The 70,557-nt window shown below is 48.6% G+C and overlaps 2 protein-coding genes and 1 pseudogene across 5 annotated transcripts; 1 reads left to right on the forward strand and 2 right to left on the reverse strand.

The window, feature by feature from the left end:
- Positions 1-13,463: 13,463 nt before the first annotated feature.
- On the reverse strand, positions 13,464-22,578 carry LOC309334730 (H-2 class II histocompatibility antigen, E-S beta chain-like). The gene is given in 7 exon segments (XM_081849344.1): positions 13,464-15,344; positions 15,890-15,913; positions 17,036-17,146; positions 17,287-17,568; positions 19,692-19,961; positions 22,321-22,486; positions 22,489-22,578. Coding segments are annotated over 7 exon segments (942 nt in total). The 5' UTR covers positions 22,564-22,578; the 3' UTR covers positions 13,464-15,330.
- A 922-nt stretch (positions 22,579-23,500) lies between these two features.
- Positions 23,501-59,750, forward strand: LOC309334737 (HLA class II histocompatibility antigen, DR alpha chain-like). 3 transcript variants are annotated; one of them, XR_014153237.1, is made up of 6 exons: positions 23,501-23,717; positions 24,881-25,138; positions 25,467-25,751; positions 26,094-26,235; positions 26,388-27,124; positions 59,514-59,750. XR_014153237.1 is itself a non-coding variant. In XM_081849350.1 (5 exons), exons 1-5 carry the CDS (start codon positions 23,606-23,608, stop codon positions 26,389-26,391), a joined length of 801 nt encoding a protein of 266 aa, XP_081705476.1. In that variant the 5' UTR covers positions 23,501-23,605; the 3' UTR covers positions 26,392-27,352. The 3 variants fall into 3 exon arrangements, 1 of the variants encoding a protein (XP_081705476.1); XR_014153238.1 differs by having other exon boundaries at positions 26,388-26,929; positions 59,335-59,750; XM_081849350.1 differs by lacking the exon at positions 59,514-59,750 and having other exon boundaries at positions 26,388-27,352.
- On the reverse strand, positions 39,990-57,589 carry LOC309334731 (H-2 class II histocompatibility antigen, E-S beta chain-like; annotated as a pseudogene). The gene is made up of 6 exons (XR_014161665.1): positions 57,348-57,589; positions 47,072-47,341; positions 42,399-42,680; positions 42,149-42,259; positions 41,257-41,280; positions 39,990-40,695 (listed from the first exon to the last, which is right to left on the reverse strand). The product of XR_014161665.1 is annotated as an H-2 class II histocompatibility antigen, E-S beta chain-like (transcript).
- Positions 59,751-70,557: the final 10,807 nt, after the last annotated feature.

The following is a 70,557-nucleotide window of genomic DNA, read 5'->3' on the forward strand; positions in this document are numbered from 1 at the left end:
GACGGGGTGAACTCCCATCCTGCCAACCTAGCAGTTCGAAAGCACGTCAAAGTGCAAGTAGATAAATAGGTACCACTCCAGCGGGAAGGTAAACCGCATTTCCATGCGCTGCTCTGGTTCTCCAGAAGTGGCTTAGTCCTGCTGGCCACACGACCCAGAAGCTGTACGCAGGCTCCCTTGGCCAATAAAGCGAGATGAGCGCCGCAACCCCAGAGTCGGCCACGACTGGACCTAACGGTCAGGGGTCCCTTTACCTTTAAGAAACCAGAAGCATTTCTTTTAGGTATTATAGGCCCAGAGATCCCGAAGGACCAGATGAAACTATTCATGGATGCGACCACGGCTGCGCAGATTCTGTTAGCCCAGAAATGGAAAGATGGCACAACTCCAGCCAACGAAGAGCGGCAGATAAAACTGATGGACTATGCCAAAATGGCAAAACTTACAGGAAGAATTAGAAACCAGGAAAAGGCGGTCTGTAATAAAGACTGGGGAAAGTTTATAATCTATTTGGAAGGGGGAAAAACTATTGCAAACAATTACACACATTGGTAGGATTGACAGAAAACTTGTAGCAAAAAAACGAACTATGAAATGAAAAAGGATTTATAAGAATAGAGTTATGAAAGCGCTGCAGAGGGGGAAATCATTATATTAAGATCCACAATGGGGGGGGGGAGTCAAAGGGGATTGTATGCTTATGTTTTTATTTCGCTTGTATATGCAAAACAGAAAATGCAAATAATAAGAATGAGAATAAGAATAAGGAGAACGGCATCATGGCAAATTAATCTGTTCTTTTTAGGATGATCAGTAAATGTGCAGAGGAATCATGGTTCTTGGGCTGGTGGCAAAGCAGGTCTGTTGCTGGTGGCCTGGCCTGGCCTTTCTGCCCTCCCCCTTTCCCCCTCCCCTCCCCTCTCCCCTGCTGTGTCCTCCTCTGAATTGGGTAGCAGCAGGGCTGGGGACTTTCCTGGAGCTGAGCTTTGATCCAAGCCAATGACAGGCTCCGAAGTTGGCTGGTCATCAGTTGCTAGGCAGGGGAGGTCAAGCTTTTGCAAACACCAACACTCTGTTTTCCTCTCTGACCATATCCCAGGCAGCTGAAGGGTAGAAAGAGCCAGTGGGGCAAGAAAAGGCTTCAAGACAGCCTTGCTAGGGCAACCAGGCTAATGGACATCATGTGAATAATAAAAATATTGTTTTAATTATTGATAAGGAAGGGGGGGCATGTCTTCTTCACCTTCTTCTTCGCTACAATATATCAATTTATTTCCAATTGTCAATGTCAAAAGGGACTAAAATCTATAAAATTCATAGAAAATCAACGTGCCAATTTGCTCAATTTCTCTAGGACTCCATCACACCTCCCCTGTCCTCCATAATCCCTCAAGCAAGGTGTCAAGACCCTAATCCTGTCAAATCACTCTGCCAAGCCTTTCCTCCGGGCAATGCCAGGTGGCAGACTATGCGTACATGGACCATTGTCTTCTCATCACCTGTACTCAGGAAGTGCTTATCTGCGCATATCTCCAACTCTGCATATTCCCCCTCCCTCCTCCATATGTTAATCATGTGTAACCCAACCTCTTCTTAATGTATTCATGATGTAATCTGTGTAACCCAACCTCTCTTTAATGTATTCATGATGTAACTGGGATGTATTTTGCATCCCAGTTTCAAAAACTCCCAGTTTCAAAAACTCATGTCACCCCTTTCTCACTGTTCAATCTCGCCTTGAACCTGTTGTGCAATAAACTTGGATCTTCTGCAGCTTGCTCCTGTCTCCGGCTGAGCTCATTTTCCTCCGCAGGGACCCGCGGACTTAGTCCGATGAGCTGGGTGGCAGAGCAGCCTCGCACCCAGATTTTACCGTAACAATTATTATTGCATAGATTGGGCCAACCAGCCGACCGCCCCACTCTTTCTGCTGAGTTGGGACCCTGGCCTTCTGCCCCAAATTATTGCTCTGCTGGCTCCCCTGCCCTGCCCCCATTAACAGGTTCTCCATTGTCTCTCTGCATTCGTTAACTCTCACCAATTTGTTCCCATCCATTTGAAATCTAGAAGAATGTTTGTTCTTTTGGTGAAAGGTAACCTGCAATAAGACGACAATTCCACTGCATTCTGCTAACTTTGCAACTTCGCTGCTTGAATGTTCATGCTCAAGCCTTGGCTCCGGAAAGGACGCCTCTCCCAAACGCCGCTGGGAGCTCTTAACCAAAACCCAAATAATTGACCTTAGGCGAAAGGCCAAGATTTGGCAGGGGGAGGAGGGGTTCTGAATCCTGTAGGAGGACGGGCAACTCTTTCAACTTGCAGTATATTTTTTGAAAATGAAGCATTTCCCGTATTTCATGCCCCACCTCTCAGTCTCTGAGTGATGCAAGATTCCCGGGGTTCCATGCACTTACCCAGAGTTTGTGATTCCTTTTGGGAATGATGCACAGTGGAGACTGTAGCGTCTTTATGATATATGGTTTATTTACACACACACACACATATATACAACCTGAGCCTGCGATGGAGGAGTTAATAACATTAACAAAAAAGGGTTTCGTTTCTTCCGTAGCTGGAGCTTTGGGTTCAAACAGAAATCAAACCTTGATCTTTCTCTCAAGCTCGCTGCTTTCCCCTCTGGCTCACATCACTGCAACTCAACTCTAAACTCTGGCTTTTGTCCTTCTCACTATCTGCAAGTTGAGGGAGTGGGGAGGGTACCATCCACTTGCCATCTCACAGAGAGCCCCTTTCCTTTGTTCGCTCAATGGCCCATCACCCAGGGGATCGTCTCATTCAGAAGCTAGCCTGGCTTACAGTTTAACACTTGCCGGATCCAGCTATTAGAAGGGTCTAACATGCCCAACACATAGCACCCCACAAGGCACACACAAAACATAGTGGCAGAATAGGGAGAGGATGGAGTGCTTGTCAAATCTCGGCAGCTGGAAAGTATAAGATTGCACAGTAGGCTGGGCCTTGTCTGTTGGCCACTGTAATCTCCCTGAACAAGCCTTGGCACCAGAAAGGACGCTTCTCAAAAACTCCACTTTCAGGTATCATTTAACATCTGGAGACTTACAGGTTGGGAGGAAGAGCTGAACAACTTTTTTTCAACTAACATTGATTCTTTTTTTTAACGAGGCGCACAAAAAATAGGGGCAAAGTGGTGAGAAGAGGGAAAACACTAGATGTTGTTGTTGTCTCCCAGATGCGTGGGGTGGGTGTGTCACTTTGAAAAAACCAAGCTAGTCAGGAAGCTATACTGAATCAAAATATTGGTCCAGCCAAGTCAGTGATGTCTGCACTGACTGGCAGTGACTCTCCAGGGTTAATAATAATAATAATAATAATAATAATAATTTATTATTTTTAGCCCGCCCATCTGGCTGGGTTTCCCCAGCCACTCTGGGCAGCTCCCAACATAATATTAAAAACATGATAAAACATCAAACATTAAAAATTTCCCTAAACAGGGCTACATTCAGATGCCTTCTAAATGTCAGATACTTGTTTATTTCCTTGACATCTTCTGGGACAGTGTTCCACAGGGCGGGCGCCACTACCAAGAAGGCCCTCTGCCTGGTTCCCTGTAACTTGGCTTCTCGCAGGGAGGGAATCACTGAGGCATCTAATCATAAGCCTGCATTTTTTATCAAAGCTTCTATATGTTTGATCAAGGCTTGTATTTTAAAATGAGCTTAAAAATTTTCAAATGTTTCATGCCAGGCAGAAGACTAAAAAACCTTGGCAAGATGCTTTTCCTCCTAGACAAGGGGGGCCCCCTGATTTATAGCAGAAAACAATTCTCAAAGTCGTAAAAAAGGAAATTACAGGCTGAGTCCGAGGACACTGACCTTGCATGTTACAGAAGATAAAAAAGGCTGAGAAAACATAATTAAGAATGGGTAAATAGTAAAATAACACCATGTGCCTCACATTAAACTTGAGCCATATTTTCCTAAGGTTGAAAGGTCAAGAGCAGTGAAAGAGCATCTGGCTGGCAGAGGGGGAGAGAGGATTTTTGGAAGTCTTTTTCTAAAGTTGTTTGTTTCTTAAACTGAGATCCTTTTAAGATTTCTTTTCCTTTTAAAAGGCTACCTATGATAATGTATGAAATATATTAGCTTAAATGTAATTATGCAAAGGATTTAAGAAATGCTAGATTCTTATTTTATAGAGTCATATTGCAATAGGAGACCAGAGGGGCAAATGAGCCCAGCCTCCTGCCAGACAGGAGACGCCATCGAGCACTCCTGATATATAGTTGTCAGGCCTTTTTGTTTAGAAACCTTCAAATGAAGGAGATCTTTCAATGTTGATGTGAACTCAAGATCCTTGAAGATAAAAAGTTAAGATTAACCATTTGTTTTGGAAGGCAATAGGGCAAGGAGGGCAAGAGGTGAGCTGGTAATTAAGATTCCTTGTTGAGACACATGTAAGATATATTACTACTTATTTGTCATTTATAGATGGAAGAATATATAGCTCTTTGTGTCCCATAAAAGGACAGAAGGATATGGGTGTATCTTTTGTGATTGGTTCTAGCAAACAGCCAATAGGAATTTCAACCAGGCTGATTGGACAGAGGCAGCCACAGGAGGAGCAAGGGGGCTGGATTAAGGAAATATAAGTGCTGGCCAGAATGGCAGGAGACCAGGCCAGAGCTTGGTAACCATATACCACTGTGCCTCTCATTTATTTGTCTGACAAATAAATTATTATTTTAATTTCTCTATTGCTGCGTTGAATATTTCATTCCAGCTAAGCGTTAACCACAAGCAGGGCGCTACATCACCAGAAGGCCCTCGGAGCTGGACCTCAGTGTCCGTGCTGAACGATGGAGGTGGAGACGCTCCTTCAGGTCTTCAGAGCCAAGGCTGTTTAGGGCTTTTAAGGTCAGCACCAACACTATGAATTGTGCTCTGAAACATACTGGGAGCCAATGCAGATCTCTCAGGACCGGTGTTATATGGTCCTGGCAGCCACTCCCAGTCACCAGTCTAGCTGCCGCATTCTGGATTTGCAGTTTTCGGCTCACCTTCAAAGGTAGCCCCATGTAGAGCGCATTGCAGTAGTCCAAGCGGGAGATAACTAGAGCATGCACCACTCTGGCAATAGCTGCTTATTTCCTTGACATCAGGTGGGAGGGCATTCCACAGGTCGGGCGCCACCACCGAGAAGGCCCTCTGTCTGGTTCCCTGTAACCTCACTTCTCGCAGGGAGGGAACTGCCAGAAGGCCCTCGGTGCTGGACCTTCAGGGGTTCCTCCACCTGGAACTGCCATCCGGGAATGAACCTGGGACCTTCTGAATGCCAAGCAGATGTTCTGCACCTGCAATCCTTTGTGCTAATCCTTTCTGCTTGGGTTGGGGTGGGGTGGGGGCCCTTCCCAGCGGGAAGCAGAAATGGCTCCTCTGTGAGGAGGTTTTGCTGCGCTCAGAGTTGACCTCAGCTTCCTGGATCGTGGCCAGCTTCCCTCTTTCATTTCCCTGAATGCTGAGCTGTGCTTGATGCATGGGGAAGCGTCCCCTCAGCTGCCAGCGGGGGCTGAAGGAAGGAGGGGGTGGGGGGGACACAAACTCTGCGCCTAGAGGTCCTGCTTCTGTTGTCAGGGACTGTGACCAGTGGAGGGGGGAGGGGGGAGGGGAAGGAGGAGAAGTTTCTCCTCTTGCCAAGATAGGAGTTTAAGAGAGTCTCCTGTCCAGAGCCCCCCCCCCTTTGCACCCACACACCCCTCCCTCTGTTTACCCAACAAGAGTCCTCCTTCCCAGCCTCAGGCAGGGTCTGCATTTCCACCAAAATTACATTGGCACTCCCTGCAGTGAGAAATCTTGCACTTCAGGGAGAAATGCATGCCAATCTGTTGCCAGGACACTTTTTTCTTCTCCTTCACATGGGGGGGGCATTAAAAATGTGACGCAGCAGCTGCACTGTTCTCCCATTTCAGGTCTCTGCCTCCTCATCCATCCCTGTGAATGCCAGGGGAGTTGAGTGGGAATTCAGTTTGGAAACTCAAGCAGACTCAGTAGGAAACTGGGGTATGTGACAATTGGCCCAAAGCACAGATTGAGAAGGGTCTCAGCACCCGGGATGTGTGTGAGGAGAGAGGGGGAGTTGACCTCTCCTGCTAAAGAGGAACCATCGCCTCCCTCCCAGTCTCTTCTGGCACCTCAACGAAAACATCGTCCTGCTTTTTATTCTGGCTTGGCATGGCTGAAAAACAAAACTGGTTTTCAGCCCAGGCTGCGGGGACTCCATTGCTCCGAAGTGCAGGAATTTTAGTTCAAGAGGACCCTTTTTAAAAATTTCCCAGACCTGATTTCCAGTTTCTTCCTATTATCAAAACCTTGTGGTTGATGTCTGTCTCGGGAGACAACGGAGGAGGGCACCTTTGCAGGTGAAGTCAAACCCTTGGGGAGTTAATAATAATAATAATAATAATAATAATAATAAATTTTATTTATACTCTGCCCTCCCTGGCCGAAGCCGGGCTCAGGGCAGCTAACACCAATAAAATTTCAGTAAAAACATAATAAGAAAAAAAGAAAAAGAAAAAAAAAACAATTTAAAATAAAGGTTAAAATGCAATTTAAAATGCAGCCTCATTTTCAAAGTCAAAACCATAAGAGGAGGGAAATGTAAGGGTCAGACCAAGTCCAAACCAAAGGCCAGGTGGAACAGCTCTGACTTGCAGGCCCTGTGGAAAGATGTCAAGTCCCACAGGGCTTGTGACAGAGCATTCCACCAAGTCGGGGCCAGTACTGAAAAGGCCCTGGCCCTAGTTGAGACCAACCTAACCACCTTGTGACTTGGACCTCCAAAATGTTGTCATTTGTGGACCTTAAAGTCCTCTGCGGGGCATACCAGGAGAGGCGGTCCTGTAGGTACAGCACCTGCTTTCCCACCTTTGGAATGGCTGGACAGGGCAGTGCCTCTGAGCACATGCAGAGTATGCTTACGCCTTTGGGCTTAAGGACAGAAACCAATATGCAGCCCAGACGTGAGGCTTTCCCTCCCCTTCAGAAACGATGAACAGCCAGCCTTCGCCTGAGTCCTCAGATCTTGCCGTGCTCAGGCAGAGCCCGCTGGTCACCCTGAGAGTGGATTTGGCAATAATGCTTCTGGGAGGCAAGAGGGGGAGCATTACTGACTACAAGCCCCAAAATGTGGGTTTCCCTCCGAACCTGTGCCAAAGTTTTGCCGTTGTTTTGCAGCAAGAGAGAAAAAGCAGGGCTCTTCCTGGAACGGGGTGGTAGGTAGCTGAGAGCGGAAGCAAAAGAAATTCTGCAAAGAGTTAAAATGGAGGTTGTTTGTTTAGAAGAAGAAGAGAAGAGTTTGGATTTGATATCCCGCCTTTCACTCCCTTTAAGGAGTCTCAAAGTGGCTAACATTCTCCTTTCCCTTCCTCCCCCACAACAAACACTCTGTGAGGTGAGTGGGGCTGAGAGACTTCAGAGAAGTGTGACTGGCCCAAGGTCACCCAGCAGCTGCATGTGGAGGAGCGGAGACGCAAACCCGGTTCCCCAGATTACAAGACTGCCGCTCTTAAGCACTACACCACACTGGCTGAGGGAACTTTCACTTCCACCCGAAGGTTCAGAGGGAGTCTGGCCACGGGGATTAAACAAAAAAACAAAAAACTCCCCCGCCTCCCCCTCCCCACACCCATGCTGTGCATTGCCTGATGTAAGGATAGCTATAGCACAGGCTTCCTCCACCTCGGCCCTCCATATGTTTTGAGACTACAATTCCCATCATCCCTGACCACTGGTCCTGCTAGCTAGGGATCATGGGAGTTGTAGTCCCAAAACATCTGGAAGGCCAAGGCTGAGGAAGCCTGCTATAGCACGATCGACATGATCAAAGGTTGAGCAAGATATTGTCATTCTGTGTTTAAGAGATAAACAACTGACATTTAGAAGACATCTGAAGGCAGCCCTGTTCAGGGAAGTTTTTAATGTGTGACATTTTAAATGTATTTTTAATCTTTGTTGGAAGCTGCCCAGAGTGGCTGGGGAGACACACTCAGAATCTCCATTTCCCTCCGAGGTCTCTGGATGTGGTCTGAAGGAGGCACATAAGCACATATATGGAGAGCCCTAAACCTGGATCAGGCCAAAGGGGGACTCCCCACCCCCCTCAAAGTCCAGCATAGTCTATTTTCACAATGGCTGTTCAGGTACCCCAATTTGGAAGACACCTGTTAGCAGGAGGAGCTGAGTGGAACAGCAGCATCAACTCTCCCCACTTGAAACTCCCAGGAAATGGTATTCTTCAGAGGCGTTTATTGTCTCAGACAGCCATGGGGTAAGGAGGGGTAGAAATGTAATATAAATGTGAAAAAGAATAGAAATTTTATTCATTCATTCATTCATCCATTCCATTTATACGTCACCCTTTAAAGATCCTGGGGTGGGAAAATGAGTCATGACACACACTGTGGAATAGGAATGTATGTGGAAAGGAGTAAATACACGAAAATATGTGTCAATAAAGGGTGATCGCCGAAGAATTGATGCTTTTGAATTCTGGTGCTGGAGGAGACTCTTGAGAGTCCCATGGACTGCAAGAAGATCAAACCTCTCCATTCTGAAGGAAATCAGCCCTGAGCAGTGGCGTAGCGTGGGTTGTCAGCACCCGGGGCAAGGCAAGTAATTTGCGCCCCCTAACCCCTGGATTTTAGCACTCGAGTGCGAGCGCGCCCCCCCCAGATGTTGCGGCCGCCCCCCTGCACCCCCACGCTACGCCACTGGGGCTGGGGGCGAGCGAAGGAGCCAAGGACCCCCCCCTTAAGGCTCAGCAGGAATTTATTAAATTTATTATTTGCGGAGCCCCCGCGGGCCGAGGCAGGCGAAGCCCCCTCCCCTTGGGCGCCTCCCCGCCCCCTCCTCTCCTTGGGCTGTAGGTGGAGCCCACGCTCCGAGGCGCTCCAGATCCGGGCTTGGCGAGCGCCTCTCCTCCCCTCGGCCTGGTCCGGGGGCTTCCAGCCGCGCTCCGTCCTCGCCCGACCCCCCCCCCCCGCGGCTGAGGCTTGTGCTGAGAGCCGGAGCCAGTGGCGCCCCCTTCCCCCGGGAGACCCTCGCCCGCCCGCCGGCTTCCTCTCGGAGGGTTTTGGGGAGAGCAGGGCCCCTCGGAGCTCTCCTCCCTCCCAGTCGGCAGAAGCAGCCGCCGCCTGTGGCTGGGCCGAGGGGATGGCGGCGGCGGTGGGGTGCGGAGGCTGCCCGTGCCCGGCCAGGCGTTGGTGGTGGCGTCGGCGCTGCTGCAGTGGCTGCTCCTCCTGCGAGCAGTGAGTGGAGCACAGCCGCAGCGGCGGTGGCGGCGGCGGGGGGGGCGCGCGCCCGCTAGGGCGCAAGGCTGGCGGTGGCGGTGGGGAGCCCGGCGGAGGAAGGAACTTGTCCCTTCCCTCTGGACTCGCGCCCCCCCAAATGTTGCGCCCCGTGCGGCCGGCACCCCTGGCACCCCCCACGCTACGCCACTGGCCCTGAGTGCTCACTGGAAGGACAGATCCTGAAGCTGAGGCTCCAATACAGGAAGCTAAACTGCATATATTTTTTCTTCTTTTTTATATACCACAGAAATAAATAAGGCATCTGACCCAACTGCAAAACTGTGTGAACCTATAATTAATTATATGAAAGCAACAGAAGGCCTAATTTAATTTACGCAGTTGCTGTGGTCTGCTGTGGTTGTTAGAGCTCTCAACCAGCTGCCGTGAGTGTGTGGGCAGCAGGAGTGGGGGGTGGAATTGGACACCCACAGCAAGAATTTTGTGGGACCCCAGGACCCCCTGGAAATGGCGCCAAGGCTTGCTGGACCTGATTCAATTACTGAAATAAGAAGGGAGAATAAGGATAATGGCGTCCTGGTAAATTAATCCGCTCTGGTTATACAGCTCAGCACATTCCAAAATGCGTGTGTGCATGCGAAGTTTGTTTTTTCCTACTGAAGCCAAAACTCTCGGTTGGGCAAGTGGCCAAGGAAGTCTGTTGCTGCTCTTGTTGTTGCTGTTGCTGCTCGCTACGCCTTGCTTGCTTTCTGCCTCCCCTCTCTCTCCCCCCCCCCCCTTGCTCATGCTGAACCCCGTGCTGGGGATTTCCAGACCTGCCCTGGGCGAGCCTTGAGTTGTCTTTCCCTGCAGCTGAGCTTTGATCCCTGCCAATCACAGGCTCCGAGGCTGCCTGGTCATCAGTTGCTAGGTAGGGAAGGTGTCACTTTTGCAAAAACGCAACACTTGTCACCATCCTCGCTGAACAGCCCAGACTGCTGTGAGAGCGGGTGCAAAGAAGGCAGAGAGAGAGAGATTTCCCTCAACTCTGTTTTTCTGGATCAGTCCTTGTCAAACTTCTGACTTTGGGGGATTAACCTTTCTGCTGCTGAGCACCTTCTGTCGAATCTCAGGTGTCCTCCATCCAGCCTTTCCACAGATGGGAACAGGGAGATTTTGCCATGCTCTTCCCAAGGATCACGGCGCAAGGGCCCCTTCTCGCTCACTGGCTTCATGCCCCTATCGGTCTCTGCTCCTTCAAATGGGAATGTGGTGCTATTTCGCTTACTTCCAAATGTGGCAAGCCAGCCCTGCAGTCTTCAGGGGTGCCCCTTGCTCATCCTGCCCCAAGGTAAAGGTACCCCTGACCCTTAGGTCCAGTTGCATATAACTCTGGGGTTGAGCGCTCAGCTCACTCTATAGGCTGAGAGAGGTGGCATTTGTCCACAGACAGCTTCCGGGTCATGTGGCCAGCATGACTAAGCAACGCACGGAAACGCCATTTACCTTCCCGCTGGAGCAGTACCTATTTATCTACTTGCACTTTTTTGGCATGCTTTCGAACTGCTAGGTTGGCAGGAGCTGGCACCGAGCAATGGGAGCTCACCCCGTCGCTGGGATTCGAACCCCCGACCTTCTGATCGGCAAGCCCTAGGCTCAGTGGTTTAGACCACAGCACCACTTGTGTCCCTATCCCGCCCCAAAGCCCTGCCCTAATAACACTCCCTTCCTCATCCCCATTATACGTTGCTGAAAGTTCCCCTTGGTTCTCCTGTCTTGTTGTATTAAGTTACTCCTGCCCATTTAGATCCCACCTGTTTGAGATCCAGAGGGATGCTAGCCCTTTTGGTGCAATAGATTCTGTCTTCTCACCAGAAGCTCCCTGGATTCACCTCCTGACATTTTGCATTTGCTGCTCCCCCACCCCAAACTCAGAGATTTGGGCTGCTTATCTCTCCCCCTTCCTTAATGCCCATTATGGGTCTCACTGTACCACTTTATACCATTATATCATTTTAGCAAGGGACACGGGTGGCACTGTGGTCTAAACCCCTGAGCCTCTAGTCTTGGACTTCCCGATCGGAAGGTCAGCAGTTCGAATCCGTACAATGGAGTGAGCTCCCGTTGCTCTATCCCAGCTCCTGCCAACCTAGCAGTTCGAAAGCACACCAGTGCAAGTAGATATACAGTGGTACCTCGGGTTACAGACGATTCAGGTTACATACGCTTCAGGTTACACACTCCGCAAACCCAGAAATAGTACCTCGGGTTAAGAACTTTGCTTCAGGATGAGATCAGAAATCGTGCTCCGGCAGCACGGCAGCAGCAGGAGGCCCCATTAGCTAAAGTGGTGCTTGAGGTTAAGAACAGTTTCAGGTTAAGAACGGACCTCCGGAACGAATTAAGTACTTAACCCGAGGTAGCACTGTATAGGTACTGCAGTGGCGGGAAGGTAAAAGGCGTTTCTATGCACTCTGGTTTCCATCATGGTGTTCTGTTGCACCAGAAGCGGTTTAGTCCTGCTGGCCACATGACCCTGGAAGCTGTCTGTGGACAAACACTGGCTCCCTCAGCCTGAAAGTGAGATGAGCGCCACAACCCCATAGTCACCTTTGACTGGACTTAACTATCCAGGGGTCCTTTACCTTTTACCACTTTAGCAAAGCCTTTTTGGTTTGGTTGCTGTGCAATCCCTTCCCATTTTAAGTCGCTTGTCTTTCTGAAATATAAAGAAAATGTCGAAGAACAGCAGACCTAGAACCCAACCCCTGTGAAGAATTATCCTCATGATACACAAGTCATTTGATGCCAGGGAAGCCTACTTTGCTTTCTGGCACCTGTTTGAATGGCCCTCCTGCCATTCAAAGTGGCCCCAAACTCACTGCTTTGTTGTGTATTTATATGGGAATGGCCTAGAAACATCTGCTTAGCTCTGAACCTTCCAAGATTGGCAAAGCTGCATTTTCCCTGACCTGTTTGCCTTGATGCTGCGGAATTCTATAACCTATTCAGAGCTGAAAGGGGAATAAAAAGCACAGGAAGCACATATCCAAAATTTGAATTGTATTAATTCTTTTTGGAAACAGGGAAACATGTAAGTAAGAAGCAGAATTTGGATTGTACAGGTGCTCCTTGCAACATTATGCAGGGGGGAAAAGATCTTCCCTTTCAGACAGGAATGGTGGGGTGAGCAGACTATACATGGAATAATATGGTATTGAGAAACATAGACAGTGTAACGATCTCAAGCAGGCAAGCAAGCCCTGATAAGAATTGATGAGTCTCTTGCAGTTTTATGATACGTTTATTTACAATTCACATCCAGAGCGTGCCTTTGACCCCTACCACTCTTGGCTACAAGTTGATCACTCTGAGTCTCTGCCCTGCAGCACGAAGGGTGCCAATGTCCAGTCCTTCCTCTCTTGTACTTCTGTTGCATTTTAACCCTTTTAGCTCTTCTGGTTGGGGGAGAAGGTGGGTGAACTCCCCACTCCCCGTTATGAAACGAAGATCCTTCTAAATGCTGTCTCCCTCCTAGTTGCATAGCAACCCCCTCAATGTCATCTATCTCCTCCCCTCCCTCTGCCTGTGAGCTTTCCAGGTCTGCTGCTCTATCTAACTCTGGGAACTCTTGATGGGGGGGGGGGCGAACTAACCCATTCCTGTTCTGTCTGTGGTTGCATTCCCTTGCCTCCAGACTCTGGCTCCCTCTGTACTGGCATTCCTTCATCTCCAGAGTCAGACTCTTCCCAGGCGTTCAGTTCAGCCACATCTCTGACAGACAGTGATGTGTCGAATACCCGAGAGCTTTATCAGTATGGTGCAATGCGAATAACTGAGCAAAGCACTCTGCAAAAATGGGAGGTAGATTCTTCTTATGGGGCGGGGGATGAACTGTCAGTCTTTGTTGCAACTCTGGCTGTTGGTGGTTTGGTGTGGGTGAGGGCGAGGGCGAGGATGTTCTTCTTGAGCCCTGAAGGCAGGGCAGAAACAGCCTGGAATCTCTGGAATGGAAACAGAGTCCTGTGACTCCAAGAGCACTGCACAGTGGCAACACACAGAAACCAACAAAAACCACCTTTTCACAGGTGAAGTTGTGTGGAAATGGGCAGATTCCCCCCCTCCAGGATGGACAAGTGAAGCACTCTGTGAATATTGACCTTTAATTGAAGGAAACAGTTCAAAGACAACAGAGGGAGGTTGAGGACAATCTTTATTGGTGCAGCTCAGAGCAAATAATCCCAAGGCTTAACATCGTTATCACCACAAAATAGCTGAATCTTTACAGAGCAATTAAGAAATCACCAGCTCAGTGGAGACAAAAGCATCAGGGCAAAAGGAAGAGATGGGCTGTCCCTGGAAATGGACTCATGTTGCGAGGGAGGGGGGGAAAGAGAGATTGAGGAGGAATAATAGGGGTGTGCACATTTAATTTATTGTTATATTGGGGGGGGCGGCACCCCTGAATTCCTGGAACCAGTAATGGGTTGAATCAAGGTCTCTGTATCTCCAGATCTAGCAGGGATTCAAAAGCTGGAATACTGATAATGGCTGCTAAGAATGAGCCATGGAGAAAGTGGGTGGAGCCCCACCCTGGGGTCCAAATTAGTGAGCAGGGACAAGAGTTTTGAGGATTTCAGTTGCTGTGGCCTGATTGGGGGGGGGGGAGGGTTCAATCTGCCAGCAGCCAGCTGGAAGGAGAGTCTCGGAACATGGCTGAGTCCAAAGCTGCTTTGGCCAGGAACCTCTTAGGGTTTTGATGCTGTGAGCCCATCATAGATTCAGGATGTATATATATGTATCAATAAACCATATAACCTAAAGACACCAGAGTTTTCGCTGCACCTCATTTTCTGGACCCCTGGAACTTCACACCACTCAAAGATTGGGGTGGAGTGTATCAATGCCCGCTTTGATCAAGAGGAAGTTGTTGGGACTAATTTGCAACAAGAGGAAACGGGTCTTTGACTCCTATTTTCTCCAGAAGGCGGGTCCTTCCGAGAAGGGGCTTGCTGAAAGTGAGTCAAAGCTTACGAGGAGGAAAACTTATGGGGAAATTCTGTGAGCTCCAGATCCTATCATGTGCCTTTCCAGGAAAGCATGAATTGCTGGTTTGACTGCACTTTAAGTATCGTACACGGAAGGGCAGCTGCTTGGAGTGTAGAAGGTTCAGTCCCCGGAACATTCAAGAAGGGCTAGAAAGACTCGCCCTCTGAAACATCAGTTGAGCCACTGCCAGTCAGTGTGGGCATATGGGACCAGACCTAGTGGACTCGGTCCAAGGCAGTTTCCAATGACCCTGGGTTCCCAGGTCACCCAAGGGGCAGCTGGGAGGAGGAGCCATCTTAGTCCACAGCAAGAAGAGCAACAAAGGAAGTGGGTGTGGGGAACCTTCTCCAGCCCAAGGGCCACATTCTCTTCTGGGGAACCTTCTGGGGGCCACACACCAATGGTGGGCAGGAACAGAGCATCAAAGGCCAGTGTGAAGTTTTCACAGGAGACCAATCTCTGCACAAGCTCACCCTCCCCTCTCCATCCTCCATCAAGGCAAGCAAGAAACATGATCAGAGTAGAAGGACAAATCCCAGCCAGGCAAAGAGTCTGAGGGAAGGGGCAACGCAGGGCTGGGGAGAGTCCCAGGGGCCACATGGAGAGGTGTGGGAGGCCACATGGGAAACCTCCCCAATTCAGTTGTGAGGCTCCCCATCAGGGCTTGAAGGACCAGTCCTGGCAGTCTGACGAGATTCATGGTTGTTTTCAGGGACAGCTCAGGCTCCTCCAGGGAGATTCAAGGCACAAATTCTCTAGCAGAGAGGTGCAAAGAAGGAATCAGGTTGCCATAACTTGCAATCAACAAGCGGAAAGGGAAACACAAAAAGAAGCTTTCCCCAAAGGACAAGCAAGCAACAGAGGTGGGGGAGGGGTGGACACTGTCGTTCTTGATCTGTGACTCCTTCCATCCACCTTCCAAGCAGGTTTCCACCTCTGAGCATGGACAGAGGGCAACTGGCAGGAAGAACAGAGCTTCTCCACATCCCCGGATCCTGATGGAGCAGCGAAGTCTAACTGATGAGTCCTGCAGGCAGAGAAGAGAGAGACAAGCCCATCACTGTGGGGTGAGGAACAGGGAGAAAGGGGCAGAAGAATCCCTGGCAAGATTGGGGGGACACTCCATAGAGCGGCCATCAGAGATTGTGAACTACAATTCCCATCACCACCAGTTATGGGCCTGGCAGGGGAGGGCTCTGAGGAGGGAAGGAGGCAGCGGGAGGGAGACTTGGCTGGCTTCGGCAGTGGAGAAGAGGAGCTTCAGAAGAGACCAAGGAGATCTGTCAAGATCAGAAATGGGGAACCACGGACCCTGGACCAAATGTGGCCAAATGCCAGCCCTGCTTTCTTCATGGTCTCTGCTTGACTGTCTCCCAGGTGGGACATTCCCCTGGAGACCCCCTTCCAGGACCTGATATTGGAGTGTGTACATCAGGGGATGGATTTATCCATAGGAAGCCCCTCCCCTCTGTTCTACAAGGAAGCCATGGGGGGGGGGGCACAGCAAGCAGCCAGGAGAAGGGGGTTGGGGAGGGAGGAGGAGGAAAATGGAAGAGCAGAGAGGAAAGTTACCTGCAGGCTGAGGAACAGCTTGTCCTGGGAGAGAGAAAAAAGAATAGAAAGATTCAGTCAGCACCAGATGTCCCCTGAAATAGCTTCTCTGGGAACATGCCCCCCCCCCAAGATCAAGATGACACACTCCAGGCACAGCTAGGAACTTTCCCCTTCTCATTCTGTCCTAAGGAGTATGAGGGGTGAAAGAAGAGTCTTTGTAGGAAATAAATATTTCCTTCCCAATACAGAAAGGGCCCTGGAGAACATCTTGCCAACTAATCTCTTCCCCATTACCCAATGCCCCCACCCCCCCACCCTCCCATATTCTTTAGGCTGCCTCCTTTGGGGCTCTGAATTGGCCAGTTTTGATTCTGGGATTTATTTCAGAGACACAAACAGCAAAAAGACCCAAGGGAGATCCTGCAGGTAATTCTAGCCCTGGAGCCGTTTATGTGATAAAATGATACTCTATTCATAAAATAAAATTTCCTATTTGCTAGACAAGCAAGGGTTAAGGCACACAGAATCTCCTGTAAAAATCCTAGACAGCATTCTGTCAGGTCATATCCTCTTGTTTGCACAGGGCAGGAAGAGAACAATAGGAACATACTCTTTAATACTTCCTTCCTCTCCAAAGCTCAACTCTCTTTCTACCATCTTAGCTAAGACTACCAATTTTTATTTTAATGCAACTTAGCAGTATTAGTTGGCATACTATTTTATGCTGTGTATGTTGCCTGCAATCAAATGTAAGCAAACATTTCTTTCCATTTATCTGTAGATGTATGGTTCATTCTCTGCAATGTGGGATGAAGAGGAGGAGGTCATTCAATCCCAAATTTAATTCCTAATTACTAGTGCTGGGACCAGGAAGCTGCAAAACATCTGTGTCCTTACTCTGCTAAAAGGCTTCAGAGCCAGAGATGGTTTTGAATTTCTCCCTCATATGTTGAATGGGAGGTTTAGGTCTTAATCTACAGGTTTAAACCTCAGACCATCTCCATAAGAGCTGAGGCTCCATTTGAGACACCAAGAGGGACCTCCTAGGAGTGGAGAAGGAACAGAACCTTCTCCAGACCCGCTGCCTAAGAAGAGGAGGGGAGCTTGGAGCCCAGTCCAGCCCCACACCCAACCCTCCCTCTCCCCCTGGCACCCCACCCTCACCTTTCTTGTTCTTCAGGTAAAGGGCGAGTCCAGTGGCCCCAAAGACCAGCCCCAGCACAATCCCCACAATCCCCGTCCACATCTTGCTCCTGGCAGAGTCCGACTGTGGCTCTGAAGGAAGAAAAAGCCCTGAGTGAGGAAAGGCAGGCCTGGGATCAGCCCCCTGAAGGGGGAGCAACCCATCCAGCCCCCCAGGAATGCCCCCCACTTCCTTGGGCAGGAGATGGGTCAGGGCTGGCAAGGCGTCCTACCCCATTTCACCGTGACGGGGCCTTCAAAGCTGGCGTGCTCCACCTGGCAGGTGTAGACGTCTCCACGTTCTGGCTTTGTCTCCAGCATCACCTCAATATGGAAGGTCCAGTCCCCGTTCCGGATGAGGTCCGTGGTCCACACTTTGGGCTCCTCCTTCCCGTTCCTGAACCACTTGATCTCGATCCCCGCAGGGAAGAAGCGGTTGACGGTGCAAATCAGCAGAGTGTTGTGGGGTGAAGATTCAACGTTGTCTGTGGGGGTGATCTTCACCTTGGGCTGGACTGTGGGAGGGAGGCAAGGGAGATGTGGGAGGAAGGTCAGAGATTTAGGCAGGGAGGGACCTAGAGCAGGAACGTCCAACTTCCTAGAGACTCCGATCTATTCCCACTATAAATAAACTGGCAGTGATCTACCCATTGGATTGGCGAAAGTTGTTGCGCTTTTTTTGGGAAAAGTTCACCAAAGCTTTTGAGGATTCCAGCTTGCGGGGGGGGGGGCTTCCTTTACTCTACTTAAGGGTGAATGAAAGCCAGATACACACACAGACAATTTTACTATTTGGAGAGACACTCTCTTCTCCAGCCCTTTTTGTGTCCTTTATGAACAAATGTATCAAGTTTTGTGCATGTATGCAAATACACATGGTGTTTGTGTGACAAAACTGGGTCTTTGCCCGGGTGACAGAAAGCCTAGTTTGAGCCCCCCCCCCCCCCCCGGGACAGTCAGTCGGTCCTACGCTCTCAGCCCCCAACTTCCCACTCCCACCAGTGAGATCTCTGACCCCCCCCCAATCTACCCAAAGCCAGCCTAGTTTCCCCAGGGGTCAGGCTGGGAATTCCACAAACAGGGAACTGCTCCTCCCTGGGGGTCCTTGGGATGCCCCTCCCCTTCGTAGGACACTTTCCTGGGAATCTCAGGAGTTTGTCCTTCTTTTTTTCCTAGCAAACAGGATGATCTTCAGAATTCACTGCACAGAATCCTTTTGATTTAGGGATGATCCCTGGAGAATGGGGGGGGGGAGCGGAGCTGGAGGGGAGCCTGTTAGCTGAAAATAGTAATGAGTGGGTGGGAGGGAAATGGACCATGTTTATAATAATTATTATTTAATCCTGAATGTATGTAGTTTTGAGATTGTGGGGTCAATTTCTAACCCCCCCCCCAATTTAAACACCCGAATTCCCAGGAAAACCTGGACATATGGCAGCCCTACCTGAATCCGTGTCAGGTGTGCAGGAAACGACGTGCTAATGTGTCACAATTAATAAATGAGTGATGTCCAAACGACATCATTTTGTAATTTAAAAATGTTTGTGCTTTCTGTTTCTTTTAAAAAAAATAAATATTTTTTATTAGATTTTCCATAAAAAAAAAACATTTTTACAAAACTATACATCCATTTTTAACTTAAACCCTTTTTCCAGAACTTCCCTTAGCTTGTCTGATAATTTTCCGTCTATTTTTTATCCTCATCTCACATTTCCCAATATTATATTGCACTCAAATACTCTTAATCACATCATATTTTTTAAACAATATTTCTAACAGTAATTTCACAGAGCTTCTTGAAAGCCAACAAATGTTATTTGCTCTGTGTTTTCTGTTTCAAATGCACTCTCTCTCCTCCCCCTGAAAGGCTGCCTATGCCCCCCTTGCAGCCCCCCACTCTAATGTAGTCCAGTGTTGGACTGTGTCCCGGGTTCAAATCCCCCCTGGGCCTTGAGTCTCCTGGGTGTCCCTGGCCAGCCCCTCCCCTCAGCCTGGCCTCCCTCACAGGGTTGTTGTGGGGGTGGAATGAGAAGAGGGAGGACCATGGACAGCACAGGCAGTAAATAAAGTTTAGGGAAGTTTTTAATGTTTGATGTTCTATTGTGCTTTTAATTCTGTTGGGAGCCGTCCAGAGTTCCTGGGGAAACCCAGCCAGATGGATTGGGTATTAATAATAATAATAATAATAATAATAATAATAATAATAATAAATAATAATAATCATTACTTCTATTATTGTTGTTGTTATTGTTGTTTGTTGTTGTTTTTATTTTTATTATTATTGTTAGTATTAGTATTATTGTAAATACTGCAATTTCGTATTGCAATACCTACAGGTATAGGGCGGGATGCGAATTTAATTAATAATAAATAAATAAATAAATAAATAAATAAAGTAAGGCAGACATCCTCCACATTGAAATGCACGAAATGGGTTATGTTGCTTCCAGGGATACACAGAAACTCTGCCTCTGGAGTGGGGCGTCAGGAGAGGCCCCTTTATCTCTCTGGAAAGCGGGAGGGGAGGGGGCCCGGGGGGGGCAGCAGCGACAGGGGCGTCGAGGGGGGAAAGTCCCGGGTCCACCCCACCCCCACCCCCCGTTTCCCATGACGCCCCCCCCCCCGATTCCGGACTCACCGCGCCGGGACTGGGCGAAGGGATCGAGGACCCCGTAGTTGTGCCGGCAGAAGCGATCCACGGCGGCCATCACACCCCGCAGGAAGTCCTTGTCCTGGTTCCATCTCTTGACTTCGGGCTCCCCCAGTTCAGCCACAGCCACGAACTTCCCTCGGTCGCTGTCGAAGTAGAGGAGCTCCTGCCGGTCGAAGAAGTATCTATCTAGGTAGCGGATCCTCTGCGTCCCGTTGGAGAAGTGGCACTCGCCCTTCGACTGGAACAGGAAATGCTCTGTAGGGGGGGAGGGGGAAGAAAGAAATTGGGGACGGACAGAGACTTCCGGTTCCCGGTTGCCTTAAGGGCGCAGCTCCCACCATAGCCGATAGTTGCCCCTGCCTGGCAGGAGAGGGATGTGTTTTCTTTCTCCCTCTCTCTCTCTCTCTCTCTCTCTCTCTCTCTCTCTCTCGTGTCACGTGATCCCATGGCGGGGAGACCCCGCCCCCTTTCACCCCCTCCCAAAGGAAAGGGAGAGAGCGGCAGCCAAAGGCCGTTGTGGAGGGGGAGCCACAACCTACCAGAGGAAATGTTGGGGGTGGGAGAGAGACCAGGAAAAGGGGGAGACACTGAGGAGGGTGGGAGACGCTTCTCTGCTCTGAAGGGGGCTTCACTGCAACTCCCCCCCCCCACGAGACCCCCCTCCCGCTGCCGGAGACCCGCTTTCACTTTCGCTTTCCCTGCCAGATGGGAGGAAGCGACGCCTCTCTACGCAGGAGCACCCAGAGGACCCCAAGGCAGGGGGGCTGGAGACTGGGAGAGGGAACCTTCCACGAGGGGGGGGGAGCTCAGGGTCCCCTTTGCCCCAGTTTTGCTGCCGGTGTCATGGGCAGGCAGGGAGGAGCAGTCCCCCCCCCCCAAATCAATAAACATCAATAAAAATACATAGCAAATCGAGGTTCCCCCTCCTACCAAAAGTCCTGGCTACGCCCATGCCTGTGTTAGGAGCAGAAGAAAGGGATATTTATGCATTATGTGGAGTCCTTTATAGAGTTAATACAGTGGTACCTCAGCTTAAGTACTTAATTCCTTCTGGAGGTCCGTACTTAACCTGAAACTGTTCTTAACCTGAAGCACCACTTTAGCTAATGCGGCCTCCTGCTGCCACTACGCCACCAGAGCACGATTTCTGTTCTCATCCTGAAGCAAAGTTCTTAACCCGAGGTACTAGGAAATGATGGGAGATAAGTGCACTAAGAATGGTGAGGATGATTTTGAGAGACAGGTGAAGAAGCGCTCAGGGCCAGATTGAGCTGCGCTCCCTGCCCCACCCTGTAAAAAAAGTCCCCTAGGGCTGCCTGCCATCAGTTGTCCTGCAGGAAGACTATTTAATATGTTAATATTGTGGTTTTATTAAAATTCAGTTGAATGCTATTTGTAAGTTGCTGGGGTAGGATTTTAATCCTGAAAGGAGGGAGATAATTAATTTCAATAAATAAATGCTCTCTCCTTCCCGGTCCAAGAAGCCTGAGCTGCTCTTTTTCAGTGGGGGGAGTGTTTCCCCTTCCCTCCTGCCCCTTTGCCCCCCCCCCCCCGTGTCCTGGAAGAAGCAAAGATCCCCCGTGGGGAAGCAAGGATTCTTCAACATCTACTTTGCTGTTGTTCCGATGCCTGATTAACTACTCTAGTCCTAACTTAAAAGCGGAAAGCTTAATGCTGGTGGTCAGCAAAAGAGGTTTAAAGACTCTCTCTCAAGGCAAATCTAACAAAATGTACCAGTTACAGATAGGTAGCCGTGTTGGTCTGCCATAGTCAAAACAAAACAAATTCCTTCCAGTAGCACCTTAAAGACCAACTAAGTCAGTTCTTGGTATGAGCTTTCGTGTGCATGCACACTTCTTGGTATCTGAAGAAGTGTGCATGCACACGAAAGCTCATACCAAGAACTGACTTAGTTGGTCTTTAAGGTGCTACTGGAAGGAATTTGTTTTGTTTTGACTAACAAAATGTAGTGTAAACACTGACAACTGCGAAAAAACTGGCCTGCGAGCGCTCCAATTGGAGAACAGCCTTTACCAAAGGCGTCATGGGCTTTGAAGACACTCGAACTCAGGACGCAAGGGATCAACTCCCACCAGGAAACCAATGTCCCCACCGAGGAAGGACATGGGGATCCAGAATTGGCCTCCACAGTCACTTACGGACTCCCTGCTAAGATCATAGAATCATAGAGTTGGAAGAGACCACAAGGGCCATCGAGTCCAACCCCCTGCCAAGCAGGAAACACCATCAGAGCACTCCTGACATATGGTTGTCAAGCCTCTGCTTAAAGACCTCCCAAGAAGGAGACTCCACCACACTCCTTGGCAGCAAATTCCACTGTCAAACAGCTCTTACTGTCAGGAAGTTCTTTAGGTGGAATCTTCTTTCTTGTAGTTTGGATCCATTGCTCCGTGTCCACTTCTCTGGAGCAGCAGAAAACAACCTTTCTCCCTCCTCTATGTGACATCCTTTTATATATTTGAACATGGCTATCATATCACCCCTTAACGTGGAAGACCATCCAGGAGGGATCTTCAAAGGAGCCCCACCGATGGGGGTCCCGCTAAGCGGAGTTTCCTCTTCCTTCTCCCCCCATTGCAGACTCTTTGCTCACCTGGAGGCGCCTCCACGCCCAGCCCCTCCGAAGCGGAGACCACCAGCATCCCCAGCAGGAGCCCCCCCAAGGCCAAAGGCGCAGCGCCGGAGCCCCCCATGCTTCTCTCTTCTTCGCCCCCCGAAGACTCCCAAATGGGACTTTCTCCGCTCAGCCCCGGGGGAAACTAGTGCCCAAGCCCCGCCCACTCCACATCTCCGCCCCGCGAGCGTCCAATCCGCCTCCGAGCCGAGGCAGCGTCATCGGTCGCCAGGCAGGGAACTCCTGGAAAGAGCATTATCAGGGCTCTCTCGGCTCTCGCTCGATCTGCAAGTTCCTCTTCGCCTTCTCAGCTGCTTCTGATGTCTCCATTGTTGTTGCGTCGCGTGTGAATCAAGATCTTCCCCAGAAAAACTTTGGGGGGGTTATAAAGCTTAACAAGAATCTGTCAGTTCCATCCAAAACTTTCCTCTGGCAGCAAAAAGGGAAATTTCAGCCTCAGGCTGCAAAACAGAGAGATGCGCTTTTCTTCTGCTGCGTTTAAGCCGCTAAACCTTCCTTCCTTCTTGCATCCGGAAAGAGGAAGGAAGTTTCAAGGGGGGAAGAACTCTCTGCTGAGGGAGGGGGCTCCCCCTCTTGGCCCCCCAGCCTGCATCCCTGGCAGCCCCCCAGTAAGGAGACCCCTCCCCCCAATAAAAGCCCCCCAGCTCCCCTTTGCAAGAAACATCCCTGGTGTCTGAGGATCCCCATTAAGAAACACCCAGGGGGGAGGCAGAGAGGAGCCCCCGCAGCCCCTTCCCTGGTGGAGACCCCTCCCCTCTTGGGGAGATCCAGCCCCCCACCCCAGTGGCGTAGCGTGGGTTGTCAGCACCAGGGGCAAGGCAAGTAATTTGCGCCCCCTAACCCGTGGATTTGCGTCCCCTAACCCGTGGATTTGCGTCCCCTAACCCGTGGATTTGCGCCCCCTAACCCTAACCCCCAGATGTTGCGCCCGGCCCCCCCTGCACCCCCCACGCTACGCCACTGCCCCCCCCCCCATATTCGCTGCCCTTTTCCTGCTGCCCTTTTCGCTCCGTCTCCGGCTGAGGCTCCTGCCTGGGGATGGTTTACCTGGAGACAGGCTGGTCATCGCCAGGGCGCTTTTTCATTGGCCGAGCTGGCAGGGACTTTTCTGCTCCGCCAAAGCCGCCCCCTGGCCGCCTCCGCCCCACATTCACTTGGAGGACGAGCATCCCGGAGGAAGGGGCAAGGGACACTTGGGCTTGAGTCGCCCCTCGCCCGCCTCGGCCCAGGAAGAGCTGCAGAGATGGAGCCCAGAGGAGGAAGAAGAGGAGGAAGAGGAGGAGGAGGAAGAGCTCTTTGCTGCCTCTGGGCGATCCTCCTCCTAGCCCCGCCAAGGGGGGCCGGAGCCCTGAAAGGTCAGGGGGGCGCAGAGGGAGGGGCAGATGCCTGGGGAAGGGGGCTAGGGGGAATTGGGGAGAAAGATTGCGCCCCTGGGCGTTGCTTGTGGGTCTCTTGGGCTACAGGGAGGAGAAGCCCCCTCCCCCGACAGGTGCAGAAGCTGCACCCGGGAACACGGAGGGATTGGGGGGAGGGAGGAAATTGGACGCCCCCCCCCCCACGAAAGAGTGCTGGGAGGTGAGTGGAATGGGGGGATCACGGACTAGGAGGATTTGGTCCCTCAAATAAGGTGGTCTAGGTTTTGTTTTTAAAAAAGGAAGGGGAAAACGGGGCGAAAACAGCATCCCCCCCACCTACCTTAAAAGATCGGAATCTGTGCCTTTCCTGTTACAAGGAGGAAAAGGGAAATAAAACAAGAATTATTATTCCTCTCTGTGGGCTCGGCTGCCACAGAGACCTGCCTGGTCCGGAAGCCCCCAGTGATCGCCCCCAAAAGAATTCAGCCCCCCACCCCACCCCATAGCCCCCGAAGACAGAGTGGTCTCTCTTCTGGCACAAAAGGGGCCAGAAACTCTGGCGGACTCTAAAAAAACTCGGAGCAAAACCTTCTCTCTTCGGCTGCCCCTTCAAAACAAGGAAAACAAGCGGAAGCAAAGGGACTTCACTCCCGAGAAGACGCGATTTAGTCTGAGTGAGTGAGTGAACTCCAGAAGGAAGTCGCTTTAGGAAAGGAAAGAGGCGCGTGGCCAATGGCTCCGTCTGTGTGTCCAACAGATATATCTCTTTTAAAAGCATGCCCAAATTTTAATTCGTGGCATGAGGCAACTCAAGAGGTTACTGTGGATGATCCACGGTTGAGGGAGGAAATGCATTTATTACTGGTTTCACTTTGGGAACAAAGTGGAGATCTAGGCACATGGAGACATGGATTATTCTCTTAAATGGTTATTCCAACTCCAGTCACCCACATTCAAGTGCACCCAGGACAACCCTTTGGGGCTTGGAAATGAGGGGATTTTAAACTGACATATTTCTGTGTTTGGGAGCAGATGTAGGCCCCCCCCCCCGGTCTTCTTAGAGAGCCTTCCTGGTGGTGGCCCCATTCCTAGCAATGGGGCATGTTCTCCCTCATCCTGCTGCGGGGTCCTAAAGCCTCCTCCTCTCCATCCCACCCCTGCAGTGGAGGACACCCTGGTGGAGCTGGACTTCTTCCAGGAGAGCTTCCCTTCGGAGAAGAAGTCCGGGGAGTTCCTGCTGGAGTTTGACAACGAGGAGATCCTGCACGTGGACTGGGAGAAGAAGCAGAACGTCTGGAGGCTGCCAGACTTCCAGCGCTTCACCAGCTTCGAGGTGCAGGGTGCCCTGGCCAACATCGCCGTCATGAAGAACAACATGGAGGTGCTCATGAAGCGAAGCAACCGCACACGTGCCCTGAACGGTAGGACACGCGAGGGGGACAGGGGAGAGAGCTGGGGGGCAGGCAGGGGGTGGTCTCTTGGCTTCTGACCCGGAAGACCCTTCAGGACCCCTTTCTGCCTCCCCAGAGGGAACTCTGCTCCAGGGAGCCAGTCCTTGGCTGACTGAGACAGGTTAAAAGGGAAGGGAAGCCTGATGGGAGGGGCACCACTGCACTCTGTACTCAGAGGCATTCCCAAACCTGAACACCAAGTGCAAAAATACCCACAGCAGCTAATTGCTATGCTTTCCTTTTATAGATTGCTTAAAATGGATTTTAATCCCCTTTCTTCCTCCATCTCCTTCCTCAGTTGCTCCTTCGGCCACTGTGTACCCGGAAAATGCCGTGGAACTGGGGGACCCCAACATCCTCATCTGCTTTGTGGACAGGTTCTCCCCCCCAGTGCTGAACGTCACCTGGCTGAAGAACAACGAGGTGGTCTCCGAGGGCGTGGAGGAGACAGACTTCTACCCCAGCGTGGACAACACTTTCCGCAAGTTCTCCTACCTTCCCTTCGTCCCTCAGCAGGGAGACATCTACGTCTGCCAGGTGGAGCACTGGGGCCTCCCAGAGGGAAAGATGGAGAAGATCTGGGGTAAGCACCGGGCAGGATTGGGCCTTTTCTCTGGGACATGAACTCAGAAACCCAGATTCATGGCTTATAAGAAACAAGTTCCGGAGATCAGAGTAATTTATGCAAGTGAAGGACACTTGCAGTTTTGCATAATTTATCCTGCTCCTTCTAGCCATAGGAGACAATAAGTTGCTCAGCTGCCTTTGGGGGGGTTCCTTGAGGTAGTTTCTCTCAGTTTAACTTTAAAATGTATATTAAGGGGTGGGGGGTGGCGTCAGGATTTCTGGGTTCTTTCTTCCGCTGAACACACTCAGAGAAACAGAGTCCCCCCCTTAGCCTGTCCTCTCTCTCTTTCCATCCCAGTTTCCAAGGCGCCCTCTCCCATCCCGGAGACGATGGAGAACGTGCTGTGTGCCCTGGGCTTGGCCTTTGGCATCCTGGGCATCATCACTGGCACCATCCTTTTCTTCAAGGCCATGAGGATGAACGATCGCAGGGGCTTCATGTGAGTCAAACCCGTTTCCCTTCATGGGCTGAGAGACAAATGCAAGGGAACCCAAAATACACAGCAAAGGGGTGGGGTGGGCCTCATCCTGCCCAGAAGGTGCTCAGCCTCCATACTCCCAGCTCACCATCTCCCTTCTCCTTCCTTTTCAGATAATGGGGGATTCCTTTCCTGACAGCCTCTTCCTTAAACCCTCTCAGCTCAGCTCCTTTGCCAAGAGTCTCTTCTGCTACAAATCAGCTGGAAGGAGTTGCTTCCTCCGTGTGCAGCTTATCCTTAGAAGCTTTTTGGATAATATGTTTAACTTTTAAGAACAATTCTGATAGCCAAAGATGCTTAGGCAGACTTACATTACTTTTCTCCCTTTTATGTTTCCCTCTTAGCAAAGAAATTGCTCTAGGAGTGTTTAATTAAATTGGTAAAGTACATGTTTTACTCACATTTAATGTCTTGCCATGGTGCAACATTTACAGCTCCCTCTATGCAGGTTCTGAAACTCCCTGGTGCCTTTGCTTCTGGCTGTCCAGTAATTGTGCGTTTTCTAGAATCACAGAATTGTAGAGTTGGAAGGGACCCTAAGGGCCATCTAGTCCAGCCCCCTGCAGTGCAGGAATCTCACCTAAATCATCTCTGACAGAGGGGCTTGTGGTTTGGCTGCAGATCCTCCCCCAAACTCCATGGTTGAGTCAGGATAGTTTTCTGTGGGGTTTTCCTCCTTTGCCCCCCCCTTGCATCTGCATGGCTCAAGGAGACCCCCTGCCAAGAGAGTGTCAGGCATACTAATTCCTATCTCCACCCCACTTACCCAAAACCATTCCCCTCCCTCTCCAGTTTTTGGAGAGAGCCTTACTCAGTTCCGTGCATTGCACTGCAGGAATACAACCCTCAGGTGTTTCGTTAATCCCAAAGATCCATCTTGTTGGGGAAGTTTAGCTGCTAAGAGACCCCAAACACCTTTCTCGTCCACATAAAGCAGGGTTGTATCTGTCTGTGTAGAGGAAAATATCTCTTCTTCTTCTGCAAAACTTTCCCAATGGCTTCTGTGCAGCCCTGTTGCTGTTTTTCATACATGCTCCCATATTTCCAAAAGCAATGAATAAATCTTACAGTCTGTTGATTTGTTTCTAGTGCTATTTTCTCTGCCTATAAGTTCTGGATATATTTATTGTTTCAAAATGAAAAGGTGAACCATTGAGGAAATGGGTAGCACTGCAACCAGAGTGGCTACACTGACTCCTCGTGTCTCTAGGCCCAGATTCTGAGAGATGATAAGAGATCAGGAGACCCAGCGCTGGCGCCTCCCTGCCTTTGCCCTGGTCTGCCTGTCTGTCCCCTGCTGGGAACAGGATGCTGGGGCAGGGGGACCCTAATCAGCCTGATGATGCAGCAGGACTTCTGATCTTCTTCAAGGCCTGCTGTGGGTTGTGTGATGCCCCAAACCATTATCCCACAGGACCCGTGGATTCCCACTCTGGGGGAACAGATGACAGAAACAGAACAGCCCATCCCCCTGTCCTAAAATGCCTCACCAGATCCAAGCACCTGCTCTTCTTGAGACTGGAGTGAGTGATCGGGGGAGGGGTAGAAAATGTGCAGAGCCCCCCCCCCCAAATTCAGGGTGGATGAATGAAGGTCTTCTTCCAGGGGCAACAACACATTAGAAAGGTGTGTGTTTCAGGACATACAAGGTCAGGATGTGACCCAGTCAGCCTGGCCAGACCATCATGAATTGACTGTGTTGCCTGGAACATGCCTTAAAACCCTCAGAGAAGGATTCACTCTTTGCTGGTTTATCTGGTGTTTTCCTTCCTCTCCGTATCTTGCTGCTATTTTTGCTGCCTTATAAAAATAAATTAATGCAAGGAGTTGTTGAGCTCCTCCTCTCCCCCCCCACCTTGCAAGAGTCTCCAGAAGGTAAATGACACCACCGAGTGGGGTTTGGGAGAGGCGTCCTTCCTGGCGCCAAGCCTGGAGCAGGAACATCTCAAAGGCCAACAGACAAGGCCCAGCTTGCTGTGCAATCTCATACCTTCTTCTGGATCTCAGGGGGTGGGATCCAAAATGGGGGGGAGTCAATTAATGCAGAGAGACAGAAGGCGGAGTTTGGCAGAGGGGCAGGGCAGGAGTGCCGTCAGGGCAAGACCTGGGGGCACAAGGCCAGGGCCCCAGTCGGCAGAAGGAGCAGGACTCTCCACATCTGGAAGCAGCTGAAGGAACACATGGTACCAGTAAGGTGGGTAAGAGTCAGAGTCTAGCATTGCCAAGAGACCCCAAGTGGGCAAGAAGGGGCCCCTGAGCAGTGATCCTTCCCTATGGCAACATTTCTCAAATCTGGGATAAGTCTGGTCAGGTGCAAGTGAACAGGGGCCTCCACAGCAGGAGGGCTGATCCCCAAAAGGCAGAAGTTGGAGAAGGGCTGATGCAGACGGAAAGAGTTAGGGAGAAAGGGGGGGGGCGGGTGGCCTGATCTTTGCAGGCTGTCTTCCTCCTCCGTTCTCCCTCTTGCCTTTCAAAGGCTCCTTCTCCCCTTCAGCAGCCCAGAACACAGTCAGAGACCAGCAAGTGCTGCACTCGAAGGGGTTTGGCAAGAGCCACGCGTTTCCTGCCCAGCAACCGATGACCAGGCAGGGTCGGGACCTGTGATTGGCTCCGATCAAGCTTCCCCTCCAGGAAAGTCCCCAGAAGGACAACGCCAAAGCCGTCCCCCCCCCCAGCAGCAGCAATAGCAACTCTGCTTTACCCCTCCCCCAACCCTCTGTTTTTTTGCTTCGAGGCAGAAGTGGAGATTGTGACATTCGGGTTCCCTCAAAACAGGAACTTTTTAAACAAGTCATCGGTTGGAGCATCTCTGGCTTTAAGATCCGCTTCAAAGAATTACGGGGGGGGGGGGAGTTAAGATGCTATATTCTCCCCACTGTCAATAATCATCCATGTAAAATGTGAAATCCAATACTCTGATTTCTATTTTTGGGCTTAAAGGCAAAACTGCAAATGGTAGCCTCTTTATGTTCCAACAACAACACCAATGTTTGCAAGCTGTGAGCTTGTGACAGCCTCTGCATTTTGCATTCTGCTTCAAAGAGGGAGGAGGCAATTTTATCCCAGCACTCAGCCCCCCCCCCCATAGTGGGAATTCTCTGCATCTCGTTGTTACTGAAGGAAAAAATGCTTCAAAAAAGGACCAATCAAATAGGGTGTAAGAATGGGCACGGGTGGGGGGTGGACTGCTGCCCCCAATCAATAAAAATCAATTAAAATACAAAGCAAACTGAGGTTCTGACCCCAAACAAAAGGCCTCCCCCCCAAAAAATAATCATGGCTACGCCCACAGTTGCAGGTTATCTGTACATGAGCTTCCAATCCCATAACTGGATTTGCACATTGGACCAGTTCCTGGTGGGGGCACAAAAGAGCAGCAACACCTGAGGGCAAAGGCTCAGTTCAAGAGTGGAGGAGTCACTTCCACAGAGAGGGGCCTTGGCTGGAGAGAGAGAGAGAGAGAGAGAGAGAGAGAGAGAGAGAGAGAGAGAGAGAGAGGAGGAAACTCTGGGTCAAAATCTCTTTGGAATACAAGATGTTCAGGGATGGGCTGTGTTGTAACGTGGGGTTTGTGATTTCAGCTCTCTTGACGTAATATGCTGGAGACAGTTCTCTAGTAACACTTCTTTATTACAGCAACAAGACTAAAACCTGAGGAGGGGAGAGCTACATTTATAGGGACAGAGAACTAGCTAGAAGGGATACATTTTGGAGGGAACAAAATCAGGCAATCACAGTCCTGCCTTTTGGAGGCAACCAATAAGACAGAGGATCCAAATACAGCAGCTTAAATGAACCAATAGTAGCTGTACCCTCTGGAACCAAAAGGCAGTTACTTTACCCTGATGCAAATACAGACAATAATAATACAGATATAAAATCCTTTGACTCAATGCACAACACCCCTTCCCTCCTAGTGAGCACAGCAGACGTAATCTCTCAGGTACTGTGGGGTCCTACAACTTCTACTTGATCTCCTGACAACAGGTGTTGCCGGTTCTGGATTGAGTGTCACCTGTGGTAGGGGGGCTGCTATAGGGGTTTCGTCAGGAACAGATGGAGTCCCAGACATCTCAGGGTCCCCTACCTGTACCTCGTCATCCTGAGGACTAGCAGACCCTGGTTCATTTGCTGAAGCCCCTGGTGATTGCACCTCTGGGCCATTTTCACTCTGGTCTTGCAGCTCTGCGTCGTTATCAGACTCCTCCCTGCTGAGCGCCCGGCGCCTCAGCTGATCTATATGTCTCTTCCAAACTTGCCCATTTTCCAAGGTCACATAATAGGACACAGGTCCACTAGTCCGGATGACCACACCAGCCACCCACCGCGAACCTCGTGAATAGTTCCTCACCCAGACCAGATATTCAGGGGCGAAATACCTTGTTGTGTCAGTCTCAGCCTGGGGGATTGCTCTTGAATTACGGTTTGGCATTTTATCCGGGTGGACATAATCCAGCACTGTTACCAATCTTCTACCCAAGAACAGCTCAGCTGGCGACTTGCCCGTCGCAGTACACGGCGTCGCATGCTGCAAAAATAACATTCACGCGATGCGAGCTGACCAGTTACCCTCCATTAAGCGCGCAATGGATTCTTTGGCTGTTCTTACCATGCGCTCCGCCTGCCCATTGGAGGATGGGTGAAAGGGCGCGGATGTGACCCCTCTTATGAAGTTATCAGCCAAGAATGCCCTGAATTCTTGGGATACAAAAGCTGCCCCATTATCTGATACAATGGTTTCAGGTAACCCATGGGTTGCAAACAGCTGCCTCAACACCTTGATTACGGCAGCTGATGCCATGCTAGGGACCATCGCCACTTCTAACCATTTGGAATATGCATCGACGATAACCAAAAAGACCTTCCCCTGGAATGGCCCAGCAAAATCTAAGTGCAGCCGGCTCCAGGGAGATCTGGACTGCTCCCACCAGTGAACTGGTGCTCTGGCCACTTCTGGCCGCACCTCTTGGCATGCCTTGCATGTTCGTACCCATTGTTCTATGTTCTGGTCCATTCCAGGCCACCACATATAACATCGGGCTAGCGACTTCATCCTGACCATTCCCGGGTGTCCCATGTGAAGCGTCTCAAGAACCCTGTTTCTCAGTGGTGCTGGGATGATCACCCTATCTCCCCACAGGAGACAACCCTTATGCATGGATAACTCGTGCTGCCTTGTCGCATAAGGCCTGAATTTGTCTTCATGCGGACCACCTGGCCACCCCCTCCCCACCCAAGTGAGCACACGGGAGAGAACAGCATCTTTCGTCGTTTTCTCAGCAATATCAGTAGCCGTTACAGGAGCCCCCGGAAGTGTTTCCAGCATCATTATGTGCTCCGCTGGAGCAGGATTCTCATTGCTCCCGCCAGGAAGGGGCAATCGACTCAGCGCATCAGCGTGGCACAACCGTTTTCCCGGCACATGGGTCAAGGTGTACTGGAACCCGTTCAGGAATATAGACCAACGCAACATTCAGGGGGAGAGAATTTGTGGCGTTTGTTTGTTCAGGTTGAACAACCCCAACAGTGGTTTGTGGTCCGTTTCAATGGAGAAATGACGACCCTACACATAATCATGGAACTTTTTGATTCCTGCCACAATTGCAAGTGCCTCTTTGTCAATTTGAGCATAGTTGTGCTCCGTGGGCGACAACGTATGGGAATAGAAAGAGATGGGCTTTTCCGACCCATCCGGTTCCCTATGACTCAGCACCGCCCCCAGGCTGTATTGAGAGGCATCACATGCCAGGACCAACGGCTTCGATTCATCATAATGAGCAAGGACGCTCTTGCTACTCAGCATTCCTCGCAAGGAGTCAAAAGCCTTCTGCTGCTCCTGCCCCCATCGCCACACATTCTTTTTCTGCAACAGTCTATGTAATGGTTCAGCTACCAAAGCTTTCTGGGGTAAGAACGAATGATAAAAGTTAATAAGTCCCAGGAATGACTGCAACTTCGTCTTGTTCTGTGGTCGTGGTGCCTCGATGATGGCCTTAACCTTAGCATCTGTGGGGTGGATGCCTGATGCATCAATTTTAAACCCCAAGAATTTCACAGTTGGCACCCCAAAACTGCATTTTTCTTTTTTTAGTTGCAACCCCACCTCCTTGAACTTGAGCAACATTGCACGGACACGCGCAATCAGTTCCTGTGGGTCTTTTCCAGCAATCAAAACGTCATCAAAAAATGGCAAGACCCCCGGCAGACCTCTTAACAGGCGTTCCATGAGCCCTTGAAAAATCCCTGGGGCCACACAAACTCCAAATTGTAATCTGTTAATTCTGAACGCCCCTTTATGTGTGACAATAGTCTGTGCTTCCGCTGATTGTGGGGTTACTGGCAGCTGTTGGTAAGCTTGCGCCAGGTCAGTTTTGGCAAACACCTTGCCCCCAGCCAGTTTAGCCAACAGATGTGATACGACTGGAATGGGGTATGAGTTTCCCCTAAGTGCCTTATTGATAGTACATTTGTAATCAGCACAGATCCTAACTTCCCCATTTGCTTTAAGGGGCGTGACGATTGGAGTCTCCCACTTAGCGGAGTCCACGGGTGAGAGAACTCCCTGCTTGACCAATTTATCCAGCTCTGCTTCGATCTTGGGTTGCAGTGCAAATGGCACTCGCCTTGGTTTGAGTCGGATTGGGGCCACCTCAGGGTCCAATTCGAAGTCAACTGGGGGCCCTTTATAACAACCCAGTTTTCCATTAAAGAGACCAGCAAATTCTTTGCATAATGCCTCGCTCATCTCAGGGCAGGTTTGGATTGAATTAAGCCCTGATATACTCAGTCCCAGGGCGGGGAACCACTCAGTGCCCAGGAGACTGGGGTGACTGCCCTTCGCAATCACCAGTTTGAGTACCACCTGTTTGTCCTGGAACTGTACTCACGGCACACATTCCCATGACATGGATGCGGCCCGCTGAGTATGACTGCAAAGTTGCCGGGAAGGGCTCCAGAGGGGACAACTTACCCCTGGGGAAGAATGTCCTCGCGGTCTGGTCCGACACGATAGTGAATCCAGATCCGGAGTCCACCTCCATGTCGCACAGCTGACCCTCAATCTTCACCTTGACGTGTGCCTTGCCTTGCGCTGGAAACTGCACAACCCTCCCGTTGATCTCCGTTACGTAGTGGCAGTCCTTTAGAACATGGTTTGCTGTGGCCGATCTGCGATGCTCCAGTCTAGGTGCTCCTGTCGCTTCCAACGCCGCCAATCTACAGACCCTGGCGATGTGACCTGTCTTTCCGCACGTCCGGCACATAGCATCCCGGAAACGACAACTCTTCCGCTCATGGTTTCCGCCACAACCAGGGCACCTGCCTCGGTGATCTTTGTGCACTGTGCAGGCCTGACGCACTGACTCGACCCCACGGACTGGGCTCTGGCTCGGAGTAGCCTCTAGCTCGTCCATGGCATGCGCAACTTCTATCTGTGGCTTAGGGACCCTGCGACTGGCATCAAGTTCCTCTCTTTCATAATTCTCCGTGGCGGTGGCCTCCTTCAAGGCTGAAGCAAGGGTAACCTCTTCTTTAGCCACGATGCGTCTTCTGGCTTTCTTGCTGCTCAGACCACCGACAAACCGATCCAGGAGAGTCTCTTCCAGATCTTGGAAGTCGCAGTGCTGAGCGAGCTTCCGCAGTTCAGCTAGAAATGCAGATACAGACTCCCCAGCACGCTGCTGCCTCTTATGAAACTCCATCCGCCGGGCCATCTTGGTCTCAGTAGGCGCTAAATGGCTTGTTAGGCAGGCAAGAATATCTTTGAGAGATGTCTCACTTAGCTTCGCTGGGGCAAGCAATGCCTTGGCCAGCTTGAAGGTCTCAGGCCCACAGTAGCTCAGGAATGTGGCCCTTCTTTTGCTGGCATCGGTGATCCCTTGAGCCACTGCGAAGAACTCGAAGCGTTCGACGTAGTCTTCCCACGTGTGGGGCTCTGATGGCTGGAAGGGCTCCAATACCCTTGGACTCTCCATTGTCCTGTGGGCAGGGTCGTCTTCTCAGCTGGCCAGTGAGTCTTGTTCTTAGCTACAATCCGGACTCTGAGGCAGGGCTGCGTTTAACCGCTCCTCAGCATTCTGGATCCCATCCTCGTCGCCAGTTGTTGTGAGGTGGGGTTTGTGATTTCAGCTCTCTTGACATAATATGCTGGAGACAGTTCTCTAGTAACACTTCTTTATTACAGCAACAAGACTAAAACCTGAGGAGGGGAGAGCTACATTTATAGGGACAGGGAACTAGCTAGAAAGGATACATTTTGGAGGGAACAATATCAGGCAATCACAGTCCTGCCTTTTGGAGGCAACCAATAAGACAGAGGATCCAAATACAGCAGCTTAAATGAACCAATAGTAGCTGTACCCTCTGGAACCAAAAGGCAGTTACTTTACCCTAATGCAAATACAGACAATAATAATACAGATATAAAGTCCTTTGACTCAATACACAACAGGCTGCTAGGAGACAAACTGGGTGTGAGAAATGAGGGTTTTGTGGACCCCCAGAGGCACTGAGGTTGTAAACTTCAGATCTATATTCCACAACGGCTCCCATGGGAGAAAGGGAGAAAGGAGTGCTCCACTGTAGCTGCAGCGTCATGTTTTTGCTGCCCTCTCCCCAATGTGAAGGAGAAGCAGAATAACCTCCCTGCAAGCAGGAAACTGGGGCAACGGCTTGGCCTGCAGCCTTCCTCCCTGCTGTGCTAGATTTCTCCTTGCAGGCAGTGCCAGTATAATTTGGGTGTCCATGCAGCTCCTGCCTGAGGCTGGGAAGGAGGCCTCTTGGTGGAAGAAACAGACCAAGAGGAGGGGGACAAGGTGGTCCCTGGACAGGAGGGGCAGGATCCAGGCAGCCTGCTCCCTGGTGACAGAAGCAGGACTTCTGGGCCCATAGCACATGTCTCCCTCCCCCACCTCTCCCTCCTTCTGCCCCCTTGTTTCTGGCAGCAGAGGAGACGCTGCAGAAAGGCGCTGGGGGGAGTTTTGCTTCCCCCCACATGGAGGCCTGGAGCACAGCTCAGCATTCAGGGAAATGAAAGAGGGAAGCTGGCCACGATCCAGGAGACGGAGGTCAACCGGGAGCGCAGCAAAACCTCTTCACAGAGAAGTAGCTTCCAGCCCCCCCCAGCACAGCCCCCCCCCTTCAGCCCAGCAGCAGTGGCTTAAGAGGAATTGCCGTTTTAGGGAAGGACCCCCTTGGGAATGGCTGAGCTGAACGGAGTGGGGCTGGGCAAGCCCCAGAGCATCCTCTGCTAGAGTAATCGGGGCTCCTTGGCTCAAGGTGGGGGGAGATTTCCTTGGAGAGCAGCCCCCTCCCTCTTGAGTCAGGAGAGCAAAGTGGGTCATCTCTTCCTAAGGCAGGAGGGAGGAGGAAGAGGGGAGAAGGGGCAGAGACCCCTCCAAGTCCTCAAGGCTATGGGGCACAACCCACAGGAGAGGGTGGGGGGTGTTTCAGGTCAGCCAAGGCCAGGATGTGGCCCAGTCAGGCTGGCCAGACCTCCTTCATGAGTTGGCTGTGGGGCAGAGACAGGTTCAACCTTTCCAGACCCCAGACCCCATTTCAACCCAAACATGCATTTCTCCATTTTTATATCTGCAAGGTTCCAGGGCTCCTGTTTCAGCCCCCATGGGATCAGGCTGCGACCCACCAGTGGAAGACAAGGGGCACAGAACATGTCCTAACACCCCCAGGGAAGGATGCACTGCTTTCGGGGGTCTTGATCTGGTGTTTCCCCTCCCCTCCCCATTCCGCCCCTATTCTGTGTGCGCCTTGTAGAAATGCCTCCTTCCGAAAATGAATGCAAGTTGAAAGAGTCGTCCAGCTCTTCCTCCCCCTGGCAAGAGGCTCCAGGAGGGACATGACCCCCCAGAGAGGGGTTTGGGAGAGGCATCCCATCTGGGGCCAAGGCTTGTGCAGGGACATCGCAGGGACTGGCAGACAAGGCCCAGCCTGCTCTGCAATATTATACCTTGCAGTTGTCACGGTTTCTTTAGAAGGGAAATGGGATCCTTTTTGCAGATCCTCTTTCAGCAAAAGAGCAAACATTCTCCTGGATCTCAAGGCAGAAGCAAAGGAGAACCTTCAGCCAAGTATCGTGTGGGGAGGGGGGCCAGGGGAGCTGCCAGGGCAAGGCTGTGGGGCTGAGGCATCTAATCATAAGCCTGCATTTTTATCAAAGCTTCTATATGTTTAATCAGGGCTTGCATTTTAAAATAAGCTTAAAGATTTTCAAATGTTTCATGCCAGGCAGAAGACCAGCTGCTTAGAAAGAACCTTGGCAATGTTTTCCTCCTGAACAAGGGGCCCCCTGATTTATAGCAGAAAACAATTCTCAAAGTCGTAAAAAAAGGGAGTTACAGACACTGACCTTGCATATTGCAAAGTACTAAATTAAGGGTGGATAAATAGTAAAATAATACCATTTGCCTCCCAGTAAAATGAGCCATATCTTCTTCCTAAGGTTGAAAGGCCAAGAGCAATGGAGAAGCATCTAGCTGGCTGTGAAAGGAGGGGTGTAAACTGAAGAGGCTTCTTTTAAAGCTGTTTCTTTCTTAAACTGAGATCCTTTTAAGATTTCTTTTCCTTTTAAAAGGCTACCTATGATAATGTATGAAATATATTAGCTTAAATATATTGGCTTAAATGTAATTATGCAAAGGATTTAAGAAATGCTAGATTCTTATTTCATAGAGTCATATTGCAATAGGAGACCAGAGGGGCAAATGAGCCCAGCCTCCTGCCAGACAGGAGACGCCATCGAGCACTCCTGATATATAGTTGTCAGGCCTTTTTGTTTAGAAACCATCAAATGAAGGAGATCTTTCAATGTTGATGTGAACTCAAGATCCTTGACATCTGTTGAAGATAAAAATTTAAGATTAACCATCTGTTTTAGAAGGCAATAGGGCAAGGAGGGCAAGAGGTGAGCTGGTAATTAAGATTCCTTGTTGAGACATATGTAAGATATATTACTACTTATTTGTCATTTATAGATAAGAATATATAGCTCTTTGTGTTCCATAAAAGGACAGAAGGAAGTGGGTGTATCTCTTGTGATTGGTTCTAGCAAACAGCCAATAGGAATTTCAACCAGGCTGATTGGACAGAGGCAGCCACAGGAGGAGCAAGGGGGCTGGATTAAGGAAATATAAGTGCTGGCCAGAATGGCAGGAGGCCAGGCCAGAGCTTGGTAACCATGTACCACTGAGCCTCTCATTTATTTGTCTGACAAATAAATTACTATTTTAATTTCTCTATTGCTGCGTTGAATATTTCATTCCAGCTAAGCGTTAACCACAAGCAGGGCGCTACAGGGCAGGAGACCAGGGCCCCCCTCAGCAGACAGAGCCGCAGGTCCTGTGAATGTGAAAGGGCCCATTTGCCTTGAAATGGGAAATGGGACCGTTTGAAGATGGGGAGTCTGCCAAATTTCATCCCAAATTTCATCCCTGGTCAAAACAAAACAAATTCCTTCCAGTAGCACCTTAAAGACCAACTAAGTCAGTTCTTGGTATGAGCTTTCGTGTGCATGCACACTTCTTCAGATACCTATCTGAAGAAGTGTGCATGCACACGAAAGCTCATATCAAGAACTGACTTAGTTGGTCTTTAAGGTGCTACTGGAAGGAATTTGTTTTGTTTTGACTATGGCAGACCAACACGGCTACCTATCTGTAACTTCATCCCTGGTATCTGGGATGAGGCCTGCTCCTGGAAGGATCAAGCAGGGGGCTCTGAAGCCTTTTTCCTCCTCAAAGACTCATGGAGTTGTAGTGTTGGAGGGACCTCAGGGGTCATCTAGTCCAACCCCCTACATTCCCTGCCTGCTGTTGGTGATGCTTGGGTCTTTTTCCCTCTGAGGAAATCCCTTCTCGTCTGCAGATTTTGTAGCGTTTGCTCCCTGTCTTAGTGTGAGCTTGATGGTCCTGGTTCCTCCTCTGCCATCTTGGCCTCCGCCATTACATTGTGAAGCGCCCTGAGATCTACAGTTGAAGTATAGAAATAGAAATTAAAAATAAATGAATACATGTAAATATGGGCCCCTGGGAGTGTTTTCCTCTCCTTTCTCTCCTTTAGCACACTTTGGAACTCCCTGCCTAAGGAAACCAAGAGGCGCCTTCTTCATTCTTCTTTTTGGCACCTGATGAAAACATTCTTGCTCAGACAAGCCGACCCAGATGTCAAGAAAGATGAGGTGATTTTAATGTTTTTCGTATGTGTGTTTGTGCTTTAAAGCATGGTTGCGACTTTTCTCTTGGTTTATCTTTTTGTAAATAACAACAACAACAACAACAACAACAACAACAACAACAACAACAACAACATTTTTTTATTTATACCATGCCCTTCCCGGTTCAAAAACCGGGCAGCTAACAACAAATTTAAAAGCAGCATAAAATACAGTATAAAAACATGAATAACAATAAAATTCCAAAATCAAAATAGGGGAAATGAACATTAGAGAATCCCCAGGGCTAGCTGGCTGAGTTGGTCCTACTTGGGCCAGCAAGGAGGCCAGGGGAGAATTAGCTGTGGGGTCTCAGAGCTGGGGAGGGAAGGGAAATAAAAGATCAGGCTGAATTCATGTAAAGCACTTTGAGGTGCTGCTTTTTTTCAAAATGAACTGATGTATACATTTTATGAAGTGAAATAAATAAACTGCTGACGCTGCCCCCCAGTCTGATCAAGGGGTGCAAAGGGGGCTAATGGAGATTTGGGGAGGTTGTGTCAATCCCTCAGGAGGACTGTGGTGGATAAAGCCAGGACCCACCATGGGGTGCACAGGGTCTCCTTCCTCCTTGCTTCCCAGCCCCCAAATGCCAGGGTTTGGGGCCAAGGAGTGGGGCTGGGGGGTTTGTGGAGGTGCCATCACTTCAGGGGGGTCGTGAGGTGTGGCAGGTGGGGGTTTCATCTGGACATCCATTGTGTTTCCCTCTGAGTCCTGAGGGGATACTAGAAATTCCCTCAGACCTTGGTCAACCTTGAGATTTCCTGTCAGTTTTCCCCAGAAACAACAAAGGGGGCAGAGGAGTCTCTTAGGGAATCCTGAAGAGTTTCTGTGGAGAAAAGGGAGGACATTTCCCCCCTCAGAACAGACAGGGACATTTGTGAGGAACCTGGTAAGAAACAAGGGAGTCTCCCTCCGCCTGAGGTGTTTCCCGCTCTTTTCTCCTGAGGGAGCCCAAACATGAGGAGAAAATGGCTTCCCTCCTCAGGGCCTGAAGGGTCAAGGAAGGGATACCAAGGGGGGTAACGGACTCCATGTTTCCTCCTCCAAGGGGCCCACAGTCAGATAAACGGAGGAACAGAAAATTCCCTCAGGAGTTTTAGTCACGGGAGGAATCAAATGATGTTGTTTCTTCCCCCTGAAAAGTTCACATTTGTGGAAACACTGGAGAAGGCATTTGGCTCTCCTGAATAGCTAGTTTGAAATCAAATTCATAATAGAATCACCTCAGGAGACCATGCGCTGTGTGGAGGGTTTTCCCAGGGAAAAATGGCTCCCAAATCAGTTCCCCTTGATGGTTTCCACATAGACTGGATTGAAACAGACTTTTCTTGCTTTTATTGGGATGTTTGTGTGGTAAACCACCTTGGGGTGTTGAATGGTTACATTAAAAGGCCTTAAAGAAGTCAATAACCCAAAGGTCGGGAATGTTGGAGGTATGACTGAAGGTGCCTTATTTCAGGTGAAGTTGTGTGGAAATGGGCAGATCTTCACTGGTGTGACTCAGAGGAAATACTCTCAAGACTGTGAAATCTGCTTCTGCCTTGAAGTGGGTCAGGTGGGGATCCCAGTCAGAGGGCTGATCCTTAAGATCACAAAAGAGCAGGATATTTAGAGAGAAATTAACAAACTACTCTCCCAGAGGAGATTAAGTCAGCAGGGTGAGGGTGGGGAGCAGGGACTCTCTCCGAAAACGGGACTCATCCTCCATGTCACAGGGCTGTGGGAAGAAGCTTTCCATAAATATATTTGGCCATTCACCATTTAACAGAATTGTAGAGAAGGGACCCCAAGGTCATCTAGCCCAACCTCCTGCAATGAGGAATCTCAAGGATCAGGCTCCCAATCACGGCTTGAAGGACCAGTCCTGGCAGTCTGACCAGATTCATGGCTGTTTTCAGGGACAGCTCAGGCTCCTCCAGGGAGATTCAAGGCACAAATTCTCTAGCAGAGAGGTGCATAGAAGGAATCAGGTTGCCATAACTTGCCATCAACAAGCGGAAAGGGAAACACAAAAAGAAACTTTCCCCAAAGGACAAGCAAGCAACAGAGGTGGGGGAGGGGTGGACACTGTCGTTCTTGATCTGTGACTCCTTCCATCTACCTTCCAAGGAGGTTTCCACCCTCTGAGCATGGACAGAGGGCAACTGGTAGGAAGAACAGAGCTTCTCCACATCCCAGGATCTAACTGATGAGTCCTGCAGGCAGAGGAGAGAGAGACAAGCCCATCACTGTGGGGTGAGGAACGGGGAGAAAGGGGTAGAATAATCCTTGGGAAGATTTGTGGGACACTCCATAGAGCGGCCATCAGATATTGTGAACTACAATTCCCATCGCCACCAGTTATGGGCCTTGCAGGGGGGGCTCTGAGGAGGGAAGGAGGCAGAGGGAGGGAGACTTGGCCGGCTTTGGCAGTGGAGAAGAGGAGCTTCAGAAGAGACCAAGGAGATCTGTCTAGCTCAGAAATGGGGAACCACGGACCCTGGACCAAATGTGGCCCCAGGCCAAACACCAGCCCTGGTCTCTTCCCTTTGTCTCTGCTAAGGAACTCTGCTTGACTGTCTCCCAGGTGGGACATTCCCCTGGAGACCCACTTCCAGGACCTGATATTGGAGTGTGTGCCTCAGGAGATGGATTTATCCATAGGAAGCCCCTCCCCTCTGTTCTAAAAGGAAGCCATGGCGGGGGCACACCAAGCAGCCAGGAGGAGGGGGTTGGGGGGGGGAGGAGGAAGATGGAAGAGCAGAGAGGAAAGTTACCTGGAGGCTGAGGAACAGCTTGCCCTGGGAGAGAGAGAAAAGATTCAGTCAGCACCAGATATCCCCTGAAATAGCTTCTCTGGGAACATGCCACCCTCCCCCCCAAATCAAGATGACACCCTCCAGGCACAGCTAGGAACTTTCCCCTTCTCACTCTGTCCTAAGGAGTATGGGGGGGGGGTGAAAGAAGAGTCTTTGTAGGAAATAAATATTTCCTTCCCAACACAGTTGTTGATTTATTTCAGACACACAAACAGTGAAAATTGGGAGATGAATTCCGCCTCCTGACTGCAAGTGTCTCAAAGGCCCTTCACTCAGCAGGGAGAGAGAGCCTTTGACTTGCTGCTGGGACCAGGAAGCTGCAAAACATCTGTGTCCTTACTCTGCCCAAAGGCTTCAGAGCCAGAGATGCTTTTGAATTTCACACTCATATGTTGGATAGGAGGTTTGGTTCTTAATCTACAGATTTAAACCTCAGACCATCTCCAGAAGTTCGAAAGCACCCCTGGGTGCAAGTAGATAAATAGGGACCGCTTACTAGCGTGAAGGTAAACGGCATTCCGTGTGCTGCGCTGGCTTGCCAGATGCAGCTTGTGACACTGGCCACGTGACTCGGAAGTGTCTGCGGACAGCGCTGGCTCCCGGCCTCTAGAGTGAGATGAGCACACAACCCTAGAGTCTGGCAAGACTGGCCCGTACAGGCAGGGGTACCTTTACCTTTACCATCTCCAGAATAGCTGAGGCTCCATTTGAGACACTAAGAGGGACCTCCTAGGAGGGGAGAAGGAACAGAACCTTCTCCAGACCCTCTGCGTAAAAACAGGAGGGGAGCCCGGAGCCCAATCCAGCCCCACACCCAACCCTCCCTCTCCCCCTGGCACCCCACCCTCACCTTTCTTGTTCTTCAGGTAAAGGGCGAGTCCAGTGGCCCCAAAGACCAGCCCCAGCACAATCCCCACAATCCCCGTCCACATCTTGCTCCTGGCAGAGTCCGACTGTGGCTCTGAAGAAAGAAAAAGCCGTGAGTGAGGAAAGGCAGGCCTGGGATCAGCCCCCTGAGGGGGGAGCAACCCATCCAGCCCCCCAGGAATGCCCCCACTTCCTTGGGCAGGAGATGGGTCAGGGCTGGCAAGGCGTCCTACCCCATTTCACCGTGATGGGGCCTTCGAAGCTGGCGTGCTCCACCTGGCAGGTGTAGACGTCTCCACGTTCTGGCTTTGTCTCCAGCATCACCTCAATCTGGAAGGTCCAGTCCCCGTTCCGGATGAGGTCCGTGGTCCACACTTTGGGCTCCTCCTTCCCATTCCTGAACCACTTGATCTCGATCCCCGCAGGGAAGAAGCGATTCACTGTGCAAATCAGCAGAGTGTTGTGTGGTGAAGATTCAACGTTGTCTGTGGGGGTGATCTTCACCTTGGGCTGGACTGTGGGGGGAGGCAAGGGAGATGTGGGAGGAAGGTCAGAGATTTAGGCAGGGAGGGACCTGGAGGCGTCAAGGGAGGGAGGAGAGGCCACAGTTAACAGGGGAGGGGAGCTAGTCAGGGTGAAGCCTCTAGAGGGGCGCAACTGAGGCTCCCAGCTTGCAGGCGGGGCCTTTCTCTGTCCGCAGCCTCCCCTGGTGGCTCCAGAGTCTAAAAGCATCTGCTGAGCTCCAGAGTGATACTAATCTGCAAGGGGAAGCAGGAAAACGTGGAAAACGACCCTCCTTCCCCTTTCCCCCTCTCTGTTTTTGGAACTATGTGCAAAAGAGAAATCCTGGAGAAGGTTTCTCTGCACGCAGAGTTGAAATGGGAAAGTTTTCTTTTTCTTTCTTTCTTCTTTTGCTTCCTTTAAAGTCTCAGAGATGAATTAGAAGTGGTGAAGAGATCAGAACATCTCCTCCTGCCCTTTTGGGAACAGAAGCCCTTTGGAGTATGGCTTGCTTGTGTGTTCATTGTGTGGGTGTGTGGGTGTGTTTGGATCTCTAGAAGACTACATACATGTTTACACCATGTGAACACATAGAGAGGGCACTGCTGCCTACAATCAGCTACAAAAACGGAGTCCTCTTTATACTGAAAATAAAATACCTGCAATGAATGAAATGTGATGCTGACATAAGAAGTGCTTTGTATTTATCCCTTCCTGTAATTTGGGAGGAAAACGTTGCCAATCCACTTTAAATTTTTTTATTGCAATGGTTCAGCAGCCAGCAATTTTTGGAGGAATCTTGTGGAGTATTTATTATTTTATTTTATTCTTTAGAGCCTTAAACTGCCTTTACTACTCAGAAGTCCCGCTGAATTCAATGGAGCTTACTCCCAGGTAACTGTGTAAAGATTCTGCAGTCTTATACTACAGTCTTAAGCATCTTTACTCAGAAGTAAGCCCCACTGAGTTCAATAGGACTTACTCTCTGGTATGTTTAATAACAGGGGGAATCAGCGTATAGAGGGGAGGTCTAAAAAATATCTACATGGTGCCTAGGGAGCAATTTGCACCTTAATATCAGCAAGACAAAGGAGATGGTGTTGGACTTTCAGAGGAAGAGAGGAGAACTAGCCCCGCTGTGTGGAGAGAGTCTCTTCCTTTTAATTCCTAGGAGTTTATCTCAGTGAAGACCTTACTTAGAAAATAAATACAACCCAGGTGGTTAAGAAAGCCCAACAGAGACTCCATCTCCTCAGAATATTGCGGAAGAAGGATGTCAATCAACATCTGATGATCTCCTTCTACAGGTCAACAATAGAAAGTGTCCGTTCATACTGCATCACGGTGTGGTACGCTGGTTTGACATCAACTGATAAGAAGTGCCTACAGAGGGTGGCGAACACAGCACAAGATATTATGGGCTGTCCCATGAATCCACTGGATGACATTGAGGAAGAACGTTGCCTCAGGAGAGCGAGGAAAATTCTCAGGGATGATTCACACCCTGGCTGGCACTTTCTTGATCTCCTGCCCTCGGGCAGAAGATATAGAAGCATGACTAGTCACACCAACAGGGTAAAGAACAGCTTCTATCCGTGGGCTGTTAGGCTGCTGAATGAAAAGAGAACAACAGGACAACTGACTTTTGGGTTTGGTAGGTGTGCGTCACTGATACGGAAAGGGGGTGTGTGCCTTGTGTTCTTACCCTCCCGTCAGTCACCAGGGGTCCGAGGCCATGACCTCAAGGGCACCCACCCCTACCTAGACCCCTCAGCCCCCACACCGTTGCATAAGCACCACACTATACCCCTGGCCCCATAAACAAAGTGCCTTTCCTTCTTCATACGGGCGAAATAAGCCCCTCTTTTCCTTAAGCCTCCCTCTCGCTCCATCTTTACTGTGGGTTGACCCTATCAAGTTGTAACCTCCATTCGCTACAATGGCTGCGTTCTACCCAATCAGAACCATGCATTCGCTTTGCAGAGTTAGCTCCCCTCTGGGAGAACAATGGAACCGAAACTCGTGAACTCATAAAAGTGTCAAATCCCGCTACAATGTATCCATTTTATTTCCGATCTCAATTATCAATATAAGAATGGACTGAAACGGACTAAAACCTTCTAAAATTCGTATAAAATCAACCGCAGCCCCGATTTCCGTGATTCTGTTGTCAATCGACTCAGTTTCTTCGGGACTCCATGACACCTCCTCTGTCTCCATAATCCCTCAAGCGAGGAGTCACGTACTCAGGAAGACCCTAATCTGGTCAAATCACCCTGCCCAACCTTTCCTCCGGGCAATACAAGGTGCCAGACTTTACATATTCGGACTATTGTCCTCTCATCACCGATACTCAGGAAGCGCTTATCCGCGCATATCTCCAGCTCTGCATATTCCCCCTCCCTCCTCGGTATGTTAATCTGTGTAACCCAACCTCTCTTTAATATATTCATGATGCGACCATGACGTATTTTGATGTATTTTGGACTGTATTCTGGGACACAGAGGGAAGTTTCAAAAACCCATGTCACCCCTTTCTCGGGGTTCAATCTCACCTTGAACCTGTTGCGCAATAAACTTGGATCTTCTGCAACTTGCTCCTGTCTCCGGCTGAGCTCATTTTCCTCCGCAGGGACCCGCGGACTTATAGTCCGACGAGCTGGGTGGCAGAGCAGCCTCGCACCCAGATTTTACCATAACAGTCAGTAAACGAGGGGAATTAAGACTAAGAGAGCTGAGTGGGGAGTGCTCGTGTAATCTCACTGTATACAAGTGTACAAGTGACAATAAAGTATTTCATCATTTTCACCATCATCATCATGTGCCTGATCATTATCAGAGTTTCCATTGTTGTGTTGTTCCATACACAAATGCATGTGGGGCGTGTGTGACTAAACTGGGTATTTGCCACAGATGACAAAAAGCCTAGATTTGGCCCTGGGATAGTCAGTCGATCCTACGCTTGCAGCCCCCAACTTCCCACTCCCACCAGTGGGATCTCTGACCCCCCCCCCATCTACCCAAAGTCGTTCCAGTTTCCCCAGGGGTCAGGCTGGGCATTCCTCGCATAGGGAACTGCTCCTCCCTGGGGGTCCTGGGATGCCCCTCCCCTTCCTAGGACACTTTCCATCCTTCTGTCTCATTTCCCAGTCCTGGGAATCTCAGGAGTTTGCCCTTCCTTTTTAGGGAAGCTTTTAATGTTTAATAGGTCATTGTATTTTAGTGTTTTGTTGGAAGCCGCCCAGAGTGGCTGGGGAAACCCAGCCAGATGGGCGGGGTATAAATAATAAATTATTGTATTATTATTCCTAGCAAACAGGATGCTATTCATAAATCACTGCACAGTATCCTTTTGATTTAGGGATGATTCCTGGAGAACGGGGGAGGGGGGAGCTGGAGGGGAGCCTGGTGGCTGAAAATAGTAATGAGTGGGTGGGAAGGATATGGAATATGCTTATAATAAGAATTATTTAATCCTTAATGTATGTGATTCTGAGATTGTGGGGTTAATTTCTAACCCCCTCCCCCAATTTAAACATCCCTGGAAAACCTGGGCATATGGCAGCCCTACATGAATCCACGTCAGGTGTGCATGAAACAACACGTAAAGGTGTCACAATTAATAATTAATTGATGTCCATTAATAAGGTTTCTGCTTGAAATGTGCTCTCTCTGCTCCCCCTGAAAGGCTGCATTTGTCCCCCTTACAGCCCCCCACTCTAATGTAGTCCAGCGTTGGACTGTGTCCCGGGTTCAAATCCTCCCTGGGCCTTGAGGCTCACTAGGTGTCCCTGATCAGCCCCCCCCCCTCAGCCTGGCCTCCCTCACAGGGTCGTTGTGGGGGTGGAATGAGGAGAGGGGGAACCATAGACAGAACACCATCTCAAGCTCCTCTGGGGAAACTGGGAAGCCACAGGCAGTACATGAAGTTTAGGGAAGTTTTTAATGTTTGATATTCTATTGTGCTTTTAATTCTGGTGGGAGCAGCCCAGAGTGACTGGGGTATAAATAATACATTGTTTATTGTTGTTGTTGTTGTAGCAAATACTGCAATTTTGTGTTGTAAGACACTCAGAGACCTACGGGTATAGGGCGGGATGCACATTTAATTAATATTAAACAAATAAACAAACTAAGAGAGACACCCTCCACATTGCAATACACGAAACGGTTTATGATGCTTCCAGGGACACAGAAACTCCTCCTGCATCTGCTTCTGGAGTGGGGCGTCAGGAAAGGCCCCTTTATCTCTCTGAAAAGCGGGAGGGGAGGGGGCCAAGGAGGGGTAGCAGTGACAGGGGCTTCGAGGGGAGAAAGTCCTGGGTCCACCTCATGCCCCCCCCCCATTTTGGGCTCTTCCGGGGGACCATTTCCCATGACGCCCCCCCCCCGATTCTGGACTCACCGCGCCGGGCCTGGGAGAAGGGATCGACGATCTCATAGGCGCGCCGGCAGAAGAGATCCACGTTGGCCATCTGGCGCCGCAGCTCTCCCTTGTCCTGGTTCCATGCCTTGACTATGGGCTCCCCCAGTTCAGCCACAGCCACGAACTTCCCTCGGTCGCTGTCGAAGTAGAGGAGCTCCTGCCGGCCGAAGAAGTACCTTTGTAGGTAGTGGACACGCTGCGTCCCGTTGGAGAAGTGGCACTCGGCCCTCCCCTGGTACAGGAAATGCTCTGCGGGGGGGGGGGAGGGGGGAGAAAGAAATTGGGGACGGACAGAGACTTCCGGTTGCCTTAAGGGCGCAGCTCCCACCATAGCGGAGAGTTGTCCCCGCCAGGCAGGAGAGAGATGGTCTCTCTCTCTCTCTCTCTCTCACATGATCCCATGGCGGGGGCGGGGCGGAGCCTGAGCAGGGAGACCCCCCCTTCACCTCCTCCCAAAGGAAAGGGAGTGAGTGATAGCGAAAGGCTGTCCGAGACCAGGGAAGAGAAACGGCGGAAGAGGATTGGAAAAAATTCAAGGACTATCTAAAGAAATATGCAAAAATTAGTGAATGTTAGGTTGATGCTGGATGAGAAAATAGGGGTTAATAGCGGTAATGGATAAGTTAAAAGAAAATGAGTGTTATTAAAATTAAATTGAAATAAAGGGAGGATTTGCTAAATAATTACTGACATGAGAATGCAGGAAGGGGAGGTATGAGGAAGTCGGGAAAGGCACAATTTCCAAGCCCCTGGACCCCATGGGCGTAGCCAGGATTAAGGGGGAGGGTCGGGGAGAGAACTGAGCTATCTGCTATTTGTTTGTTTGTTTGTTTATGGGGGGGTCAGCTGCTCCCTGCCCCTGAAGGCTCCGCCCTGGCTTATCTCCAGTTTTTAAAAAACATAAACCTCCCTCCCCCTTGTATTGCCCTCCGGCTGGAAGAGGAAATGTTGGGGGTGAAAGAGAGACCAGGAAAAGGGCGAGGTGTCGAGGAGGGTGGGAGACGCTTCTCTGCTCTGAAGGGGGCTTCACTGCAAACCTCCCCCCCCACGAGAACCGCCCCCCCGCGGGAGACCCAGTTTCACTTTCTCTTTCCCTGCAATAATGCATGAAGTGAAGCCTGTCTACACAGGAGCTCATTTCAGCACCCAGAAGACCCCAGGGCGGGGGGGGGGGTGACAGGTAGAGGGGACTTGCTGCGAGGGGGGAGTTCAGGTTTCCCTTTTCCACAGTTTTGCTGCCGGCGTCATGGGCTTAGGCAGGGAGGGGCAGTTGCTCCCCCCCAACGAAATCAATAAACATCAATAAAAATACATAGCAAACTGAGGTTCCCCCTCCTAACAAAAGTCCTGCCCCCCCCAACAAAAATCCTGGCTACACCCATAACTGTGTTAGGAGCAGAAGAAAGGTTCATTTATGCATTATGTGGAGTCATTTATAGAGTTAAGAATTGGTTATGAATGAGAGAGACAATAGACATTCAAGCTCCGATATTTGTGTAGTATGGAGGCCTGACTTCCTTGTGTTAAAATTTGCAGAAGTCGCACCAGTTTTGCTGATTTACTTTACACTATTCTTGACTGTTGAAGGGGGTGCGGGGGGGGGGAGTTTTTGTGGTGAGAAGAGCCTGGGGAAGCCAAGAGTAGATTTTAAAGAACTGTTAAGTAAAAAAGGCCCTCCCGACAGGGCGGGGGGTTTACTGGGCTCCCTTCTATTGGTGGCAAGAAGAAATTACTCTGCAAGTAACAGAAGAGTTACGTATATAAAGGCTGGTTACATGTGTAGGGAAATGGACAAGGGGATTTCTGACAACTAGTGGACAAAACTGGTAACTGAGTAAAAATGTATTTTTATTTTTCTCTTTCTCCTTTTCCCTGTTAAATGTTATTATTATTATGTTATTATTATCATCAACGAGACAGTGTGCATTAGAGGTGAAATATAGAAGTATTTCTGGAGGAAATTTCTATATATATATATATATATATATATATATATGGTGTTATATTGCTGGAGGAGACTCTTGAGAGTCCCATGGACTGCAAGAAGATCAAATGTATCCATTCTTAAGGAAATCAGCCCTGAGTGCTCACTGGAAGGACAGATCGTGAAGCTGAGGCTCCAATATTTTGGCCACCTCATGAGAAGAGAAGACTCCCTGGAAAAGACCCTGATGCTGGGAAAGATGGAGGGCACAAGGAGAAGGGGAGGACAGAGGACCAGATGGTTGGACCGTGTTCTCGAAGCTACAAACATGAGTCTGACCAAACTGCGGGAGGCAGTGGAAGACAGGAGTGCCTGGCGTGCTCTGGTCCATGGGGTCACAAAGAGTCGGACACGACTAAACGACTAAACAACAATAGAAGTAATATAAAACACAATCTGTCAGGAAAAGAAGTAGCTACGGGTACTAACGGACTATAAAACAATTGGTTATGTCAAATGAGAATAAGAAATTTATGAATCCAGCGGCAGCGGTGTAATCTGCAAATCCTAACAGGAGAAACTGAAATCAAGACACGGAAATGAATTCGGAAATGAGAGGTCTTCTCCTGGGACTGAGAAAAGACATTTCAGAGATGAAGAAAGAGATGAACGACAGTCTAAGATCAACAGATGAAAAGTTGGATAAGATGGGGCAAAAAATAGAGGAAAATGCAAAAATGGTGTTAGAAATGATGGTTAAAATCAATGATGGGTGGTTAAAAATTTGGAAATAACAAAGACTGTTCAAGAATTAAAATGGAAAATGATAAGGGCTAAGAAAAGTACAGAAGGAGAACAGAGAGAAAAAAGGGGAAACAGAAAAAAATAAGAAAGAGCTGGCAGATATGAAAGAAACCCATGAGGCAGTCCTAGATGCAATCTCTATGATTGAAATGCACAGAAGAGAAAAAACATTGAGATTTAGATCTATTCCAGAAGAACCAGATAAAGTGATAGAGCAAAAAATATTATCAGAATTAGCCAGATGGATTGGAATAGAAGAGCAGGAAAGGAGAAATAAAATTGAGTGATCCTTTAGAATCAGATCAATAATTGCAAGAGCTAATAATTGGCCAGGGGACTGTCTGGTAACTTTTGTGAATATGGATATTAGAGATAAAATACTACAAATTAGCAGTAAGACAAAACTTAAAATTCAGGAAACAGACATAATCATTCATAAAATTGTTCCATTAAGGCTTTTAAGAAAAAGGGAAAAATATAAACTGTTGGTGGAAGCACTAAATAAAAAAATCATTTGTGCACAGATGGGAATTCCCTTTTTTTACAAAGGGAAAAGGAGAAGATTTGTTACTTGGGAGAGCCAGTGTGGTGTAGTGGTTAAGAGCGGTAGTCTCATAATCTGGGGAACCGGGTTCGCGTCTCCACTCCTCCACCTGCAGCTGCTGGGTGACCTTGGGCTAGTCACGCTTTTCTGAAGTCTCTCAGCCCCACTCACCTCACAGAGTGTTTGTTGTGGGAGAGGAAGGGAAAGGAGAATGTTAGCCGCTTTGAGACTCCTTAAAGGGAGTGAAAGGCGGGATATCAAATCCAAACTCCTCTTCTTCTTCTTCAGGACACTGACAAATTTTGGAGAACATATAGAGAGGAGTTAGGAGGTAAAAGACAGCTGGGAGGAGGGGCGGACGATCTTAAAAAACAATCAGAGGAGGAAGAATCTTAAGCATTAAGGACAAGTGACTTTTCTGAATCACATTCCTGCTGAGTCACTCTGACCCAGCACTTCACAGAGTATTGCATCAGCCTGTTGAAGCCTGCAGACCTACTCAGTATCCTGCGAATCCCAACACGCACTCCTAAATAGCGATTATAAATTATATGCAAACAATTTAGCCGAAAGATCAAAAAAAGTCTTCCAGATGATTATACACAATGATCAAGCTGGCTTTTTGCCCGGGAGGCACATTTATAGCAACACTAGAAACATTATAAACTTATTAGAGTATTTAGACTTAAGAATAGAAAAGAAGGCAGTCTTAATGGCCATAGATGCTGAAAAGGCTTTCGATAGGGTCTCCTGGAAATTTATGAAAGGTCTATTACACCATATGGATTTTGGTATACAGTATATAAGAGGGATTGATGCAATATATTCAAAACCAAAAGCTAAAATCATAATAAATGGAAATTTATCACAGGAGTGTGAAATCAGTAAAGGGGTCAGACAAGGTTGCCCACTATCCCCCTTAATTTTCATACTAACATTGGAAGTTTTATGTAAACGAACTAGGGGGGAAAAAGAAATTAAAGGGATTATGCTGGGAAATAGAAGTTACAAAATGAGGGCATTTGCTGATGATCTAATTATAACTATGGAGCAACCAAAACAGAGTTTAGCAAAGGCATTGGAAATAATATATGCCTACGGTAAAGTTGCGGGGTTTAAACTGAATTTAAACAAGACAAAACTATTAGTTAAAAATTTGTCGCCAAATGAAAAAGCAGAATTAGAAAAAATAATACAAATTAAAATCTACCCCAAAATCAAGTATTTAGGATTGTGGATAACACCAAAGAATATTAACTTGTATGAAGATAATTATATTAATTGTTGGAAAGACAGTTGGAGACATGGGCAAGCCTAAACTTATCATTCCTGGGCTGCATTTCGGTAATTAAAATGATAGTCTTACCGAAGCTACTCTTTTTATTCCAAATGATTCCAATTATAGGAAAGACCAGCAGAATTGACAAGTGGCAAAAAGAAATTTCCAAATTTTTGTGGAAGGGTAAAGATCAAGAATAAAGCATAAGATATTAATAGATAATGTAGAAAGAGGTGCCTTCGGGTTACCGGATTTGAAGCTATATTACGAAGCCTCATGTCTTCTCTGGTTGAAAGATTGGTGTTTATTAAAAAATTGGGATGCTTTAGATTTAGAAGGTCATGACACACGTTTTGGATGGCATGGCTATTTATTTATTTTTTTAATTTCTTTTTATTAAGCTCTTTTTCAAAACAAAGCCAAACTAAAACATACAAACGAAAAAAAAGGCATACAGTAACAAAAAAGCAAAGCAAACAAAACAAAACACACAAAAAAGAAAACACATAAACATTATCAACATACAACATGACATTGATTGACTTCCCTCCATCACGGTTTGAGCTCTATTCCTACATTATCTTCCTGCGGTGTCTTTTTACCATCTTTATCAAAACCTCTCAGGCTTTATGTTATACCTGCTGTAATTTTAATGTTTCCTAGATTTGTTTCTATGTATGTAATGAATTTACTCCAGTCATTAATAAATTTTACGTTTTTCTGATGCCTGATCTTCTGTGTCATCCTTGCTAGCTCTATATACTCAAATAACTTGGATTGCCACTCTCTGATAGTTGGGATATTGGAGGTTTCCCAGTTTTGCACTAGTAATAGCCTGGCCGCTGCTGTTGCGTATTGGAACATAGTTTGATCTTCTCGTCTAATCTCCTCCCCGACCATTCCTAAAAGAAATGCCTCCGGTTTTTTGGGGAAGGTATATTTCAGTATTTTTTTTAGTTCATCATAAATAAGTCCCCAAAACCTTTTCACTTCTCCTCAAGCCCACCACATATGGAAGAAGTCGCCCTCTTTTGATTTACTTTTCCAGCAGGTTTTTCCCCCGGTCTTATACATTTTATCCAGTTTCACAGGGGTTATATACCACCTGTACATCATTTTTTGTAAATTTTCTCGGAGTCCAACACATGCTGTAAATTTCATGTCCTTATTCCACAATTTAACCCACTTGTCGTACTCTAAATTATACCCCAGGTCCATGGCCCATTTGATCATGACTTCCTTTACCTCTTCATCCTTGGTATCCCAATCTAATAGTTGGTTATACATTTTAGATAGCAGTTTTGAATTTCCTTCTATTATTTCCACCTGGTATCTGGACTTTTTCTCACTCATCCCTGTTTTTTTTATGTTCATTCCATAAAGCGTTAATTTGGTAGAATTGTAGTGAAGTTGTTAGTTTATCTTTTATGTCTTCATAGGGTCTGAGTCTCCACCCTTTATCCGATCTTACTAATAGTTCTTAATAAGTCCATCTCCGTCCTTCCATATTAGCTTTTTTAATCGTTAGAATATCGATTGGTGATAGCCACCATGGGGTGTCTTTTTCTATAAATCTCTTATTTCTATTCCATACCTCGAGTAGCGCACCTCTAATAACATGGTTAGAAAATCCTTTATGGGCTCTCTCCTTGTCATGCCATAGATACGCATGCCAGCCGAATCTAGCATCGAATCCCTCCAAATCCAACAAATCTATATTCTTCAACGCAATCCAGTCCTTGATCCAACACAAACATGAAGCCTCATAGTATAGTATATCTTTGCGGTCTGTGAGTAATTTGAATTTAATTCTTGCTCTTTTACCCTGCCAGATAAATCTGGACAGGGTTTTCTGCCAATCTTTAAATAACGTTGTGCCCCTGATCACCGGGATGTTCTGAAATAAGAACAGCAGCCTTGGAAGAATGCTCATCTTGATTACTGCCATCCTACCCGACCAGGAAAGTTTTAGCCTACTCCAGGTATCCAGATCTTTTTTGATCTCTTTCCAGGTCCTTATGTAGTTGTCTTCTACTAGGTTTATATTTTTCGTAGTAATCCAAATACCCAGGTATTTCACCTTTTTTACCACCTTAATTCCTGTTTTCAGCTCTAACTGGTTTCTTAAGTCTTCGGATAAGTTCTTTGTCAGCATCTTGGTTTTAACTTTATTTAATTTAAAGCCGGATAATTTCCCAAATTCTTCCAACAACTCAATAACTTTACCGATACCCTCAACTGGGTCTCTTAGCGATATTACCAGGTCGTCTGCGTAAGCTTTTAATTTGTATTCCTTGGCCCCTATTCTGATTCCTCTTATTTCCGGGGTTTCCCTTATTTTATTTGTAATTACTTCCAACACCATAATGAATAGGAGTGGGGATAGAGGGCATCCCTGTCTTGTACCCTTCGAGATCTCAAGCGAATCAGTTAAATTATTATTAATAATCAGTTTGGCCCTCTGATCTGAGTAAATTGCTCTTATACCTTCCATGAATGGCCCCTCTATCCCGACCCCCTCCATACATTTTAGTAGAAACCACCAGGATACGTTATCGAATGCCTTTTCAGCATCAATAAAGATTAAGGCTGCGGGTATATCGATCTTAAGGTCCAGGTATTCGATAACATTTATTATATGCCTTACGTTATCTTTTAAATATCTATTAGGTAAGAATCCAACTTGATCTTTGTGAATAGATTTTGATAGGTATTTTTTAAGCCTGTTAGCCATTATTTCTGCAAAGATTTTATAGTCGTTATTGAGTAATGATATCGGTCTATAATTTCTAATGTCCAGCTTGTCCGATTCTGATTTAGGAATTAACGTAATATGTGCCTCTTTCCAGGAATCAGGTGGCCTTCCTCCTTGTAAAATACTATTCATTACGTCACGCAGGACCGGGACCAGATATTCTTCTAAAACTTTATAATATTTTTGTGACAGGCCGTCTGGTCCTGGTGCCTTCCCTGGCTTCATCTTTTTAATTGCTTCCTTAACCTCGTCTGTTGTTATTAATTTATTTAGATGTGTTTTTTCTTCATCCGTCAGCTGTTCTCCTTTATTCTTCTCCAAGTAGTTTTCTATTTCTGCTAGATCCTCATCCTCCTTTTTATAGAGATTTTCATAAAATTGAAGGAACTTTTCCTCTATTTTACCGGGTTCTTCTAGTATTTGCTCTTCTGTTTTAATTTTGTTGATCACATTTTGTTTTTTCCTTTTTCTTAGTTGCCATGCCAATAAACGTCCCGTTTTGTTTGCAGATTCAAAATATTTTTGTTTCATTGATTTAATTCTCCATTCTACTTCTTGGCTTGGCATGGCTATTTTAATTATGGGAAAATAAAGGCGCACCGGAGTTTTTCAAATCATATAATAAGAAATGCTATATATAAGGTGTGGGGAAAATACAAAAGATACTTGGAACAGAAAACCCCAAGATGGAACTCTCCATTATAAGCAATCACTGTTAAAAAAAACCAACAACATCAAAGAGAACTGGATAACGTATAACACATTATTAAGGGAGGAGGAGGGTCAACTAATATTGATAAGTTATGAGAAAATAAAAGATCACTTTTCGAGTTGGCTAGATTACTTCCAGGTGAATGAAATGTTCAGACAGGATAAGCAGATATGTTTTGAAAAGGAGCCTTCAAGATTTGAAAGAGAATTACTGAATAGTAAAACTAAAATAATCGCAAAAATGTATAGTCTTCTTTTAGATTATGAAGTAATGGATGAGGAGGTTAAGGCTTCAATGATAAAGTGGGCCCAAGAAGTGGGCCGTCCAATTATGCTAAAAGACTGGGAAAACTTATGGAAGGTAAATTTGAAATTTACAGCCAGCTATAATAGAGAACATGATGAAAATGGCTCATAGGTGGTACCTCACTCCTTCCAGATTATCAAGAATGTATAAAAATTTGGTGAATGCTTGTTGGAGATGTGGAGGGAATAACGGTGACATGATCCACATGTGGCGGATGTGTGGAAAGATTAAGATTTGGGGGGGGGGGGAATATACGATGAATTAAAAAAGATGATGGGGATAATTTTAACAAAAAACCGGAGGCATTTCTATTAAGTATTTTAGATAAAGAGATCCCAAAAAATCTAAGAGAGGTATTCTTGTATGCAACAGCAGCGGCTTGGATACTTGTGGCCAAGGGATGGAAAGATCACGAGGCTCCAAAAATAACAGATTGGCAAATCAAATTACAGGAATTGGTGGAGACGGTTCAACTGACTAGTAAACTCAGAGGAAACTCAAAGCAAAAATTAGTGGAAAAACGGGATGTTTATAAAAAATATGTTCAAAAATACAATAATAGTTTTGACTCCGTGCTAGCATTCGAGTGATAAAGGAACTAAAAGGAGGTGGACAACAATTAAGAATTTTTTATGTTTTCAGAATGTATTAGAAAAATTATATAGAAAGGTTTATTGTTTTGTGTACATTCAAATGTAAGATAAAACATATGCAAAGGGACTTGACAGGAAGTCAAAGTTGAAGAAAAGATTTTGGAAGATAAAAGGGGGAAAATATTTACTTTCTTTATTATCATTTTCTGTGCGGGTGTGGGTGTGTGGGTGTCTGCACATATGTGTGATGTATGCAATGTTTGGGAGGAAATAAGACGGTAAATAACAAATAACAAACTAAATATCGATGTATGTAATTTTTATTTCTTAATTATATCTTGTGGTAGTATGGCTGTATTGTTTTTTGTAACATAAAACCATTCAATAAAAATTATTTTTTTAAAAAAGAATTGGTTATGAGATCTCTTGGAAATGATGGGAGATAACCGGGCTAATAATGATGAGGATGATTTTGAGAAGCAGGTGAAGAAGTGCTCAGGGCCAGATTCAGCTCCCCCCCCCCCGCAAAAAAGTCCCCCAGGACTGCCTGCCACCAGCTGTCCTGCAGGAAAACTATTTAATGTGTGAATATTGTGCTTTTATTAAAATTCAGTTGAATGCTATTTGTAAGTTGCTGGGGTAGGATTTTAATCCTGAAAGGAGGGAGATAATTAATTTCAATAAATAAATGCTCTCTCCTTCCCAGTCCAAGAAGCCTGAGCTGCTCTTTTTCGGTGGGGGGAGTGTTTCCCCTTCCCTCCTGCCCCTTTGCCCCCCGTGTCCTGGAAGAAGCAAAGATCCCCATGGGGAAGCAAGGATTCTTCAACATCAACTTTGCTGAACTGAACCATGGTCTTCGGATGCCTCATTATCTTCTTCCAAAGCAACTAATCTAGTCGTAACTTTAAAAAGGAAAGCGTAATGCTGGTGGTCAACAAAAGAGATTTAAAGACTCTTCCAAGAAAAATCTTTTAAAATGTAGTATAAACACCAGCAACTGGGAAACACTGGTCTGCAAGCGCTCCAATTGGAGAGCAGGCTTGACCAAAGGTGTCATGGGCTTTGAAGACACTCGAACTCAGGACACAAGGCAGAAACGTGCTAAGAGGAAGGCACGCCTGGCAAACCCTCACCTTGATCAACTTCCGCCCAGAAACCAATGTCCCCCCTGTGGAAGGACGTGGGGATCCAGAACTGGCCTCCACAGTCACCTACGGATTCCCTGATAAGATCCTGGAAGACCATCCAGGAGGGTTCGCCAAAGGAGCCCCACCGATGGGGGTCCCGCTAAGCGGAGTTTCCTCTTCCTTCTCCCCCCATGGCAGAATCTTGGCTCACCTGGAGGCGCCTCCACGCCCAGCCCCTCCGAAGCGGAGACCACCAGCATCCCCAGCAGGAGCCCCCCCAAGGCCAAAGGCGCAGCGCCGGAGCCCCCCATCCTTCTCTCTCCTTCGCCCCCCAAGACTCCCCAATGGGACTTTCTCCGCTCAGCTCCGGGGGAAACTCCTGCCCAAGCCCCGCCCACTCCACCTCCCCGCCCGGCGAGCGTCCAATCCCCCTCCTAGTCCAGACAGCGTCATCAGTTGCCAGGCAGGGAACTCCTGGAAAGGGGCTCTCTCTGCTCTCGCTCGACCTGCAAGTTCCTCTTCGCCTTCTCAGCTGCTTCAGATCTCTCCATTGCTGTTGCGTCGCGTGTGAATCAAGATCTTCCTGGAAGCCGCCCGGAAAACCTGAGGGGAGGGATATAAAGCTTAACAAGAATCTGTCAGTTCCACCCAAAATTTTACTCTGGCAGCAAAAAGGGAAATTTCAGATTCAGGCTTCGAAACAGCGAGATGCGCTTTTCTTCTGCTGCGTTTAAGCCGCTAAACCTTCGTTCCTTCATGTATCCGGAAAGAGGAAGGAAGTTTCAAGGGGGGGAGAACTGTCTCCTGAGGGAGGGGGCTCCCCCTCTTCGCCCCCCAGCCTGCATCCCGGGGAGACATGGCAGCCGCCCAGTAAGGAGACCCCTCCCCCAAATGAAAGCCCCCTCCAGCCCCCAGCTCCCCTTTGCAAGAAACATCCCTGATTCTAGTATCTTCGTCCCTCAGCAGGGAGACATCTACGTCTGCCAGGTGGAGCACTGGGGCATCCGAGAGAGGGAAAGATGGAGAAGATCTGGGGTAAGCACCGGGCAGGATTGGAGCTTTTCTCTGGGTCTTGAACTCAGAAACCGAGATTCATGGCTTATAAGAAACACGTTCTGATGATCAGAGTAATTTATGCAAGTGAAGTACACTTGCAGTTTTGAATTATTTATTCCAATCTTGCTAGCTGCCTTTTGGAGTTTCCTTGAGTTAGTTTCTCTCAGTTTAACTTAAAAGTGTGCATTAAGGGCTGTGGGGCGGGTGTGTCAGGACTCCTGGGTTCTTTCTTCAGCTGAACACACACAGAGAAATGGAGTCCCCCCCTTAGCCCTGTCCTCTCTCTCTCCATCCCAGTTTCAAAGGCACCCTCTCCCATCCCGGAGAGGATGCAGAACGTGCTGTGTGCCCTGGGCTTGGCCTTTGGCATCCTGGGCATCATCGCTGGCACCATCCTTTTCTTCAAGGCCATGAGGATGAACGATCGCAGGGGCTTCATGTGAGTCGAACCCGTTTCCCTTCATGGGCTCAGAGACAAATGCAAGGGAACCCAAAATACACAGCAAAGGGGTGGGGTGGGCCTCATCCTGCCCAGAAGGTGCTCAGCCTCAATACTCCCAGCTCACCAGCTCCCTTCTCCTTCCTTTTCAGATAATGGGGGATTCCTTTCCTGACAGCCTCTTCCTTAAACCCTCTCAGCTCAGCTCCTTTGCCAAGAGTCTCTTCTGCTACAAATCAGCTGGAAGGAGTTGCTTCCTCCGTGTGCAGCTTATCCTTAGAAGCTTTTTGGAAAATATGTTTAGCTTTCAAGAATTATGATAGCCTAAGATGCTTAGGCAGACTTACATTACTTTTCTCCCTTTTATGTTTCCCTCTTAGCAAAGAAATTACTCAGACTATTTAAGTAAATAAGAAAAGTATACATTTTAATCACATTAAATGTCTTGCCATGGTGCAACATTTACAGCTCCCTCTATGCAGGTTCTGAAACTCCCTGGTGCCTTTGCTTCTGGCTGTCCAGTAATTGTGCATTTTATAGAATCATAGAATTGTAGAGTTGGAAGGGACCCCAAGGGTCATCTAGTCCAGCCCCCTGCATTGCAGGAATCTCACCTAAATCATCTCTGACAGAGGGGCATCCAGCCTCTGCTTGTGGTTTGGCTGCAGATCCTCCCCCAAACTCCATGGTTGAGTCAGAATAGGTTTTTGTGGGGGCTTCCTGCTTTGCCTCATTTTGTATCTGCATGGCTCAAGGAGACCCCCTGCCAACAGAGTGTCAGGCATACTAATTCCTGTCTCCACCCCACTTACCCAAAACCATTCACCTCCCTCTCCAGTTTTTGGAGAGAGCCTTACTCAGTTCCGTGCATACACCCCTCAGGTGTTAAGTTAATCACAAAGAGGATTCATCCATCTTGTTGAGGAAGTTTAGTTGCAAAGAGACCCCAAACACCTTTCTTGTCCACATAGACAAGACATGTATCTGTCTATGTGGAGGAAAAGATCCCTTCTTCATCCGCAAAACTTCTGTGCAATGGCTTCTGTGCAGCCCAATTGCTGTTTTTCATACATGTGCCCATATTTCCAAAAGCAATGGATAAATCTTACAGTTTGTTGATTTGTTTCTAGTGCTGTTTTCTTTGCCTATAAGCTCTGGATATATTTATTTTTTAAAAACAAAAAGGTGAACCGTTGAGGAAATGGGGAGCACTGCAACCAGAGTGGCTACACTGACTCCTTGTGTCTCTAGGCCCAGATTCTGGGAGATGAGAAGAGATCAGGAGACCCAGCGCTGGCGCCTCCCTGCCTTTGCCCTGGTCTGCCTGTCTGTCCCCTGCTGGGAACAGGATGCTGGGGCAGGACTCTTCTGGTCTTCAAGGCCTGCTGTGGGTTGGTGATGCCCCAAACCATTATCCCACAGGACCCATGGATTCCTACTCTGGGGGAAAAGATGAACAGAACAGCCCATCCCCCTGTCCTAAAATGCCTCACCAGATCCAAGCACCTGCTCTACCTGAGACTGGAGAGATTGATCGGGGGGGGGGGGACAGGGAGAAAATGTGCAGAGACCCCCTCCAAATTCAGGGTGGATGAATGAAGGTCTTCTTCCAGGGGCAACAGCACACTAGAGAGGTGTGTGTTTCAGGACATGCAAGGTCAGGATGTGACCCAGTCAGCCTGGAAAGACCATCATGAGTTGACTGTGTTGCCTGGAACATGCCTTAAAACCCTCAGAGAAGGATTCACTCTTTGCTGGTAGCTCCCTGTCTTTTTGTGTGTGTGTGTGTGTGTGTGTGTGTGCCTCATTAAGATAAATTAATGCAAGGAGTTGTTGAGCTCTTTCTCCCCCCCCCCTTGCAAGAGTCTCCAGAAGGTAAATGACACCACCGAGTGGGGTTTGGGAGAGGCATCCTTCCTGGTGCCAAGCCTTGAGCAGGAACATCTCAGAGGCCAACAGACAAGGCCCAGCTTGCTCTGCAATCTCATACCTTCTTCTGGATCTCAAATGAGGGAGATCCAAATTAGGGGGGGGGAGTCAATTAATGCAGAGAGACAGAAGGCAGAGTTTGGCAGAGGGGCAGGGCAGGAGTGCCGCCAGGGCAAGACTTGGGGGCAGAAGGCCAGGGCCCCAGTCGGCAGAAGGAGCAGGAGGCCCCTCAAGGCTGCAGGGCTGACTCTCCACATCTGGAAGCAGCTGAAGGAACACATGCTACCAGTAAGGGGGGTAAGAGTCGGAGTCTAGTATGGCCAAGAGACCCCAAGTGGGCAAGAAGGGGCCCCTGAGCAGTGATCCTTCCCTATGGCGACATTTCTCAAATCTGGGATAAGTCTGGTCTGGTGCAAGTGAACAGGGGCCTCCACAGCAGGAGGGCTGATCCCCAAAAGTCAGAAGTTGGAGAAGGGCTGATCCAGAGGGAAAGAGTTAGGGAGAAAGTGGGGGGCGGGTGGCCTGATCTTTGCAGGCTGTCTTCCTCCTCCGTCCTCCCTCTTGCCTATCAAAGGCTCCTTCTCCCCTTCAGCAGCCCAGGACACAGTCAGAGACCAGCAAGTGCTGCACTCGAAGGGGTTTGGCAAGAGCAACACGTTTCCTGCCCAGCAACCGATGACCAGGCAGCGTCGGGACCTGTGATTGGCTCCCATCAAGCCTCCCCTCCAGGAAAGTCCCCAGAAGGACAACACTATAGACCCCACCCCCACCCCAAACAGCAGCAGCAATAGCAACTCTGCTTTACCCCTCCCCCAACACTGTTTTGTGCTTCAAGGCAGAAGTGGAGATTGTGACAATCGGGTTCCCTCAAAACAGGAACTTTTTAAACAAGTAATTAGTTCGTTGGAGCAGCTCTGGCTTTAAGACCCGCTTCAAAGAATTAGGGGGGGGGAGTTAAGAGGCTGTCTTCTCCCCACTGTCAATAATCATCCCACGTAAAATGTGAAATCCAATACTCTGATTTCTATTTTTGCGTTTAAATGCAAAACTGCAAATGGCAGACTCTTCATGTTAATCACCGTATTTTTCGCTCCATAAGACACACTTTTTCCCTCCTAAAAAGTAAGGGGAAATGTGTGTGCAGCTTATGGAGCGAATGCAGGGGGGAGGCAGGCAGGAAAAGCCTCTTGCGGGCTTTTCCCCAGGAGGGAGAAGGGACTGACATGGCCAGTCAGTCCCTTCTACCTCCTCGTAGAAAAGCCCGCAGGAGCTGTGCGCTCCTTAAAGGGTGCACGGCTCCTGTGGGCTTTTGCGGGAGGTGGGGGTATTGCCATAGCCGCATGCAGCCTCTCCCAGCCGGGTTAGGATGTCCACGGCTATGGCAGAAGCCAAGACAGCGAGCGCATGGATCCCGCTCGCTGTCTTGGCTTCTTTGCTCTTTGGGGCTTGGGGGGGGGGTTTCTTTCTTGATTTCCCCCTCTAAAAACTAGGTGCGTCTTATGGTCCGGTGCGTCTTATGGAGCGAAAAATACGGTACCAACAATGTTTGCAAGCTGTGAGATTGTGACAGCCTCTGCATTTTGCATTTTGCTTCAAAGAGGAAGGAGGGATTTTTTTTCCAGCACTCTGCGCCCCCCCCCCCCGCAGTGGGAATTCTCTGCATCTTGTTTTTCTGAAGGAAAAAAATTCTTCAAAAAAGGACCAATCAAATAGGTTGTAAGAATGGGCACAGCCGTGGGGGGAGGGTTGGACAGCTGCCCCCAATCAATAAAGATTAAATAAAATACAAAGCAAACTGAGGTTCTGACCCCTAACAAAATACCTGCCCCCCAGAAAAATAATCATGGCTACGCCAACTGTTGCAGGTTATCTGTACATGAGCTTCCAGTCCCATAACTGGATTTGCACATTGGCCCAGTTCCTGGTGGGGGCACAAAAGAGCAGCAACACCTGAGGGCAAAGGCTCAGTTTAAGAGTGGAGGAGTCACTTCCACAGAGAAGGACCTTGGCTGGAGAGAGAGAGAGAGAGAGAGAGAGAGAGAGAGAGAGAGAGAGAGGAGGCTGAGGCTGTAAACTTCAGATCTATATTCCACAACTGCTCCCATGGGAGAAAGGACTGCTCCATTGTAGCTGCAGCTTCATGTTTTTACTGTACTCTCACCAATGTGAAGGAGAAGCAGGAAAATGGGGGCAACGGCTTGGCCTGCACACTTTCTCCCTGATGTGCTAGATTTCTCCTTGCAGGCAGTGCCAGTATAATTTGGGTGTCCATGCAGCTCCTGCCTGAGGCTGGGAAGGACGCCTCTTGGAGGAAGAAACAGACCAAGAGGAGGGGGGCAAAGGGGGTCCCAGGACAGGAGGGGCAGGATCCTGGCAGTCTGCTCCCTGGTGACAGAAGCAGGACTTCTGGGTCCATAGCACGTGTCTCCCTCCCCCACCTCTCCCTCCTTCTGCCCCCTTGTTTCTGGCAGCAGAGGAGACGCTGCAGAAAGGCGCTGGGGGGAGTTTCGCTTCCCCCCACATGGAGGCCTGGAGCACAGCTTAGCATTCAGGGAAATGAAAGAGGGAAGCTGGCCACGATCCAGGAGACGGAGGTCAACAGGGAGCGCAGCAAAACCTCCTCACAGAGAAGTAGCTTCCAGCCCCCCCCAGAACAGCCCCCCCTTCAGTCCAGCAGCAATGGCTTAAGAGGAATTGCCATTTTAGGAAATGACCCCCTTGGGAATGGCTGAGCTGAATGGAATGGGGCTGGGCAAGCCCCATAGCATCCTCTGCTGGAGGAATAGGGGCTCCTTGGCTCAAGGTGGGGGGAGATTTCCTTGGAGAGCAGCCCCTCCCTCTTGCGTCAGGAGAGCAAAGTGGGTCATCTCTTCCTAAGGCAGGAGGGAGGAGGAAGGGGGGAGAACGGGCAGAGACCCCTCCAAGTCCTCAAGGCTATGGGGCACAACCCACAGGAGAGGGTGGGGGTGTTTCAGGTCAGCCAAGGCCAGGATGTGGCCCAGTCAGTCTGGCCAGACCTCCTTCATGAGTCGGCTGTGGGGCAGAGACAGGTCTCTTCAACCTTTCCAGACCCCAGACCCCCTTTCAACCCAAACATGCATTTCTCCATCTTTATATCTGCGAGGTTTCAGGGCTCCTGTTTCAGCCCACATGGGATCAGGCTGTGACCCACCAGTGGAAGACCAGGGGCACAGAACATGTCCCTGCACCCCCAGGGAAGGAGTCACTGCTTTCGGGGGTCTTGATCTGCTGTTTTCCCTCCTCTCCCCTTTCTGCCCCTGTTCTGTGTGCGCCTTGTAGAAATGCAAGTCGAAAGAGTCGTCCAGCTCTTCCTCCCCCTGGCAAGAGGCTCCAGGAGGGACATGACCCCCCAGAGAGGGGTTTGGGAGAGGCATCCCTTCTGGGGCCAAGGCTTGTGCAGGGACATCACAGGGACTGGCAGACAAGGCCCAGCCTGCTCTGCAATATTATACCTTGCAGTTGTCACGGTTTCTTTAGAAGGGGGAATGGGATCCTTTTTGCAGATCCTCTTTCAGCAAAAGAGCAAACATTCTCCTGGATCTCAAGGCAGAAGCAAAGGAGAACCTTCAGCCAAGTATCGTGTGGGGAGGGGGGCCAGGGGAGCTGCCAGGGCAAGGCTGTGGGGCAGGAGACCAGGGCCCCCCTCAGCAGACAGAGCCGCAGGTCCTGTGAATGTGAGAGGGCCCTTTTGCCTCATTTGAAAGTAAGTGAAGCAAGACATGTGACCATTAGAAGAAGGAGAGTAAGTGCCAAAAGTCTAAAGTTATCCCAGGGGCTTCTAAGTGGGGTTGGGTGGTTTCCTTGGGATGAGCAGAGCAGCCTCTCCCAAATTTCATCCCTGAAAAGGCTGGTCCTCCAGGAGAGACACAGGGAGGGGGGTGAGGGCTCCACAGCAGGTGGGCTGATCCCACAAAGGAGGACTGATTCTATGCAATGGGTGAGGAGGGGGAATGGGGTGGGGGTAACCTGGCTTTTCCTTCTTTTCTCTCCCCTTTCCCTAGCCTAGAGAAAGATTCCTTGTTGCCTTCAGCAGCCAGGGACAGAGTCAGAGAGGAGAACAAGAAGTGTTGGGTTTGGCAACAGCTGGATCTTCCCTGCCCAGCAACTGATGATCAGGCAGCCTCAGAGCCTGTGATTGGCTCTGGTTGAGGTTCAGGAAAGTCCCCAGCCACTTAGTCCTCCCAGAAGACAACAGCAAGGTCAAGGCTGGCAGCCCCCTCCTTCAGAAATGCATCAATCACCAGCTCTTCCTGGGGGTAGAGTGATGGGGGGCGGAGAGAGAGCATGCGCAGAGAGACCCCTCCAAATCCAGTGCAGATGAATGGAGGTATTCTGCCAGGAGATACAACGCACAGGGGGAGGACAGGGGTGTGCCTATTTTAGGTCCGTCAAGGCCAGGATGTGGCCCAGTCAGACTGGCCAGACGTCCATCATGAGCTGGACATGCCCTGCAACCGGCAGGGGAGAATTTGCTGCTTTCTGGTGGTATAAAAATTTAATAATAAAAATTTATTATTTATACCCCACCCATCTGGCTGGGTCTCCCCAGCCACTCTGGGCGGCTTCCAACAAAGTATTAAAATACAGTGGTCTGTTAAACATTAAAAGCTTCCCTAAACAGGGCTGCCTTCAGATGTCTTCTAAAAGTCTGGTAGTTGTTGTTCTCTTTGACATCTGGTGGGAGGGTGTTCCACAGGGCAGGTGCCACTACTGAGAAGGCCCTCTGCCTGGTTCCCTGTAACTTGGCTTCTTGCAATGAGGGAACCACCAGAAGGCCCTCGGAGATGGACCTCAGTGTCCATGATGGGGGTGGAGACGCTCCTTCAGATATACTGGGCTGAGACCGTTTAGGGCTTTAAACACTTTGAATTGTGCTCAGAAACGTACTGGGAGCCAATGTAGGTCTTTCAAGATGGGTGTTATATGGTCCTGGCGGCCGCTCTCAGTCACTAGTCTAGCTGCCGCATTCTGGATTAATTGCAGTTTCCGGGTCACCTTCAAAGGTAGCCCCACGTAGAGCGCATTGCAGTAATCCAAGCAAGAGATAACCTCCAAGTCCCCTTCAAAGGTAGCCCCACGTATTTTGAAACTTTATTATGAATCAGCAGCTTTCTGCTGGTTAAAAGACTGGCTGCTTCTTGAGAACACTGACATTTTGGATTTGGAAGGTTTTAATAATTTTTTTGGATGGCATGCATACTTGTGGTACGACAAGGTCAAGGCTCACAAAGGTTTTAAAAACCATATTGTCAGGAAAGCGTTATATAATGTCTGGATTAAATATAAAGATTTGTTGGAGAACAAAACTCCAAGGTGGCTGTCACCAATGGAGGCAAAAGCTCTGAAAAAACTTAATATGGAGTCTAAGTGGCCAAAATACTGTGAAATTCTAGAACAGGAGGGAAACAAGTGGAAATTGCAGAGTTTTGAGAATTTAAAAGACAAAGTGCGAGACTGGCTTCACTATTACCAAATATTGGAGGTCTATAAGTTGGATAGGAAAATTGGCTTCCAGGTGGAAAAAGCAAAACTGGAAACAGAGTTGTTAGAATCCAATACTAAGAATTTGTCAAAAATGTATAACTTGCTGTTGAAATGGAATACGCAGGATGAAACAGTTAAATCAGTTATGATTAAGTGGGCACAAGATATTGGTCATAACATTATGTTTGCTGACTGGGAAAGGTTGTGGACCACCGGTATGAAATTTACGGCATGTAATGCCTTAAGAGAGAATATTATGAAAATGATTTATAGGTGGTACATGACCCCAGTCAAGCTTGCAAAAATTTACCACTTGTCTGATAATAAATGTTGGAAATGTAAGGAAAATGAAGGTACATTCTTTCACCTCTGGTGGACATGCCCAAGGATTAAGGCTTTCTGGGAAATGATATATAATGAAATGAAAAAGGTATTTAAATATACCTTCTTGAAGAAACCAGAGGCCTTTCTCCTGGGTATGGTTAGCCATGTGGTGTTAAAGAAGGATAGAACTTTTTTTATGTACGCCACAACAGCAGCAAGGATACTTATTGCGAAGTATTGGAAGACACCAGATCTACCCACTCTGGAACAATGGCAGATGAAGATGACAGACTACATGGGACTGGCAGAGATGACGGGCATAATCCGAGACCAGGAGAAAGAGACAGTGGAAGAAGACTGGAAGAAATTTAAAGATTATCTACGTAAACATTACAAAATTAATGAAGGCTAGATTTGACATGAGTTTTAAAATTCTGTAGTTTACAGGGGCTTTGATTAAGGAAAAAGAATAGAATTATTAAAAATAATGGGAAATAAGGGAATGGATTTGCTGATTTGATAAATGGAATTAGAATACAGAAGGGGGAGGTGCGAGGAGGTCGAGGAAATTAGGTTTAAGAAAATAAGATCTGAAATTATACATGTTTTCGGTATTGTGTATGTCTTTATTGTTGTTGTTTGTGCTTATATGTTTTAATTGGAAACTTTAATAAATATCATTTTAAAAAAAACAAAAACAAAGGTAGCCCCACGTAGAGAGCATTGCAGTAGTCCAAGCGGGAGATAACCAGAGCATGCACCACTCTGATGAGACAGTCTGTGGGCAGGTAGGGTCTCATCCTGCATACCAGATGGAGCTGGTAAACAGCTGCCCCTTTTCCACTCTTGATAGCCACTCATTCAATGCAGTGTGACTAATAAAGGACTTTATTTGGAGTCAAAACAAAAAAAAAATCCTTCCAGTAGCACCTTAAAGACCAACTAAGTCAGTTCTTGGTATGAGCTTTCGTGTGCATGCACACTTCTTCAGATACACTGTATTCTTGTGTGGGGTCTGAGTCCAATTTTATGTAAAAGGCGGTATTGGAAAGTTGTCTGTGAGCCTCCTGAATGTAGTCAGTTTTGTGTATCTGAAGAAGTGTGCATGCACACGAAAGCTCATACCAAGAACTGACTTAGTTGGTCTTTAAGGTGCTACTGGAAGGAATTTTTTTTGTTTTGACTATGGCAGACCAACACGGCTACCTATCTGTAACTTTATTTGGAGTGTTTGAGGTGTTGAAACATAGTTGCAAGCATGTGTGTTACTTCATATTCTTTTACATGTTACCTTGTGTTCAATGAATATTCCCCACAGATTATTGTAACAGTTTACTGCAAATGTTACTGCTTGAGGCAAATGTATTCCAGTTTCAACGGACCTTTGTTTGTTGCTGTTGTTACTGTACCACTGGATAAATGTTAGAGGGTATGAAGAAGCCTTGAGTCGGGGGAAAGGCGGGGTAAAAACAGACTGACAGACAAACAAGCCGCCTGAGGTGGGAAACGGTCCACCCATTTAGAGTTGTGAATGGCAGTCCTTAACTGGCCAGCCAAAGCTATGGAACTTGACAAAGGACCTTGTTTGGCTCCTTTCCTCCTCGAGATTCTACCCCACGTGCCCAGGATCAGATTTTGGGAAGGGACGCCGAGGGGCACGCACATTCGCAAACGCAGATAATAGGATTGCAGGCTGTCACTAAACAAAGAGCAACGTTTCTGCTTGGTGGGATTCCAAGTACAGTGGTACCTCGGGTTAAGTACTTAATTCGTTCCAGAGGTCCGTTCTTAACCTGAAGCACCACTTTAGCTAATGGGGCCTCCCGCCGCCGCGGTGCAATTTCTGTTCTCATCCTGAAGCAAAGTTCTTAACCCGAGGTACTATTTCTGGGTTAGCGGAGTCTGTAACCTGAAGCGTATGTAACCCGAGGTACCACTGTATGACTTTCGGGTGGGGGTGTCGTCAGGGTCAGACTTGGGGGAAGGGGCAGGAGGCTTATAGGGCTCCACACAGCAGAAGGGCCAGGGCTTGCTCCAAAACTCCTTGCCTCTCTCGGAAGTGGAGCTTACTGGAGTTTCACTGCTCTGCAACCTTACCTCCCGGGGTGCGCGCATTCCAAAAAGAACCTGAAGTTTCTGCGCAATTGGGGGGGGGCAAAAGGAGCCCCTCGAGAGACGGGAGATTTCACAAAGGGGCGGGTGGGCAACAGTGGGCAACCCCCTCCCCCTTATATTGCACGAAAGGAAATCGGGAAGGCCTTGTTACCGAGGAGGACTCTTCGCCGGAATTCACAAAGATCAGACAACAAATCCTGTTCCCCGCCGTTTCCCCTTTTGTCTTCCCTTCAATGGGTGGGGATAACGTGAAATAAAACCACATCCATTCAAGACCTCCGCCCCACAAACCTTAGAAAAGCCCAGCCAATCAGGAGTCACCATTTCAACAGCACCCAAACCGCGGACCAATCGGAAGCTTCCGTTCTGACAGCCGCTATGACCGTTTAGCCAATGAGAAGCGCTCGGCTCCTGACAGTTGTGAAGCAGCGCCCCCTAAAAAAGGAAAGGGCTACGCAGTTACTGCACCTCTCAAAGCGTTGCTTCTTCAAACGGGGCTCAGCCAAGTTTCACAGCAGAGGATGCCCGCTGGGTTCCAACAATATTGTGAATTCCAACCTTGCAACCCAGTTGCATCAAATGTAATCCCTAGATTTTCTCTGCGCCTATTCCTCTAGGTGTCATTGATTTTCATCATTCTGAGCTTATTCAGATCAGAGGGGGAGTGGGTAACAGGAGAGGGCTCAGAGATTCTACTGGGGTCAGCCATAATCCACAGGAATCATGTCCACAGGAATCTTCCTCTAAGGCCATGATCTGAGATCCCAGGCAAGACAAAGGGGTGCATTTGACTTGACTCAGGGAGCAAGTGTCACAGTGAACACAGGTATGAAAGGTAGGTTTGATTGACTGCGACTCAGATTTCTGCCTGTCACCACACCTCTTTTTCAACATAACCAATGACGGACTTATGATCCGATCGAAATCATAGACCAGCATAAGGTAGTAGCAGCTACAACCATACATACAACTGTAGAAATTAGGGGCACACATTCTCTTACAGTAGACCAGCACCAGATTAAAAAAAACATAAAACACATACAGTTGCATTCAAATTATTCAACCCCCATTGCAAATCAGGTTTATTATGAAGATTTACAGACTTTCAGCTGTTTGCCATGAGCAAATCAAACAAAAGAAATTGAAACAGCTCAACACAATGGATGCATCAGTTGGTTCCCGCAAATTCAGCTGAAAATGTTGTGTTAGTGGAACACTCAGAAAACCTCAGCAGACTCACGCAGGGGAAGTCCTTCTCAATGGGACTTAATAATAATAATAATTTATTATTTATACCCCGCCCATCTGGCTGGGCTTCCCCAGCCACTCTGGGCGGTTTCCAAAAAAATATTAAAATACTGTAATACAACAAACATTAAAAGCTTCCCTAAACAGGGCTGCCTTCAGATGTCTTCTAAAAGTCTGCTGGTTGTTGTTCTCTTTGACATCTGGTGGGAGGGCGTTCCACAGGGCGGGCGCCACTACCGAGAAGGCCCTCTGCCTGGTTCCCTGTAACTTGGCTTCTCGCAGTGAGGGAACCGCCAGAAGGCCCTCAGTGCTGGACCTCAGTGTCCGGGTAGAACGATGGGGGTGGAGACGCTCCTTCAGATATACTGGACCGAGGCCGTTTAGGGCTTGAAAGGTCAGCACCAACACTTTGAATTGTGCTCGGAAACGTATTGGGAGCCAATGTAGGTCTTTCAAGACCGGTGTTATATGGTCTCGGCGGCCGCTCCCAGTCCCCAGTCTAGCTGCCGCATTCTGGATTAGTTGTAGTTTCCGTGTCACCTTCAGAGGTAGCCCCACATAGAGGCATTGCAGTAGTGCAAGCGGGAGATAACCACTCTGGCAAGGCAGTCCGCGGGCAGGTAGGGTCTCAGCCTATGTACCAGATGGAGCTGGTAGACAGCTGCCCTGGACAGATTTGACCTGAGGCTCCATGGACAGCTGTGAGTCCAAAATGACTCCCAGGCTGTGCATCTGGTCATTCAGGGGCAAAGTTACCCCATTCAGGACCAGGGAATCCTCCACACCTGCCCGCCTCCTGTCCCCC

This window comes from Podarcis erhardii (genome assembly GCF_964252035.2).
Source record: "Podarcis erhardii genome assembly, chromosome: 2".
In the NCBI taxonomy this organism is placed as follows: Eukaryota; Metazoa; Chordata; class Lepidosauria; order Squamata; family Lacertidae; genus Podarcis; species Podarcis erhardii.

Coding starts and splice junctions, on each gene's coding strand:
- LOC309334737 (XM_081849350.1), top strand. CDS start 23,606: ATGGAGCCCAGAGGAGGAAGAAGAGGAGGAAGAGGAGGAGGAGGAAGA. Junction 23,718..24,880: donor GGGGGCCGGAGCCCTGAAAG/GTCAGGGGGGCG, acceptor CCACCCCTGCAG/TGGAGGACACCCTGGTGGAG. Junction 25,139..25,466: donor CCGCACACGTGCCCTGAACG/GTAGGACACGCG, acceptor CTCCTTCCTCAG/TTGCTCCTTCGGCCACTGTG.